This window comes from Lissotriton helveticus, chromosome 2_1 (assembly GCF_964261635.1).
Source record: "Lissotriton helveticus chromosome 2_1, aLisHel1.1, whole genome shotgun sequence".
NCBI lineage: Eukaryota > Metazoa > Chordata > Amphibia > Caudata > Salamandridae > Lissotriton > Lissotriton helveticus.
The window spans coordinates 1,646,846,191-1,646,918,279 of NC_136059.1; positions in this window are offsets into that span (position 1 = coordinate 1,646,846,191).

Sequence of the window (72,089 nt, forward strand, 5' to 3'; positions counted from 1 at the left end):
TACAAGCGGCTGTAAAAAGAATCTACATATTTGCTCAAGGGCTCGGTAAGTGAGCCAATGCTGGAGACAATGGGGCGCATGGGTGGATTGATAGTACTTTTATGAACGTTTAGAAGCCCGTACAAAGCTGGAATAGTGGGATTGGTGTTGTTAAGGAAGGTGAATTCTTCGTCACAAATTACCTCATCTTCTTTGGCATGTAGTAAAAGGGTTTGGATTTTAGTTTTCGGAACGGACCACTCATTGAGATTGGAAGATTCATAGTGAACCTTATAGTGTAGTAGGGAGTACGTTCTGTCATTGTAATCTGAGGTATCCATGACTACAATACCCCCACCTTTATCAGCTGGTTTGATTGTTAGGTCAACATTATTTTGTAATGCTGAAAGTGCTGTAGCCTCCTCTCTGGTGAGATTGTGTTTAGTCCATTGTTTCTGTTTTAACAGGTTATCTACACTTTTGTCCACACTACGCTCGAATGCCTCAATATCCTTAGGAACCATGCTAATGTTAGGAGTCCAAGAAGATTTATTTTTCAAGCCGGATTTATTGGCCCTAATCTGCTTTTCTTTTCCTTCAAAAAAGGCTGCCAGACGAATCTTTCTAAAGAAGCTCTGGAGGTCTCTTTCGAGAGAATATCTGTCAATGGTTGCAGAGACAGCAAACCCTAAACCTTTCTCTAAGAGGGTGATTTCACTATCTGACAGAATAAAGCTAGAAAAATTTATGATGGGTGCTTTCATTGAATTGGCTAATCCCAATTTTTCTGACTCCTGGTGTGAGGACGTCGAAGGAATTGGGGAGTTGGGTTGTAGTTGCCCCGTCCCCTTCCTTTCCCTCGCTGTTGGCCAAAGTTCTGTTGGCACGAGTCCAAAAAAGAAAGCCCTTCTTTGTTAGGACCTGCAGATGTCTCCTTCATGTTTCTCCCATCATTTTGACATTCAGCCTCTGATTCCGAGCTGGTGTACGATGTGTCAAAGAGCCTAACCCTTTTTCTTGGGTGATTACGAGGTTGATTTTGCCACTGTTTACATAGTTGGTATGTGTCCCTAGGTCTATCGTAATAGTCTTGCTGAAGGTATGGGTAAACACACTCTAATTTGTAGTTTGGATGTCTTTGCGCAATTTATTAGTCTTTTTATTGGTTAAGTAGTCGCTATAGCCTGCTACATCTTTTTGAATTTCTTCTAAATTTTGTTTGGCATCTAATAATGCTGTGTTATCGTTTAGTCTGGCTTCTAAGTCTTCGAGATCCTTGCGTTCTATCACAAGGATCTCGAATGCCATCTCGATTATAAGAAGCATCCAATCATGGCTGCAGCGATTGGCGATCAAAGTCCAATTCTCGATGAACTTCCTATTATCTATAAAGGCACCTGGTTCGTTTACGACTTGCAGACCCTTAGGTATTATCCCTTGTTTGCAATATTGTACCAAAAAGTCGGCGTGCAGTTCTGTTCGCACTACCTTCTTTTTTAAATTCCATAATGCACAAGACTTTTCTTCATCAGTTTTATCAAGGCGCACAGTAGATATATTCTTGGATGATGTACCATTAATAATCCTATTGAAATGATCCTCAGTGTAGCTCAATGTTTTGATACCTTCCATTATTTATTTAGTCAATATGGTGTCAACAATATATTTAGTGAAAGGCACTTGATATGTGCACAAAAGACAAACGCCTCCTCAGCTAACAAGCTGGGAAAGTTACAAAGAAAATATAGGTGGCCCCCTAATTTAAAGGTCTTGGACCAGGGGAATAAAGTTAGAAAAAATTAATTAACGTCCCCAATGTCTATTCCTAACGTGGAAATAGTGTAAAGGGAATTGGTACCCACTACCAGTATCTAATGGCACAACCACCACCTATATATTTATATAGAGGAAACCTCAAACAGGTAACAACGTACTATAGTATTTGGACCAGTGACAGCATAAAAAGGTTCTACGGCAAATACGTTTTTACAAAACTGTAATATAAAATTAACCATGAATTTATTGCACTTCATAGGTATTTAAAAACATACAATTATTGTACATGCAACATAATTATGAAAAATATAATGTTACACAATGGTTAAAAATTGTTCTCGAGAACAAAAGTCGACGAGGCGTTTCGGTTAAAAACCTTCTTCAGGACAGTTTCTATAAAGGAACACAACATTACTAAATGGTAATAACATAATATATATACAGAACCTATGAACACATGTTAATTAATTACTTGATCTGACTGTCACAGACTTACAATTAAGGAAGAGATACAAATTGCCAAATGGAGCTTTTACATGCTCGAACTTGCCTCAATCCATTATTAATAAATAGGCTTTATTTAATCTGACATTCATCGTAGTTAAACAGCAAAAGGCAATGTGATATTTCCTATTCCTTAAGCTTTAGCGAAAGGCAATATGATTCATAATATCTGAAATCAAGGTACTACTCTATTCATGACCCATCATTTATAAAGTATAGAAAGGGTGCCTTCTTATCATGTACATGTATGATGTATGATGAACGTCAGATTAAATAAAGCCTGTTTATTAATAATGGATTGAGGCACGTTCGAGCATGTAAAAGCTCCATTTGGCAATTTGTATCTCTTCCTTAATTGTAAGTCTGTGACAGTCAGATAAAGTAATTAATTAACATGTGTTCATAGGTTCTGTATATATATTATGTTATTACCATTTAGTAATTTTGTGTTCCTTTATAGAAACTGTCCTGAAGAAGGTTTTTAACCGAAACGCCTCGTCGACTTTTGTTCTCGAGAACAATTTTTAACCATTGTGTAACATTGTATTTTTCATAATTATGTTGTATGTATAATAATTGCATGTTTTTAAATACCTATGAAGTGCAATAAATTCATGTTTAATTTTATACTATAGTTTTGTAAAAATGTATTTGCCGTAGAACTTTTTTATGCTGTCACTGGTCCAAATACTATAGTACGTTGTTACCTGTTTGAGGTTTCCTCTGTATAAATATATAGGTGGTGGTTGTGCCATTAGATACTGGTAGTGGGTACCAATTCCCTTTACACTATTTCCACATTAGGAATAGACATTGGGGACGTTAATTATTTTTTTCTGATTTTATTCCCCTGGTCCCAGACCTTTAAATTAGGGGGCCTCCTATATTTTCTTTGTAACTTTCCCAGCTTGTTAGCTGAGGAGGCGTTTGTCTTTTGTGCACATATCAAGTGCCTTTCACTAAATATATTGTTGACATCATATTGACTAAATAAATAATGGAAGGTATCAAAACATTGAGCTACACTGAGGATCAGTTCAATAGGATTATTAATGGTGCATCATCCAAGAATATATCTACTGTGCACCTTGATAAAACTGATGAAGAACAGTGGCGTGCATTATGGAATTTAAAAAAGAAGGTAGTGTTAGCAGAACTGCACGCCGACTTTTTGGTACAATATTGCAAACAAGGGATAATACCTAAGGGTCTGCAAGTCTTAAACGAACCAGGTGTCTTTATAGATAATAGGAAGTTCATCGAGAATTGGACTTTGATCTCCAATCGCTGCAGCCGTGATTGGATGCTTCTTATAATCGAGACGGCATTCGAGATCCTTGTGATAGAACGCAAGGATATCGAAGACTTAGAAGCCAGACTAAACAATAACACAGCATTATTAGATGCCAAACAAAAATTAGAAGAAATTCAAAAAGATGTAGCAGGCTATAGCGACTACTTAACCAATAAAAAGACTAATAAATTGCGCAAAGACATCCAAAACTACAAATTAGAGTATGTTTACCCATACCTTCAGCAAGACTATTACGATAGACCTAGGGACACATACCAACCACGTAAACAGTGGCAAAATCAACCTCGCAATCACCCAAGAAAAAGGGTTAGGTTCTTACACCAGCTCGGAATCAGAGGCTGAATGTCAAAATGATGGGAGAAACATGAAGGAGACATCTGCAGGTCCTAACAAAGAAGGGCTTTCTTTTTTGGACTCGCGCCAACAGAGCTTTGGCCAACAGCGAGGGAAAGGAAGGGGACGGGGCAACTACAACCCAACTCCCCAATTCCTTCGACGTCCTCACACCAGGAGTCAGAAAAATTGGGATTAGCCAATTCAAAGAAAGCACCCATCATAAATCTTTCTAGCTATATTCTGTCAGTTAGTGAAATCACCCTCTTAGAGAAAGGTTTAGGGTTTGCTGTCTCTGCAACCATTGACAGATATTCTCTCGAAAGAGACCTCCAGAGCTTCTTTAGAAAGATTTGTCTGGCAGCCTTTTTTGAAGGAAAAGAAAAGCAGATTGGAGTCAATAAATCCGGCTTGAAAAATAAATCTTCTTGGACTCCTAACATTAGCATGGTTCCTAAGGATATTGAGGCATTCGAGCGTCGCGTGGACAAAAGTGTAGATAACCTGTTAAAACAGAAACAATGGACTAAACACAATCTCACCAGAGAGGAGGCTACAGCACTTTCAGCATTACAAAATAATGTTGACCTAACAATCAAACCAGCTGATAAAGGTGGGGGTATTGTAGTCATGGATACCTCAGATTACAATGACAGAACGTACTCCCTACTACACTATAAGGTTCACTATGAATCTTCCAATCTCAATGAGTGGTCCCTTCTGAAAACTAAAATCCAAACCCTTTTACTACATGCCAAAGAAGATGAGGTAATTTGTGACTAAGAATTCACCTTCCTTAACAACACCAATCCCACTATTCCAGCTTTGTACGGGCTTCTAAACGTTCATAAAAGTACTATCAATCCACCCATGCGCCCCATTGTCTCCAGCATTGGCTCACTTACCGAGCCCTTGAGCAAATATGTAGATGTTTTTTTACAGCCGCTTGTAGTGGCCCAAAAGGCATCCATCAAGGACACTACAGTGATCATACAAAAATTGGAAGGTCTCGTATTCAATCCTGAAACCCAATTCTTGGTAACATTTGATATCGAGGCACATTATACAAACATCCCACAGGATGCCACGATAGAAATGATTAGATCTATGCTTAGTGTTGATGACAGAGACCCCAATGCCCATGAAATTTTCATTGTAGATTGCATATCCATGGTGCTAAAGAACAATATTTTCCTATTCAATAGGGATTTATATAAACAGACTAAAGGGACCAGCATGGGAGCCACCTGTGCTCCCAGTCTGGCTTGCCTTAGGAGGGCGCAATGAAAAGTGACGCATCGCTATTTTCTCGCAGAGATGCATCATTTTTCATAAATGAGACCCTCAATGTGGCTCCCCAAGGTGCTTTTAAATCCCTGTTGGTGTCGCTAAAAGTAGGGGCCAAATTTGACACTAACAGATGAAAAGATGATGCTTTTGATGTGCTGTGACTTCAGGTAAATAAGCAATCCTGATAATCCTGATGGACAAAATGAATAGTTACAATTTTGAGGACAAACATTTTAATGTTGCGCTTTTATCCAAGGATCTTAAAATATAATTATTTTTAATGATTTTACAAGGGGCGTTTTGTCCCTTAAACTAAAGCATTTAAAAATAGATATGTAGAAAAAACTGTAAAATTAAAAAACACCTTATATTGCTTTCCCTTGACTTCCCTGTGTGTCGCATCACAACCCTTGGGCACCTGTATTTTAATCCTGATTTGTTCACGTTTTTACAACGAAAACATAAGGAGCATATAGGTGTAATACAAAAAGCCTTATATTCCAAAGTATGTGGCATAACTGCCAAAGCTGATAACTTTGGAGCATGGGAACCTGGTTCGAGTCTCAGTGCTGGTTCAATCCTGTGACTATGGGGAAATCACTTACAGCCAGATTCATCAAGCACAATTGCGATCGCAATAGCTGCGAATTAGCTATTGCGATCGCAATTAACAGAAAAGCAATTCATGATGTGAAAAGCACAGAAATTGCGAAATCGCAAAAGAAAATTTGCGACTTCGCAAAATAATTCGCAGAATCTAGGAGGAACCCCTATAGCGAATCGGAAATAGCGAGAATCCATGGATTCTGCGAATTTCCTTGCGAACTCGCTAAATATTCGCTAACGCAATTCATGAAAAATCGCAAATTGCGCAAAACCAGAAAATCGCAATTAGCGACGCGCAATTTAAGGAGAACCAAAAACAGGTGGTAACCATGGAGTAAAAAAAAGTAAAAAAAAAAATCCTAACTAGCCACAGGTGCAGGCCTGAACAAACACACTTAAGGAGACACAGTAGGAGCATGAGGACTTTCACAATGCCAGGACTCTACATGGTGGTCAGGCTGCGAAGGCTCCAGGCAGCAGCACGGAACAGACGCAGGATCCAGGAGCGAATATTCTGTCTGCGGATCACCCTTCTGCGCCAAACTGCAGAGCAAATTTACTCAAAGTACCGCCTGAATGGGGCAATGATCATTAAGCTGATCCGGGAGCTAGACCCCCTGATGCAGCACCCAACAAGGAGGACCAATGCCGTGCCCACCCATGTCCAGGTCCTGTGCAGCCTGCACCTACTGGCCTCAAGAAGCTTCCAGGGGATAGTCGCTGTTGCTGGGGGGATATCCCAGACCACCATGTTCCGACCCCTAAGGAGTTTCCTGGAGGCAATGCTGACCCGGCTACACCATTATATCTCATTCCCGACAACCCAACAGAACTTAAATGTAACCAAGCTTCATTTCTACAACATTGCGCAATTTCCACATTTCATAGGATGCATTGACTGTACCCATATCCACATCTGCCCGCCTGCACAAATGGAGTACATGTACTGGAACCGCAAGTCCTACCACTCCCTGAATATACAGATGGTGTGCAACGCCAAGACATTCATCACAGACATAGTGGCGCAATACCCGGGGAGCACACATGACTCCTTCATATTCCGGCACAGCGGCATGCACACACGTCTAGCCAGGGGAGACTTTGGCGAAGGACACCTACTCGGTGAGTACACATGCCAACAATTAGTACACTGTGACCATGTAGCTGAGCATAACAGACACTCACCCTCTGCTCCTTTCATTCAGGTGACAGCGCCTACCGTCTCCGTGAGTACCTCCTCACCCCATACCTCAACCCTGCAACACCACAGCAACGGCGTTACAATGCTGCACACATACGCACGAGAAATTGCATCGAGAGGACATTTGGCCTTTTGAAGAGCAGATTCCGCATACTCCACAAGACTGGTGGTGCCCTCAAATACGAGCCTGAGGTCTGCTGCCGCATCGTGGCCGTGTGTGCAATACTCCACCTGTAAAGATCTCTGGCAGTGAGTCGGAAGGGGACAACCGCCCACCTGCACATGTGCGTCATGCAAGCGGGGAGAATCCTGCAGAAGGACACAGGCGCCGCAACCAAATCACCATTAACTGTTTCTAGTGCACCCACTCCCCTCACCCAACACTGCACTCCTGCATCACAATTGAAATAATGACATGAGTCAGATTAACTGGAACTGAATATTTGTTATTGTTTTGTTCACAATAAACTAGGAATTTCTCACACAGTTACATGAGTGGTATTGTAAGTCATATGTCCCCCATGTATTTGAGGAGGGCATGCTTGTGTCAGCAGCATGGCTCTTCATGGTAGTAACGAAAATGTCAATGCCGCCTCCGGGCGGACGCGACCAGATGTCTTTCCAGCTCTTCCTCAGGATTTTGCCCAGAGGCAGCAGTGGGCCTGGTGTTGCGGCGGGGTACAATCACCAGTGGCACCGATTGGCTGCTGTGGCTTGAATTTGCCTCACTAGTGTCATCCCCCCCCACCCGCCTGGCCATGGCCAGTTGCCTGCAGACCCTGCACTGCAGTAGTCACTTGCTCCAGTGCCCTTGCGACATCCTGGCAGCACTGGACCATTTGCAGTTGCATGGCCAACGAGCGTCGTGAGAGTTGGGAGGTGGCATTCCCTATGATATAATTTGACCGCCTGTACGCGGACAGGCGGGTCAGCAGCTGACGGTGGCAGCGCCGATTGACATCCCGCTGGCTCAACATGGCCCGTGTGTTGTCCTCCACTGCAGCGGTCATCCTATCCATCCTGTGTGACAGCTGTCCCACATTATTAACGGTCTTGTGCAGCTGGAGGTGGATTGCTGCGAGATGACCGGCTTGTGTCTGGTGTATGCGGAGCATACGCCGCTCAATGGAGAGCCCAGGTGCACGCACATTCACCCCCCTGCCAGCGCGTGGTGTTGAGTTGCGCGGCTCCCTCCCCCGTCCACTGGACTGGCTTCTCACAGCGGCAGTGCCGCGGGTTTGGTTACGTGCTGCTGTTGTCAGCCCCACTGGCATGTGAGTCGCACGCTGCGGTTCTGGCGCGCCTGTTGGCGCTGAGGTGGCACTGTCCACAGGGGCAGGTGGTGAAACTACCGCTGGTGCTGCAGCTTGCCCTGATGGTCCTGGTTGCGGGGATGGATGGACGTCACCCTCGGTGTCCACAGGTATTTCTTCTATTTCCAGGGCATCACTATCCAAGCTGGGTGCTTCAGCGCCACCGGTGATGTTAAGTGGACGTTGATTAACGACATGTATCTTGCACATGGAAGGTTGCTACATGCATGCAGGCTAACATTCCCTGAGTGGCTGTAAGATTGACTCTCACTGGACAGGTCTGGCTGTATGGTGCTGGTTGGTAAATGTGGTCAGACTACATGTCCCACAATGCAATAGGGCTTTTCTGGTGTGCATGGGCTGCATGACTGGGGTTTCTAATGGGTTGATCTGGGGTCATGGCCATTGTTAGGGGACAGGATCGCAGTCGCATGGCACTTACCTTGTGAATCTTGGGTGAGTCGGGAGGAGTCCAGCTGGGTTACCCCCACACATGCCTGGGGATTCAGGATGTCCTCTACAAGGTCCTCAAGGGGGGTGTTGGGTGGGACAGTGGCCTCTCCTCTTCCTGTTGCGACACGCTCCCCCAGCCTCTCAGCAATCCTCTCCTTGGCACGCCCTCTGAGGTCGTACCAACGCTTCTTCAAAACGCTGGGTCACTCCCACAGAATTTACTTTTTCATTGATGCGCACCCAAATCCTTCTCTTGTCGGCCTCAGGCACCCTCCTTGAGTCCTTCCCAAAGAGCCGACCGTGGTCCTTGCACACACCCTCTATGAGATATTCAAGTTCTTGTTCAGAAAATTTAATTTTCCGTTTCCTCCCTGAGGAACTGTCCCCTGCTGCTTCCTGGGACATATTCTGCAGTGGGGTGTCTCCTGGTTTTCAGCTGGAGTTTGTCTGGAGTGGAGCTCAGATCAATGCTGCTTCCACTTCAGGCTCTGAATGCAGAATGAGGGTGGGGACTGCCTACTTCCTGATTGTGATGTCATCACTGTGCTCAAAATGCGACTTCCCGTTTTTGCGATCTCGCAATTAGCGAGATCGCAATTTGCGAAATCGGTAATTGCGAGATCGCAATTTCAACAGGGAAAACGGCAGATTCTGCGATTTTTCTGCGATTTTTGGTAACTCGCAATCGGCGTGTGCGGCCAATTGCGATTCGCATTTTTTTCTCGCAGAATTTCATGAATCCCATTCTGCGATTTCTAAATTGCGATTCGGCATTTCTCACAATTTAGGAATCGCAGATTTTGAGATTGATGAATCTGGGGGATAATCTTACGGTGCCTACACAAAATGAAGTTATCAAACAATTTACTCTTTCTTCTTCGCCCAGGAGCAGAGCCTGTTCGCCCAGTATTACAGCACTAAAATAGGTGTTTGTGACTTTTCTGTCGCAAGAGCTTGCATGTTGCTTTTGTTATATTTTTCATCTAGTTCCATATTCAAACCTTAAGACTATACACCTAAATTGAACATTTCAATCATTTATTTGTTGACATACTTCTCCATAAAACTTTCAGGCAGATGTCAAATGTCAATTGTTTTACAGAGAAATATGTGATCTAGCTTCCCTCTTTGAGGTCCCTGAAGGCAGAGCATCCCAGTGCAAAAATAAATAACATCAGCGCTTGCACTGGGAGGCTCTGCCTTCAGAGACTACAAACACGGAAGCAAGATCTGCAACGTGATATCTGCAAGAAAGCCAGATGAGAAGGATATGGCATAATGGCCAAACCGACCGACTTTGGAGCTGGGAAACCTGGTTCAAGTCTCTGTGTCGGCTCAACATCCTGTGACTTTGAGTGAATCAATTAGTCTTCCTGTGCCTACACAGAATGAATGTGTCCTTGTGTAAAGCGCTCTAGACTTTCAGGTGAGGTTCATGCTATACAAAAGCTGCAACAAAAACAAAACTCAGGATGGGACAAAAGGCATCTGGCCTTCCGGCTCATCTGTTGTGCTAAAGACGGCTGGAATGCCAGAAACCGGTCCTAGGAAGCTTGTTTCCGGTCCAGGGAAGACATGGCTTGGCAGTTCGGGCTGGACTGTTCCCATGAGGCACAGGGTTAGACTGATTTGCATATAGCCATGTCTGAACTGGGGTGGCAGAGTGGGCTAAAGAATGGTGATGGATTAAACCCAGATCTTTTGACTGGGTGTGAGTGTTTGATTGATTCAGATGCTCCGTCCATCACCACCCCCTTTTGTACCGCATCTGTTGTGCTGGCACACAAATGGGAGGTAGGACGAACAAGCAAATACAGACAGAAAGATGCACTTTGTAGAGTGGCTCAACAAAGGAAACAGTAGCTCCCAAAAGCGCAAGCAGTGTAAGGGCACAATTACTAGGGCCATGCTCCAGGAGAGGGTCACATGCACGAAGAGGGAAGTGGCCACTGCAGAATTGACCATCAGGAAGGAAGCAATTGACAATGGCTTTGAAGCCATCCAATGGTAAGTAATGCGTGCCTCCAAGCCCACTAACAGTAAACAACATGTCTTGAAGAGACAGCGCATGCGCTGTCTAGCTGAGTCCTAAAAAGGTATGTAGAGCAAAGCATACACAAAGTTGCGTAACAGTAACACAAATGTGCAAAGGAAAGCACTCTAGTCATAGTTTATGGTGCAATTTCAATGCAGACCATGCACTAATTCTGTCATACGAAGTATCACTGCATGCCGAGGAGAATACCCATAGTAGTCTCCATCAGTAGCAGCTCCTCCGTTAAGGTGGAGGAGCGTCATCCCACTGCTCGTTGAGCAGTGAAAAATAAAATGATAATAACAAGAGCTTACTATCATTTTAGTTTCCATTGTGACTCCGTGTGGGACGAGGCTGGCTCGCTGCAGAGGAGCAAGAGTGGTTTGCGCATGACGCTTTGACCAGCCCTCTAGGGCCGGCCAAACAGTCATGCGTAATTACCATGTTCTCCATTGGACTGTGCTGCACAGCCCCATGGAGAAGATGCCCAGCCTCCCCAGGCACTGCCTGAGCGGCCAAACAGGCAGCTCAGACCAATCACGACGCTGCTCCTGCAGCATTGTAATTGGCTGGCAGACTCCGAAAGCCTGGGTGCTTCCGGTGCAGGCTGCAGGTAGCAGCCGGGAAGAAGACAGGAAGACGGAGGAGAGGTGTGTGATGGAGGCAGAGGCGGCGGCAAAGCAGGTAGGTTTCTTTAAAAAAATCTTTTCATCCTTCCCCCCCGCCTCACCACCTCCGTTTAGAGGCTGCCGCCACTGGTCTCCATCTTGGGTGTTTCATAAAAAGCCCTGAGCAAAGAGGCTAGAGCTGCCGATCACAACATCTTTGCCAAAACTATTGAGAGACCAGGTTCCTTTCTTACTAATCCATTTCCACACAATGCCAACCCATGAACGCAGTCACTTCATTTGAGAAAAAACTAAATGGAGCACTTTATCAAAGGCAATTGAAAAATCGAAACGTTACCAGAAGCATTTTTAATATAATCATATATACCGCCGTGAAACAAACACTAATATCTTTGACAGTGAAACAATATAAAACATGCATTCAGAGACACAGGTCAAATATTCAGTGCAAAAAATACACACAAAGGGAAACAAAATGTGAACATTGCATCTAAGGAAGGGTCCGAGTCAAAGTGGTACACAACTATAAAACGGAAACAAACGTAACATAAGAAAAACTGCACAACATAACAAGAATTGGCATGCACCTAGAGGTCCCCATCTCAAAATGCCATGAAAACACAGGTACTATAAACAACACCCACACTACCCCTCTTTCACCGACTGGACAAGCTAGATGCTATGAACTACATCAATGCAGGCAAGTTGCACTAAGACCTCAAACTCATGTACATAAAGGTGTGCCTGGAACACATAGGACTGGAAAATCTATCAATAAATCGTCATTATGTGCCATGTCAGACCTAAGAAAAACATACCTCATGCCACAACTCCGGAGAGAAGGCTCCCATGATGTGTACAGTATTGTAGCACTAGGTTCCATCAGCGAGTCACTGCAAACACAACTGTCATCTAACAAATATTTCTCTGCTAGACTTTGTGACAAGTGACTGATGCACTCAAAACCTGAGCCACACACCATGCAACCTTCCTATCAAAGCACATCACAGCAGAACAATCTCAGAGGGCTAGATGTGACCTCAGCAGTCTGTACCCCTCCACTACAGAGGTCATCAATGGAACATTCATAGTATGAAAAAAGCCACATAGGTGACTTGTCTGGTTCGATTGCAAGCAACGCACTAGCTGCTAGAATCATGTGATGCTAACCTACGCTCACCCGCCGCATACTCCAAATGCTCCCCCCAACCATGGCACAGTGCGGTCATTCTGCATGCGAGATTAGTCTTGGCAGGGGTGCAATGGTAAAGATACTAAAACTGTGTCCCAGTTGTTTAACTATCCACAGAAATAACACACATTAACTATGGACAATGGTCCAATAACCCACGATTCCCTCTATTCCCCTCCCACAAGGTGATGGTGGTATATACCAACTAAAGGTATGACTGAAGACGTCATACTAAAACATGGCAACCTATGATCAAATAATGTATACAAAGCACACATCCAGGCAGGAATAACTGCTGAGTAGACCACTGGGCTGCTAAAACAGTCATTTGTGTTACTGCATCGAGTCATACGTAGGAGTCAAGAAGGGCCACTGAAGTGTGTGGATCTGCTGCAAGTCCGACTCATGCGTGGTCATCACAAGATGATCCCCCTGCTTGAAAACAAAGGATTAACAATGGAAAGTGAAAAATTGTGTGATTAGACATGGACAACAAAGTGAGAGGGATGATATATTGCATCTTGCCTTCGATCTAGGGAAAATAAAAAATGTCTATTTAATAATATGTAATTTCGTGGATGCAGATGTATATGCTATATTATGTGGCATAACTGCTAGAGCTGCCGACTGCCATACTACGTTCAAGTCTGGGCGTCTGCTCGCACAACCTGTGATTCTGGGCAAATTTAGTTAATCTCCTACTGCCTACATTTTTTTTTTAAATGTGTCCTTGGGTAATGGTACTGCCGCTCATGGCAAGCGTTCCAATACCTTCGGGTCGCGTTTGTACTATATAAAACTGAGAAAAAATACTAATAAAGAACATCTGCCTATCACGTTACAAACTGAATAGTTTTTTGCATCAACGTTAATGCTGACCACTTAAATTACGTTCATGTTATAGTTGTCCAGAGAATTAAAGTTTGTTTAGCCCTTCAAAAATTCAATCTTATGACTCGTAGGCTAAATGCCAACGTTGATGATGGATTAAACCCAGATCAGGTGACTGGGGGTGAGTGTTTGATTTGCTCATGCGATCCGTCCATCATCCCCTTTGGTATCGCTTTGTTCACACTAAGTTGGCAGGGTATGCCCAAACGTGGGTCCCTTGCTCACTTTGCCACTGGATTCAAGCTAGCCTGGCTGATGGCGGCTGAATAGCCAGAAGCCGGTCGCAGTATCATTGTTTCTGGTCCAGGGAAGACATGGATTTATGATAATAAAAAAGTACTTTTTGTTAAAAAAAAAACTAGAAATTCGCTGGGGAGAACACAGGTTAAAATAACGGTATAGTTATGTGTAATAAAAAGCTCTGTTTTAAAAAAAAATGAAATCTTTGAAATTCATTGAGAAAACAATAGTTAAAGTGATGTTATCGTTAGCTAAATATGTCAGTGTCAACATTAATGTTTTGAACTAACAACAAAACTGAAACTTACAGCTTGCCATACACTGCCTTTGACCTCACATATTATATCACTCATTACATGTTATATGAGGGAAGCATCTTTCACCCTGAACACAGAACAACAACCTGCCTTTTCAATGCAGTCACTACCCCGACTGCGACGTTATCACACATTCCTTTAACCCGCAAGTCATTAAAATGACTTTCTTTAGAGGGCGTGTTGTTGGACTGGTGTTGGATTTTAAGTCCAACACCTTCCCTACTGTTGTGTACAGTGTAGTTGGATAAATAATTTATACTATTACAAAGTCCAGCACTCCCCTAAGGCACGCCATTGTAGTGACTTGCGTTGTAAAGCAATGCGTGGCAACGTGACAATCAGGGTATGAATGCGTTTTAAAGGCATACAGGGTAAAAGCATGCAAGGTTCCATCATAAAACCATTATATGACATAATTTGTACATCACTGATGACATCTCAGAGGACATCATGGATGAAATAGCTGATGATATCATCCAAGCATCTTTCGCACAGATTGCTCTATAAATGGGAATGGAGGTAGGGCTATGAACCTAAGTGTAAAATACCTCAGAATACTATGAAGCATAATTACTGCTATCATAACTACAACACCCTTAGGTGAAGCAAGCTTGTGTTTGGTGCAGTGCTTAATCTGAGCCAGTGGTTTCCGGTGCTTGGAACCAACACTTAATTGTCAGCACCACGGCTTGTAACAGTCTGCCACGTGGGTCTGCTGCCTAATTTAAAGACGCGGTACAAAAGGGGAGCATCTGAACCAATCAAACACTCAAACCCAGTCAAAAGATCTGAGTTTAATCCATCACCGTTCTTTAGCCCACTCTGCCACCCCAGTTCAGACATGGCCATATGCAAATCAGTCTGACCCTGTGCCTCATGGGAACAGCCCAGCCCGAACTGCCAAGCCATGCCTTCCCTGGACCGGAATCAAGCTTCCTAGGACCGATTTCTGGCATTACAGCCGTCTTCAGCCAGGCTTGCTTGAATCCAGTGGCAAAGTGAGCAAGGCATGGCTTGACGGTTCGGGCTGGACTGTTCCCATGAGGCACAGGGTCAGACTGATTTGCAAGGAATTGAGGTCTGAGCATACCCTGCCAACTTATGGCGAACAAAGCGGTACAGAAGTCTGACCCTGTGCCTCATGGGAACAGTCCAGTCCAAACTGCTAAGCCATGCCTTGCTCACTTTGCCACTGGATTCAAGCAAGCAGTTCGGGCTGGACTGTTCCCATGAGGGACAGGGTCAGAATGATTTGCATATGGCCATGTCTGAACTGGGGTGGCAGAGTGGGCTAAAGAACGGTGATGGATTAAACCCAGATCTGTTGAATGGGTGTGAGTGTTTGATTAGTTCAGATGCTCCGTCTATCGCCACCCCTTTTTGTACCGCTTTGTTCGCCATAAGTTGGCAGAGTATGCTCAGACGTGAGTCCCTTGCTCACTTTGACACTGGATTCAAGCAAGCCTGGCTGAAGACGGCTGTAATGCCAGAAACAGGTCCTAGGAAGCTTGAGTCCGGTCCAGGGAAGGCATGGCTTGGCAGTTCGGGCTGGACTGTTCCCATGAGGCACAGGGTCAGACTGATTTGCATATGGCCATGTATGAACTAGGGTGGCAGAGTGGGCTAGAGAACGGTGATGGATTAAACCCAGATCTGTTGACTTGGTGTGAGTGTTTGATTGGTTCAGATGCTCCGTCTATCGCCACCCCCTTTTGTACCGCTTTGTTCGTCATAAGTTGGCAGGGTATGCTCAGACGTGAGTCCCTTGCTCACTTTGCCGCTGGATTCAAGCAAGCCTGGCTGAAGACGGCTGTAATGCCAGAAACCGGTCCTAGGAAGCTTGAGTCCAGTCCAGGGAAGGCATGACTTGGCAGTTCAGGCTGGACTGTTCACATGAGGCACAGGGTCAGACTGATTTGCATATGGCCATGTCTGAACTGGGGTGGCAGAGTGGGCTAAAGAACGGTGATGGATTAAACCCAGATCTGTTGACTGGGTGTGAGTGTTTAATTGGTTCAGATGCTCCGTCCATCGCCACCCCCGTTTGTACTAATTTAAAGACGAGCACAGCGACAGTTCTTTATTAAGTTAATATATATTAAAATGACTATTGACTGCCACCCAATTCATTTTTATATATTTAGGGGCCTGGAATAGGTTGAACTTTCTCACTTGTAGGACTGTGCTGATTGGTAATTGTGTTGGTACTGCCATTGGCAGCACTGAGAGGGGTGATTTGTGGTGCAAGCTGCAGCGGCCTCCTAGCGAGGATCATGGTACTTATTTTCTTTTTTTTGGTACAAATGAATCACTGCTTATGTGTAATATTGACCCTTTACCATACACTTCATGGGTAGCCGAGTTCTTGTTTATTATCAACCACAGATAAAGGGGAGCTGTATTGCACATGATGTTTAAAGTGTTTATGTATGTTTGGCCGGCCCGCTTGGTCCGGCCAAACACTTGTCCTCACTTTAAATGTTTTCCATTCAAGCTGCATTACAGCCTGGGTGGAGAACATGACACAGGCTCCTATTACCTGGCTGAGAACCAAAAAACGCAGCTCAGACCAATCACAACGCTGCATTGCAGCATTTTGATCTGTTAAGGGAGCCTAGGTGGGTGCTTCCTATAACTTCCTCCTGTTAAGCAGAAGGAAGGAAGAAAGGACATAGAGGACCAAGGAGAGGTGGCGGCTGGCCAGTAGACTGGCCAGCAGGTAAGTGTTTCTTCTTTTTTTTCAAGCACCCACCTTCCCTGACCCACTAATGTTATTGGGAAGCAGGCACCACTGTCAGGTACTCAAGCCCTGTTACATAACTAATGCCCCACTATGTACAATCTTTACCTCTATAATACCCCTCAGAGTAACTGACCCTACATTGAGAAATGAAGTGGGTATGAGTAGAAAAGTGGGCAATGTAAACAGTGTTCACTCTATGGAGAGGAGAGAGTGTACTGTGTACCAAACTGTTTGCAGACAGTGAAACTCTCATGAGACATACACCACAGAGTATTAAAAAGTATCTACTAAAAACTGTGTACTCCTTATGCAAAACGTGCAAGAACAAAGAGGCTTTTGACTTAAAATAACCAAGGCCTGAAGGTACTAAAGATCATACTACCTGCAGTATTCATACTGTGGTGAAAACGTTACATGTAACCTATCTTCTGAAAAAAACCAAGTAAATATACATAGGAAAGCACCTGGTGAACACAGTCTTCTATGTTATGTAGAAATTGTCAAGCTGAGGCGATTCTGTCTAATAACTCAAGGCTGCTTACAATACTTAGAATGCAGAATGTAGAATCCTTGCCATGTTGCAAACATTTTCTGCAGAGTCAAAAAACGTGTGTGGAACATGCTGAACACAAGTTGTCAACTGTAACATGTGCACAGAGTTACTCTTGAATATGAAGATTTATAACATCTTTAATACCACTACTCACCTATAAAGCACACTCACACCCATGATATCAGAATCAGAATGAGAAAAATGCTTTATTCGATTCTTACAAAGGATCATAGAAGCAAAATAATCACAATAAAAGAGTTTCTATATTTAATCACTGCTTTTAAAAAAGGAACCACATGTTCAATACACTTTTCACATTCCAACATTTGTAATTTAAGGAAAGCAATACGACAATGTCTTAAGCCTAAAAGTAACAGAATTGGCTTTAAGAACCTTTTTTTTTGGGAGTACATAAAATCTGCAAAATAGCGTGGTATGTAAAGTGGTAAGTAAGTATTACTTTTATTTGATTTCGTTAAAAATCGTAAAAGCATGAGAAAACACATTTTACATAATAATTAGCTAAGGTTAAAATCTATGAAGTATAGACGAGTAAAACCAATGTCCTTTCGTAAGCTTTGGTCACTGCAACAGTTAAAACGATAGAAATGTAAGAAGTTCATTGTGGTATGAAAAGAGCAGTATTTGATACCTGTACAGAAAGGGAGTGACCAGTCAGTCATATGCCTTTGCCGTGTGGACTACTGTCTTTTTTGTCCAGTTCTTTGGCTGCTATTTTCCAAAAGGTGATGGCTCGACATGACAGCTGAATTGACAGTCCACCAAGGCATTGTATCACTGCTGCTCTGCACGATCTCAATTGGTGCTTCCTAAAAATCTCCAGAAGAACTGTTTTTCGATGTTCCAGTAGCGCGGGGCAGATGCTTAAAAGATGTAATAACGACTCTTCTCCTTGATCACACAGGCGACATTCTTTCGTTTGCCATATAGACTTCCATTTCGGGGTTAAATCCTTTATGGGGAACGAACCCAACCGCAACAGCGTCAAATGGTGCTTTTTGTGATGCGAGAAGTGTTCGGACAAGTACGGTTGAGGTTTCAAAAACTGGTATGATTGAATCACTGCCCATGCATGATTTTTCTTAGCAAAGGCAGTTTTATCCGTTAGTAGCGAAGTTCGCTTTATTGCGCTGTTCACCATGTTTTTTAACCCGGAGTATGACGTTGTTGTATGCCATGCCTCTTCAAGATGTAAATCAGCGAGTGATTCTTTTAGGACTGCTGCAATGGAGCTTTTTTGCCTCGCCTGATTGTCGATTTCCTCCCAACAGCAGTGGGCTAAAGTGTCGTCTTCCGCTTGCCTCATCCGCCAATAATATTTTACCATTGCCCCTTGTCTTGCTGGTTTCTGATTTTTCTGCCCGTATTCCAATCGAACTTGTGCCTGAGAAATGTGTCGAGGAATTAAAAAGAGGCGCTTGAAAAAGCTCGATTGGGCTAGATTTAAGGCGGCTGCATCTTTGGTATTCATAATTTCCGACCCATATGATATTGAGGGTAAAAATTTGGCTGCGATTATCTTAAGCAACTGGCCTTTTGGGCAACCTTTTAGCTTCTTCTGTAAAATTTTGAAAGCATACAGGAGTTGTTTTGCTTTGGTATTCCCTTGGTCCAAATGTAGCTTGTATTTAAGTGAATGGTCAAGTTGGAACCCAAGGTATTTGTATGAGTCCACCTGGGATATTGGTTTTTCCTCCAGTTTCCAGGTGAATATTCCTTTTGACCCTTTTTTGTGGTGACTGCTAAAGCATAATACCTTTGTTTTCTTAAGGTTTATTATTAATTGAGCTGAGGTAATATAAGATACCAGTTGTGCCATTGAACGCTGCAGGCCTATTGGTGTTTGTGCTAGGAGCACAATATCGTCTGCGTATTGAAGGCTCCTGATCGGTGTTTTGCCTAATTTTGGTGGGTCGGTTTGCACTTGTTGGAGGCACTTCTCAAGATCAGCTGTGTAGATGTTGAATAAACAGGGGGCCAGCACACACCCCTGTTTTAGACCGTTTGATGTTGGGATCTTGTTTGTTATGGTGCGGCCATCTCCTTTCCTTATCTGCACCCACGTATTTGAGTAAAGATTGATTATTGCCTCCAGAAGTTTGGGTGGTGCCCCCCAGGTTTTCATTTTCGCCCACAACTTCTTTCTCGGAACCTTGTCGAACGCTGCTTTAAGGTCGATAAAGCATGCGTACAAGGTTTGAGATTTTGCGTAGGCTTGATTAGCTAGTAATGTCACAGCAGAAATATTAGTAAGGGTGCCCATTCCGGCCCGAAATCCAGTTTGGGTGTTCGGTATCAGGTTTATGCGTTTGACCCACTCTTCTAAATCTGCCAAGAGATTTGCAGCATATATCTTGGCCTCCACATCGATCAGTGCAATCAATCTATAGTTCGCAGGGTCTGCACTTGAACCCGTTTTGTATATAGGATTTAAATACTTCCTCGCCAAGAGTCGGGGATTGAGCCAGTTGTTAATGCATACGTAAACAATGGAGTTAGAATCCCAGTCCAAAATGGAGGGTCCTGCTGGAATAGTGCATTTGGCAGGCCATTAGGACCTGGTGCTCCCTCAGATCTTACATTTTTTATAATTTTAAGAACCTGGTCTTGTGTAATCTGTAACGGAGGGTCTGGAGATTCTGACTTTAGTGTTTTGTACGTGGTTTCTGAAGTGGGAACTCCCTGCTTTATAGCACCCAAGAGTGGGGTAGCGTTATATGTCTGATCAATATGGTCTCTCCAGTAATATTCTGTTATGTCTGAGTTAAAGTGCCTGTTCTTGCCATTTGTTAACTGGTTGATAACTTCCCAGAACAGCTTAGAGTCTCTCTGCTTACTGGCGTAGAGAAGTTTCGCCCAGAGATTTTCACTATAATCATTCTTGGCCACCTTGATGTCTCTTTTTAGCCCTTTTCTTGTTTTTGAGATTAGGGCAAAGATGTCGCGATAGGGATCTGGGCCTCGGAGTCGGAGTTGTCGTAAATATTTGTTTAGTAGTCTTTTTTTATTCCTTTCGGCTGTTCGTGAACCAAGCTGCCCCTACTGGTGTTCTACCTTTGTGTCCAGCACCTTTTCTTGAGAATTCGTTGTTTAGGTCGTGAGTGAAGGATGCCCAAGCCTTTGGACACAATGGTTCAGTTTTGAAATTCTTGAGAAGAGTAATGCATGTAGCCATGATATCATCTATTTTCCCCTTGTTCCAAGTGAGTCGTTTTAGATTGTAACATCGCGTTGGTAGAGACATTGCATTGTCTGTTTTGAGATTTGCCATGCTTATAAGCAGGGTGAATGTTTGGGGGTAATGATCACTTTCAGCTCTCTCTTTTATTAAATAGTTTGCAATATATGGAAGAATGTCCTGATCTGTAAATGTGTAGTCTAGGATTGAGCCTGATTTTTGAGTAACCCTGGTGTATGCTGGGGAGCCTTTTAGCGGAGCTTGACCGTTGAGCGCGCACAATGAAAGTTTTTTCAGCAGGAGTGCACATCTATCACCGTGTGTGTTACTTCGTTTTCTTCGTTGTGTGTAGCCTGTTGATTTTCCTTTCCTGACATATAAAAGGTTCATGTTGAAGTCTCCGGACAAGATGATGTTAAAATGTGGATGCGCAAGTTTAAGTGTGGCTATTGTTTCTGTTAGTTTCTCTATCCTTGACATCTTTTGTTTGAATGAGGGATGGCTGTAAATATTCAATATAATGATACTAAAAGAAGATGTAGCCACTAATTTGATACATGACATCCAGGTCGTGTCGAGATCTACTGCGGAGACTTCCCAAGAAAGGTTGGTCGAAACAAAGATGGAAAGACCTCCTTTTGCTCTGCCATATTTGGAATCCCTCTTTGCTGGGTTGAGATACTCTTTATATCCCACGATTGATGTTGGATTTGTCTGCCAAGTCTCCTGGAGGATGAGTAGGTCATGTTGAGTTATGAATTGCAAGAAGTCTGGGTCTTCTAATTTTGCACTTAGGCCATTCACATTCCAAGAGCAGATGCTACAGTAATTAGCTGATTTTGGTGCTTTGGATGGGTTTATTCATGCGGTTGCCGTAACTGGTTCCAGTTTGATTCCTCTGCCCGTGTCCCGGGGAATTGTCCGCTACAGGGTGAGCGATGGTGATGGTTATTTTCCTACCGGTTTGAACTATGTCATTGCTTGGGCTAGGTTGATCTGGACCTTTCGCGCCTCTCAGCATACCCTTCTGTAGGTTTAGTAATTGTAACGGTGTTGGGTAACGGGGCGGAGCGAGCTTTTTTTATCTCTATGCCCCATTTGGCAAAGGCGTCTTGTTGCTGTCAAATCTGCTCTGCGATGGAAATATCGGAAAAAGTTACTCTAGTGATTTCATGGCCCGTATGTAAAGTGGTTTGTCTAGACATATCATCACATGGGTAAATAATTGTATTTTCGGTCCAGTCCATGCTTTTAGGGAAACTAACAAGCTTATGAAAATTACCAAGCCTAAAACGGGTATGAAGCATCCTTTCATAGCTACCCTGTACATGGGTCAGATAAAATTGCAAGCCCCAATTTGTTAAAAGCAAATTATTGTCTCTCACGCTCACTTTGCTACATTCCTCTAGCCATCTCTTGTTACTTAAAAAATTCATGCAGAGATTGTTTAACATTTTCCTGGACACACTTCTCAAGCTTAAGGGACAGTCATAAAATTCTGGTCTGCCGATCCTAATTGATAAAGTTTTAATAAAGCACAACTAACCAATATTGCAAACCCTGTCCAGCTTTAGGCAGTCCATAATATTCTCCCTGTTAAAACTCATCTCTTCCATTGTCCATATCCTGTGCCATAATAAAATCACATTAGTAATAATTATGTACGAGATATATGGTAAGCCAAGTTCCATGTGACAGATATAGGTAGAAGTGGAATTGGGGACTGCTAAAAGATAACGTAAAAAAGCATTTTCACCTAACTGCAGCACACTGATGTTTGAGACAACCCAAACACCTGAACCATATACAGCAGTAGAGATACATTTAGCTTTATATATATATCTATTAGTTCAGGGACTGGTCTGCGCCCAAGTCTCTTCGCAAAGTTCTTTAAAGCACCGGAGGCTCTCAGAAGCATTTATTTCCTTGCGTGTATAGCAGCAGACCAGGAAACAGAATGCTCAAAAATGATTCCCAGATAGGAAAAATATTCAGTACAATCAATCTTACTATTTTCTATGTAAATATCACATCTTGTTCCTCTCTTTGTTCCACATTTCATGGAATAGGTTTTGCTACTATTAACCTTCAGGCCCCTCATTTTAATATACTCCACAAAATGTGTCACCATCATTTGTAGTCCGACCTGGGTTCTACTCATTAAAACAGCATCATCTGCATATAGTAAAATAGGAACCGGGGATCCATTAATAAAAGGATAATCTTTACAAGAATCAGTTAAAAATTGGCCTAAACCATTAATATACAACGTGAAAAGGAAAGGGACGAGGACGCACCCTTGCCTCACCCCTTTTTGTATTAAAAACTTTTTAGAGATTTCACCATCTTTCCCATATCTCACCTTGGCCCCTGCCTCACTGTACAATTCTCTCATAAAGAGAATTATTGGAGAGTCAACTCCCATAGCACCAAGCGTCTCCCACAGCTGTTTGCTTATAACACAATTAAAGGCGCTGCTCAGATCTACAAATGTCAGAAAAATACTGCCCTTTTTTGCATCTGTGTATTTACTTATTAGGAGTTTCAGGTTCAGGCTCTGTTCCACAGTTCCAAGACCTGCACGAAACCCATATTGGAACTTGGACAGAACCTGTCCCTCACTAGCCCATGCTTGTAATTTACTCAAAATAACTCGGCCGGCCACTTTTAGTAACAAGTCGAGCAATGAGATTGGTCGGTAGCATTGTGGGTCGCTTCTGTCCCCTTTTTTAAAAATAGGGACCACTATCGCGTCTGACCATGATTTTATGAGGCCCGCTTTGGCACAACTGGCCAGTACATTGGTAATAATGGGTGCCCACAGCTGTGTGTTTGCTTTATATACATCAACCGGTACCCCATCCGCCCCGGGGGCTTTCCCTGATGCACTCTCACCTAGTGCTTTATTAACTTCCTCCAATGTAAAGCTAATCATTAAGGGGAACTCTATACCTGAACCAGTATTTGAGACACTTTTCATATCTATGTCACTATTCTCTGATACAGGGATGTTCACACCATAGAGTGCCTGTTAATGGTCCAACCATCTATCCTCCTCTATTGCTATATCTATTGTATCAGTTACTCTAGGCGCATTGTTCCTGCTAATACTTGCCTCATGCAAGGTCTGCCAACTCGAGGCTCTCAGATGGTTCTTTCTTTCCTTTAAGGCTTGGTTGTAGACACGTCTGGCGTCAGCTACCACTTCCCTATTCCTCACGGATTTATTAAGGGATTTTTTAAGTTCCTTCTGAGCTACACGGCATGCCTTGTCAAACCAGCCTTCAGGCTTTGTTGCTCCTTTTTTGGTGACCTTTAGCATTTCTGCAATATTTTTTTGTAATTACTCCACACTGCAGCAAGAACTTCCACCCCGTTGCCCTCATCTCGCAAACAGTATTCAAATTCATCTTTACAATGATTAATCAGTTTAGGTAGAAACAACAAGGCATCAACCTTATCCCAGCCTATAGAGTAACTATTTGTGCTCAGCAGCTGAATAGAAGAGTCATATTTCCTTGTCTTAAACGGATGTCATTTGAGATGTCATCAGTGATGTCATGAGTGATGTCACTGACCATGTCATGAGTGATGTAATATGTGACGTCATCAGCAGTGCATTGCGGGCGCGCAAGTTATAGTTAGCTGAGCAAATGTTAAATTTTTTAATTTAATTAAAATTTTATTTAATTTAATTTTTAATTTAATTTAATTAAATTAAATAATTAAAAAAACACTTTACAATATAACGGAGGAATTTCAAACGTTTTGTATGAGAGAAATGTTTAGCTAACTATAACGTGTGAAACCTATGGTTTTTCTATGAACTTCTAGGCTTTTTTAAATGCTAATTTCTAACTATAACGTGTGTGAAACCTATGGTTTTTTTCAGTGAATTTCAAAGGTTTTGTAAATGATAATTTATAAATTTATTAATTATTATGTCTTTCTTTTCATAATAATTTCTTATATTTTTAATATAAATATTTATATTTATTTTATTTTTTAGATTATATTTCATATTCTTATTATAAAATAATAACAAAACTAAATTGCAAAGGAATTTTTGGATTAATAATTGCTTGACGTCGATTGCAAGTATAACACATTTCCACCAATGCTCTTGGGGCCCTATGCTCACAATGCTGAATCAATCCTTACACCTCCTTCAAGCATGTGCAAGGTTTTGACGCAGCTTAAGCTCAAAAGTGACTGAATTAAATGTTATACATTTCACTCAGTCACTTTTAGGAGGCGTTGCTACACCCCCTTCCGCATAAGAAAGCCTCTTCTGGCGCAGCACTTTACAATGTAACTAGCAGCCCGTCCCGACGCTGTCCGGGAGCAATTAGGCTTCAGGCCACCCGCCGCCCCGACGTTGTCCGTGGGTCCCCCGGAGCCTTCCTCCATATATTGCAGTATTATACCTCTATGTTTACTTTGTATGCTTTTGTAACCTGCACACGTCACTTTTTCCTCCTGTAATGCACCGTTTGCTACGCTCACGATTGTCACTTTTGTAATGCACCGTTTGCTAGCTCTTGTATTTTTTTGGCTCACGATTGTCATTTTTGCTTTTGCTTCATTTAATGTAACGTTTGCTTTTGTTTTTTGCTCACTTGTAATGTTGTCATGTTGTCATCCGCCGCTCCCTAATAAATATATAACCTACCTCATCCACTTGCTTCATTTAATGTAACGTTTGCTTTTGATTTATGCTCACATTGGCGCTGACTCTGCCACACCCGCACTGACTCTACCCCAATTCAGCTGCCACACCCGCGCTGACTCTACCACACCCGCACTGACTCTACCCCAATTCAGCTGCCACACCTGCGCTGACTGTGCCACACCCGGACTGACTCTACCCCAATTAAATAAATACCCTACCTCATCCGCCGCTCACCGCTCCTCCCCGCCGCTCCTCACCGCCTGTTCGCTGCTCCTCACCGCTCCTCCCCGCCTGTCCGCCGCTCCTCACCGCTCCTTCCAGCCTGTCCGCCACTCCTCCCCGCGCTGATGTCCACCGCTCCTGCACGCCGCTCCTCCACACGCTCCTGATGTCACCACACAGGTCGCAGCCGGCGCTACTTGCAAGGGACTACTTTTTTTTATCGTCAATTTTTTAAATAACGTATATTTTTTAAATTTATATAGCCTATGTCCATCTGCACACCCTGACGTTTACAATGATGTATCGGGTGTGTGGATTGGCGCTGTGGTTCCCGAGTTTACCCGCCTCAAAGGTCCAAAGTTCTTGCTTTATAATAGTAGTATAGATACACCCTCCAGATGCGTCACATTGTTAGTAGCACACCCTTTTGCACCACCGCTGTGTCACAAAAGTGACACAACGGCTGTGTAAAAGAGGCACAAGGGGATTGTAAATCCGCCCATATCACATACAAATTCACCCAGGCAGTTTCACCAGCAGCACAAATTAAAGCATAGACTTGTAACATATTTATGTACATATGTTCCATTCAAGTGCTTCGGACATGCTGCAGTATACTATAGATAAATACCTTATAGATTTATGCTGTAGCACTTCCTTATAGTTCTGCACTTTCACATTCTCCATACACTAGTAAGATAATCATTCATTCATTTATGAACTACACATTCATTCTGACAAACTATTACACACTAACATAGAAATATAGTTCTTTCTTTGACCAGTGAAGGTAGTTCTAAAAAGAACAGTTTTTTTTGTTTTGTAGTTTTTTTTGTGTTTTCTCAACAAATTCCAAGTGGAACAAAAGAATGAAAAATAAACAACTAATGTCGAGGACAGCAATGATCCTGCATCCTGCGTTTCATCAGGTCTATAGACTGTTCCCCATAACACAAAATGTTATCGCAATAAATGCATAGAATTTTAACTTTAGCAAAGTCAGAATCAATTTGTGGGTGTGAAGTGCTTGCTGAAAATGCTGCTGCGCAGTTGATGTGCTTGGTGCAGTAGCAGGTGGATTCTCGTGCAACCTCCGTCTTGCAGCTCGAGCAAAGTTCTTGGGGTGCAAGTTCTTCATGTGTCGCACCATATTTGCTGTGCCAAAGGAGTATTTTTAAGATGGATGTTTGGCAAATCTTACAGGTTACTTTTGGAGCATTAACCTTTTTTTGTCCATCCAGAAAATTAAAAAACTTCCAAATTAGAGCTTCTTTCCTCTTCTTTGGATGTTCTTCAGGAATGAAATCTCCCTCTGAAGAACTGCAGGAAGATGATTCCATTGCTCTTATTATTGTGATCTTCCTTCTATTTGAGAAGATTCTCAGAAGAAATGCTTCTTCTTAGAAACTCAAAGTCGAATAATTATAATGGGACGGAACTTTCAACAGTCGCAATAGCAAAAGTTATGAACCAATCAAATCTCTACTTTTAATGTCACATGCCTTTGCGTACCCTTATGATGTGCTTACGCAGCTATTTCGATACCAGAACGCATGATGTTCTACTGCGATTTGTGTAATTGTTTTTAAAAGTAATATATGATTATTACAGGTATTAAAAAGAAATTCATAGCTATCCCAAATGTCTACCCTTAGTATGTACATTAAATACATCAATGTTTTAAACCAAGCAGAAACATTGCCCCCTTTCGCGTACAGAACGCCGTACATTACGTCACACAGAAGCTTTAATGCGATGCGTAACGTCAAAGCATATTCGTACTGTAGGCGCGGGTACACGCTGAGTATGATAAGCAGTACAAACTATGGTGCGATCACAGTCTCAGTGACAAATCAGAGCTCAGGGCGCGCTAAGGAGAATGATTAGAAGTGTTCACTCATTGCAGATCCGATCTGGGCCTGCCTCTGCGTACATTATAACGCTGCCCACATCTCTCTCTGTTGTTAATTGTTAGTGCACACACTCATACTTGCACATGCGCGGTGCCCGCCCGCCCACACTACCCACATGCTACCACCTAGCATGCTTGCTATCACTAATCCTGGAAACCAATATATTACCCAATGGGATGTCCCCCAGGGCCGTCGATCTTGCAGACCGCGAAAACGCTACCAATGACGGCCCTGGGCTTGGTTTGGTCAGCCTCTGCGGTTCCCAAATAATGCGGGCACTGACGTGAGCACGCTCTCTTTTGCCTGCCTGTGCTGCGGTGACAGACAGTCTGTCGAAAACACCCCAGACTCAGCGAAACCGCAGCCTTTGAAGACACGACAAAAGACAACAGAAGCAAAGGTAAGAGAAGATGTCACAACATCAGCCTCCACTGTAAATTGTATATGCATAATGTTATTTTTTTCTCCTTCATATGGCTTTCCTACCCCTCAATGATTTTAAATTGTGCTTACATAATTGAAATATTTCTTTATAAGTCACAAGGTCCTATACGCCTCTATCTTTAAAAATTGTGCGTGCATACATTTCTGTGTCATATTTCTGTACTACGCCACGTGCTTAGGCCTCTATTATTATTAATTGTGCGTCCATGATAGTATTTTTTTTTCTGCGTCACGAGGCCGTCCCAGGCCTGTATTAAGGTATTGATCTTCCTTTGTTTGCTGAAGCTGCAACAGTCTAACTACGGAATATTAAGAACCCACATTAAAATTCACTTTTGATAGTAGTTACACAACACAGTTTACGATGACTAATCAAAATGTCCTTTTGTTTCCTTCAGCAAACATCCTTCAGAAGCAACCACGGCCTATCGAGCAACAGCAATGGAATTGTCTCCAACGTATTGCATATACTTTGACGTATAGAAGCAGAGTTCAAGTCGAGTGGTGAACTCCTATGGCCGCACTGTTTATACAAGGTAAGCACAGCAGCCTAGATCTACAAATCCTTCATAGCAATGCATTAGAAATAAGTCGGCATAACGGGCGTCAGTAACGCAGTAGGCACTTCCATATAGACACCACTTGAACGCAGCACTATAACAAGTGAAATGTACCAGGTACACTACACTCGCAAAACTGTAGTGTAACCTTTATTTCTGAAAAGAGAGAGTGCCATATTATCAAGCCTTGGCAACAAAATTATCACCACTTTATCAGCAGCAAAGTGCCGCTAAAGTGGCGATAATGGGTTTGATAATATGCTCTATGGAATTCCAATCGAAGCTCATGTTAGATGTGAAGGACATCTAATATGAGTTCGATTGGAATTGCATAGAGCATATTATCAAACCCATTATCGACACTTTACCGACACTTTCCTTTTGATAAAGTGGCGATAATTTTGTCGCCCAGGCTTGATATTATGGCCCAGAGTGCGTAGTGTACAGCAGCTTCTCTGTAAAATCTATAATTACCTCCGAGCAGTGACAACAGATAGGTTACAACAGTCTGACAAACAGATCCACAACCTTATTATGCCACTTTTGAGTCACTATAAACATGGGTAAAGTGATGCAAGGAGCTAGTAAATCTACGTCCAACTTTTCAAGAAAAAATCTCATCTCCAGACTCTGCGACACAGTTTTAATGTTGTTTTCTCTCTCTTTCTCTCTCTCACTCTCTGTGACATCATTTCTCTTTCTCTCTTAAACTTAGACACTGCTGTCTGCTAGGACGTGTATAAGAATTGTTGAAAACAAGTTGTGACACCAACTGCCTGACATGTTTAGCCGCAAGGTTTATACAACGGTAAGCACAGAGGCCTAGATCTACAAAGCCTTCATAGCAATGCATTAGAAATAAGTCGGCATAACCGGCGTCAGTAACGCAATAGGCACTTCCATATAGACACCACTTGAACGTGGCACTATGACAGAACTGGAATGTACAAGTCACACTGCACACGTAAAACCGTAGAGTTACCAAAACTTGTACGGGCATATTATCAAGAACGGCGATAAAATTATCGCCGTTTTAGCGACAGAAAACTGCAGCTAAAGCGGCGATAATTGACTTAATATGCCCTTGTGAATTCCCATAGTACCCCAGGTAAACACCAGAACCTGGCCTGCTATGGGAATTCACAAGAGCATATTATCAAGCCCATTATCGCCGCTTTAGCTGCAGTTTCCTACCGCTAAAACAGCGATAATTTTATCGACATTTTTGATAATATGCCCCGTAATGCTTCAGCTCATTTACTCACTTCTACATAATTCTAAACTCTAATTTTCTTTTTTCTTTTGCAGATTACCAATCGGACACCTTTTGGAATCCATTTCACGATTTGTTTATAACATTGTTTATTAAAGTTATTTTTCTAGTTCTAATATAGTTATAATTGAGTTTCGTTTATATTTATTGTTTAATAAAAATTAATAAAAAAAACGACATACTTCTTTTATTTTGTGGGGTAGGGGTATGACGGTCCACAATAAAAATAATGTTGAAATACTATAGTAAGATATTCAAGACTAGGATTGAAAACTACTCAGTTCTAATTAACAGATATAATAAAAACAACGGTGAAAAACTACTAAAATGGCGGTGGCCGGAGTACGTAATCAACGTTTGGCGCCTCAGCACTACCTTTCAAATAAATATAGAAAAAATATGATTATTAATACTGTACAAAAGTACAGCAGCGGATGACACACATGAACCGGGAAAAGAAAGCGACAGATTTACTACCTGAAATAAAGAACGGTTTGCTTGTTGAACTTGAAGAAAAAGAAAACGTGGGCTTCGAAACGACGCTGCGCATGCGTAGAGAGTACAACTGCTACACAAAAAAAAAGGAAAGCTTTACATACTATTATAAAAATGAAGGAGCATATTGTCAACAAAAGGCGATACAGTTTTTTTCACAATTTATGAAATCTTTATTTCGGCATCAGCCATAAAAGAATACAAGGACATAATAAAAACAATATTCATGGATGGCAATTGAGATCATATTTCCAAAACATGATACATTAATACCGTTGCTGCAGACTAATATATAAAAAGGAAAAACCATAAATATTTACATATAAAACCGTAAAAATTGGAAAATTTGCAGTACAGTAAAATTCTTTGCAAGTAGCTATTTGTCAAATGGTCATGTACTGGCGATTAAGTGCCTTCGCTTGAGCCACATAGCTGCAAGGAATTGTGAAACAGCAAATACAGTGGGTCTCGTTGCATCAGTTTTTAGTATTCTAAAAGCATGCATGCACTGTACAAAACCCAGGTTCTTGCTCAGGGGTACGAGCCAGTACCTCCTGGACTTACAGTATGCTGGACAAAAGAAGAGAACGTGCAGATCATTTTCCTTGTCACAGTTATAACCAGGACAGTTTTTTGGAGCAGCTGAAGATCATCTACTGGTAAAGGCTCTAAGGGATAGAGTACCATGTCTCCACTGTACATATAGTTTCCTTGCTAATATGGAATAATTGTCATCCATGAAATTTTAAAAATAATAAAAGTCTTTAGACTTTAAGAAGGAATCAGTTAAAGTGCCAGCACGGGAATTGGACAAAGCAGCAGCGAGTTTATTATCAAAAAATGTCTGGGCAGGTAGTCCCAACCTTACACATTCGTTCTTTATAAACGTAAGCCAAGGAATTTTCCCTGCACTAGAGAAAGTTAATATTTCTTTGAGTTCCCGCCTATAGTTTAACAGCTCCGGTGTTACCCAGAGCCTATGCCAGAATCTGAGAGGTTTAAGCACTAGCTCCTCGTCAATAGGTCTCACCCCCAAATCCAGCCTTAGGGGTAGAAGTGGGGTGCTAGATGGTAATGCTAGCAGTTGTCTTAAAAATGTATTTTCTAGCTTGATGATATCGGCCCTACACGAATAACCCCATAGTTCGCCACCGTACATAATCACACCCCTTGCTTGCGTTTAATATATCTCCAATGGTGGACCAACGGGTTTACTGGTGGACTTACTAGATAGCTTGAGGATCCCGCCTGTCAGTTGGGCCAGTTTCAATTGTGACTTGGCTTGCTGTGGGCCCCACGTCAAGCTCTCATTGATGGTAACACCCAGATAATCAAAAGTCGAAACCCTTTCCAGTCTTGTTATACCTATACTGGAATTGGGCCGAGTCGTAGCGGGGGGGGGGTTGAAGATCATAAATTTGGTTTTAAGAGCATTTATCTCCAAACCCCGACCTCTACAGAATTCCTCAAAGCCATCCAATATACGCTGTATCCCCATTGGGGACTTAGACAACAAAAGGGTGTCATCGGCGAACATAATAGCAGGTACTCTGCTGCCCCCAGCTTTGGGGCATCGCTGTTCTGCACTTTATTCAGGTGCGCGATTACACAGTTGACAGAGGCAGAACAGGGTAGATGCAAGTACGCACCCCTGCTGTACCCCCCCTGTCAACGGGGAATCTAGACGACAATGCACCATTTTTCCCACATCTAACCTCCTCAATATGGTTAGAAGTTGTATCGGTATGCCCAACTCAAGGAGCACGAACCATAGTTTCCCCCGGGGGACTAAATCAAAAGCAGAGCGAAGGTCAACCAACACCATATAGAGGCTGCCACCCTCTAATCTCACCGTTTCCAAAATAGTAATGACAAACGAAAAATTTGGTCCATGGTGGAAGTGTTCTTCCTAAACCCTGCTTGATACGGGCTAAGAATTGCGTGCTCCTCTATCCAGTCCTGGAGGCGATCTAGAATGAGTCGCGCAAAGATCTTCTGCGGGACGTCAATAAGGCTGATAGGCCTGTAGTTGGCTGGGAGCAGAGGAGAACCCTTCTTAAATATAGGGACTATCTCTGCGCCCAGCCAAGTACAGGGGACCGACATGCCTCTCAGGACAGCATTAAAAATAATTTGAAGATACGGGCCCCATATCTTTGGTTTATGTCTAAAGAGGTCTCCCGGACGTTTGTCTAATCCCGGGGCTTTTCCTACTGCAAGTTTGGAGATTGCATTGCAAACTTCCACTGTCGTGAACTCTACCACCTCAGACTGTGGGATAAAAGCTGACGGTTCCGATATATTTTCTAGGGATTCCATACCATCCTCTAGAGAATAAAAAGCCCGGAAATTGTCTTCCCAAACTTCCGCTGCTATATTTGGTCCAATAGCAGCTTTCGATTCACCGGAGCCATTATTGACTATGGACCAACATTTCCAGGAATCTTTTGTGGCTGAAGCGTTAGATAAAGTTACCCACTTGTCGTGGTCCCACTCTTCCTTTGCGCATTTAATTATCTGTTTGTAATGCGCTCTCTTTATTTGAATCTGGGGTTTGTTGTTGTTTATCTTAAGGGCCTGTACTAACTCTGTCTTTGTCTTTCTGCATGCTGCATTATACCACTTGCAGTAATGGGCCCTATTGTTCTTTTTGGCCACCTGAGGATTGAATACCTCTGCCAGATTGGATACTAGATCCGTGCGGAGAGCCTGCATCTTTGCGTAATAATCTGGGGCAATGGCTGGGTGTTTAACACGTCAACCTCTACAAACAAGGGGACTATCCGGGTGTATAACTTCCTGAGTTCTTCCGGACGATCCATTATTTTATTCCACCTAATTCTACATCTGTCGTTTGTTAATGTGAGCCTGCCATCATGGTCCCTTAAACTTTGTGTGCTACTCTTAATAGTGCCAAGGCAACCCAACTCCAAAATTAGAGCGTTATGGTCACTCTCTGCTCTTGTGATGACGTTTAGATCTATGACCATTGGCCATAGCCGTGTTTCAGCCAGAATGTAGTCAAGGCGTGACTCTTGTCCAGGTCTGTTAAATGTACATTTGGCTGGGGTATCCAAAGGCGTGCGACCATTACAAGCCTGTAAAGTATGGTTCATCGTCAGGGCCGTAATCTGTATGGCTAGAGGAGACCATGCCCTTGGAGATGGAGCCTGGGTCGCTGGAATCAACCAGTAGTCATCCTCTGCCAATAAGACACCATCCTTCATACCTGCTAGAGGCTCGAAGTGACAATTTAGATCACCCCCTAACAGAAGATGAGTGTCAATGGTCCTCGATTCACTGGCTATACTAGCAGGGCGAGGATAAACATTAATAAAAGCAAGCTTGAAGGCATTAGGCCATACAAGAACTACACACTGGACATTATCAGAATAGGTGGTCACTGTCTTAGCCGTGCATCCCAAATGAGAACCAACCCAAATGGTAAGACCTCCTGAAGGGCGACCTCATCCCCCCCATAGAGCCGGGACGTGAAATGAGGCATAACCCTCACGTAGTTGTTCTTCTCGGGCCCAGGTCTCTTGGAAGAGGCACACGTCGTTTTTGTCTACAAAAGAACCTTTAACTAGGGCCTGTTTGTTAGTAGATGGCCAATTAATCTCAACTCCTGAGTTGGTTGGTGAAAAATTACTCAAAGAGGGAATATTGGGGAGGGTGGATGGTCCTTTTGAATCTCTCCCTTTACCAGACTTCGTCGTATTATTCTTAGGGGTGATCTTTAAGAAGGAGGCTGGTAAGTACCACCTCATTCACCACCTTTCTGATGCCAAAGGCAATTCCACCATTGACTGGTTTGACAGCGAAGTCTGTTCTGACACCTACAACTTTTTGGATGTTGCAGCAGAGATTCTACAGTGGGCAGGTATGGGGGCCCTCCTTGCCAAGGCTGACATAGAGTCAGTCTTTTGGTTCCTTCCCATACAACCTGACAGCTTTCACCTTTTGGGTTTCCAGTGGTTAGACAGTTTCTACATCGTCAAAGGCATCCCTTTTTCTGCTTGTTTCATACATTCAACACGTTTCTGGAGTAGGCATCTTCAAGGTCACACCCCCAAGGGTTGGGCAATACTGTACTTGGTTGACATTTTATTTATAGACAAGGCAGGCACACACAACTGTGAAACAGCCCTAAACACATTGTAGGATTTAGCTGAGCTAGGTGTCCAACTTGTCTCTGTCAAGACCAAGGACCCGTCACAGGTGATGACATTTCTTGCCACTGAATTGGACAAGGTGAGTGGTATCTCCAGAACACCAGATGAGAAGGTCAGGGGGTGCAAGTCAGAGATTGCGTTGTTCTTGCCAAGGGTAAAAGCAGCACTAGGGGTGATCCAAAGTATGCTGGGAAAGTTTAATTTCGTAGCCAGAGTGATCCTGGTGGGAGGGATTTTTGCTAAATTGCTGGTGGGTGCGATTTCCAAGGTAACTCACAAACACCTGGATCTGTAAGGGCATGAGAGAGAAACTGTGCATGTGGTCCCAGTTCTTGGAGCAATTCAATGGTTCCTTGTCATGTCATGACCATGGGCCTGCAGCTCTAACTTGAGCTTATTGGCGGATGTGTCTGGAGAAAGCTTTGCATAATTTTTAGGGAGGACTTGTGTGCACACAGGTGCCCCGATGTTCGGTGGAAGAGGAAAGTCACAACCAACTCCACGGCATTAGAGATGCTCTCCATTGTAGGTGCATTCCCTCTTTAGATCTGCATTCTGCATGATAAGAGGATCTCACTATGGTCTGATAACATGGCAATGGTGCCATTAATTCCCAATTTTCCACCCTTTTACTATGTCTGTTGAGAGAACAGGTGATGGAGTGCCTGTATAGAAACGTGGAGTGCACGTGCAACATACAGAAGTTGCCAAAAATAAAGCACTGATGCATAATCTTGTTTTCATTGGCAGTAAGATCTTCAATGACATTTTTTCCACCACCTCTCTGGCACCTTCTGCAGCAGAGTGATGGATCTTAAGTTAGGGTGAGCTATAGCTCATCCCAGAGTCAAAGGGGTGTTAAAAGAACTATGGGCCAGATGTATCAAAGGGTTTTACCCATTTTGTGTCTATGGGAAAATGTGTTCATACATATGGCCCATGTAACATGTTCTCACATTCCTAAAGGTGTCTGCAGACAGAAGTAGCACAACCTCACCTTTGGTAGCAAGAGTGAAAGACTTTGTTGTATGGGCCAGGGAGGAGGGAAAGATTCAAGCTTGGGATACAAGACACCTAGTGCAGTAGCCCACTAGGCAAAGCTTCATGGCCACCCGGAGCCCACCTGTTCCTTCCCTCTCAAGGCGGCACTAAAGGGTTGGATGAGGACTGAGCATAGGTAACCCGACAAAAAGGAGCCCATTGAGTTCCATGTTTTGAGAGCCATTCTGAGCTGTGTGCATAGAGCCACCCTCTCAAACATGAGACAGCATTGTTTTCTGCAGCCTTCATGTTAGTCTTTATTGGGGCATTTAGGTGTGCTGATGAATTGTTAAGTCGAAAGGGCATACCAGCACGCACACCTTGGGGCCGATTCTGATCCTGGATTTTTATTTTCCATACAAATAGGATTTGTATTTTTTTCCATACAAATTGTAAAAGTCCCTTCCAAACCCTGTAGCACGATTCGTACGGGAAAAATACATACAGATCGGCCCGATCCTTACAAATCGGATCGGGAAAAGCTGTACAACACGGACTTGTAAAAAAGACCATACAATTTGTAAAAAGGCTGTCCAACCCGTCAAGTACGATTCGTACCGGGTTGTCCGCATACGATTTGTATGGAAAATGGCCTTTATACGGGGAATGACTCGTACCAGGCAACGAAGCGAACCCCTATATGCCTCGTACCCTGGTATGACTCGTTCTGGGGGTACGACTCATACCGGGGTATGGGTCATATAGGGGTATGAGGAGTACAGGGGTCCCCCCACATGTGAGCCGTATGTATGGTGCGTACCCCAACATCGCGCATGTACGCACCGTACTAACGTGATTTTGGGGTATGGTGCATACGTACGCGATTTTGGGGTATGGTGCGTACGTACTTGATTTTTGGGGTACGGTGCGTAACCAGGCGATTTTGGGGTACGGTGCCTTCGTACGCGATTTTGGGGTACGGTGCGTACACAGGCGATTTTGGGGTACGGTGCGTACATATGCGGTTTTGGGGTACGGTGCGTACATTCGCGATTTTGGGGTACAGTGCGTACACAGGCAATTTTGGGGTATGGTGCGTACACAGGCGATTTTGGGATACGATGCGTACATACACGATTTTGGGGTACGGTGCGTATATATGCGATTTTGGGGTACGGTGCGTACATACGCGATTTTGGGGTACGGTGCTTGTACGGTGCGTACACGACCAGTACCCCTTCATCGCGTATGTACGAACCGTACCCCACTTTCCGTGTCATCCGTACACACCGTACATAAGCACTGTACCCCTGTATTCATGGGGTGTACGATGTGTACATGGGGCAGTCTGTCTAGTACTGTTTTCGGGGCGTACAAGGTTTTTCTTGCACTTTTTGGCTCTTGTAAAAAAAGAGCCGTACGGAGTGCCGTTTGTACGAATCGTACTTGCTGGGTTGTAAACTGCTGCCGGGAATACATGGGAACGTCGCGTACAGAGCAATCCGAATCGGAATCGCTTGTATATACGAGTTGTATGGTCTTTTTTACAATTTGTATGGAGTGAGTCTATTTGTACAGATCGTACTTCCTAAGTTGTAGGGGCCTCCTTACAAGTACGAGTTGTATGGGGAAAATCTCCATACCACGATTTGTACAGCGTTTTTCCAGGATCGGAATCGGCCCCCTTCTGTAAAAATGACTTAACCTTGACAGAAGGTGAGCTATAGATAAGAGTACAGGGATCCAAAACAGATCAAAGTGGGCAGGGGAGGATCATTATGTTAGAGTACCTAGGGCCTAGGGCCTGTTGCTCAGTGGCCTTCGTCAGAGCCTCCTCAGAATTCCGGCCGTCGGGAACGGACAAGCTACTTCTCAAGTTTCACAGTGCATGAATTAGAAGGGCCATAGGAAGAAATTAACTTAAAATCGGCAAAAAAAATCTTAATTTTCAAATTTTCCAAAACCCGAAATTATCACACAAGCAACTCCAATATGCCCTGGGGAATCAAATATAAGCATTCATTTGAACAATTCAATATCTTCTAAACAAAACTGCATTTAATTAGTTAGTAGTTCATCTTCGAACCTTTCAGATCTCATCCAAATTGTTTCGATTGCATCCAGGCACATTCACAAATGCTCACATTCACAATTGCAAGTCCTGAATATGTTCGTATCATATCTAAGATAAATCAATTCCTAAGCTCCTACCCACATCTAATAACAGCTGGTTTATTAACTTTTATATCGGTGACTCATATCCAAAGCAATGTATAACAACAACCGGTTCATGACGTAGAGTGTAATTTGTTAAAATCGTTGGTCCTTCCAAAAATTATACAAAAAATACATATTTCCACTAAAATTGCTATAGAAAAACATACTGTGGTACACTGCTACCCATCAACTTCTTACCTTTATTGTGAATGCATTGGGAACACCTGGATATCCCTATCGTACATATCTTTGTAAACAGAGATCCCACCCATCATTCTCTCCAGGGAGAAGCTTGTGGAGGATCTGAGTGCCGGTGGATACACGGATCTCCACAATCATATGCATTGCACATGATCAGAACGATAATCAATTGCTATTAAGGAGGCATTGGTAACCATTGTTTAACTACAGATGAAAAATATCTACATTTCAACATTGTTTCTAATGACTTCTGTGCAAAAAGCATAACTCCTGCCACTGTGAATGCCAGGTAGAAAACATATTTATACAAGGAATGAAGCAGAAACAGTGTTTACACCAAGGGGAAGTAGTAAGGATGCCGGGGTCCTACCAAAAAGAAGGCAAAAGGTAATTTTTAAAAATGGAAACGCAAAAATAAAACCTTACGACGATGATATTTGTTAACGTGTTGGTGGCAGCCTTTTTTCTGAAGAAGAGATCTGTGTGGTGAGTGAACGGTTGGATATGGCCTAATTGTCAGAGATGCCGACTTTAAAACTGTAAAACACACAAGATGATGGACGGAATGTTGCACATTGGCAAAACCTTCACCCCAAGTCACAGATCTGGGCTTAATCCATTGTTATTTTGTTCACCACACCACCCCAGTTCAGACATGGCCATATGCAAATCAGTCTTGACCCTGTACCTCATGGGAACAGTCCAACCCGAATTGCTGTTCGCCCTATGTGGGACGGGTATGCTCAGACGTGAGTCCCGTGCTATCCACGCCACTGGAGTCAAGCTATCCTGGCTGAAGACGGCTGATAGCCAGAAACCGGTCCTAGGATGCTTGATTCCGGTCCAGGGAAGACATGGCTTGGCAGTTCGGGCTGGACTGTTCCCATGGCACAGGGTCAAGACTGATTTGCATATGGCCATGTCGGAACTCGGGTGGCGTGGTGAGCAAAATAAGGATGGGTTAAACCCAGATCTTTGACAGGGGTGAATGTTTTGCCAATGTCCAACCTTCCGTCCATCACCTTGTGTGTTTTGCTGTTCACCCTATGTGGGAAGGGTATGCCCAGACGTGGGTCCCGTACTCACTACGCCACTGGAGTCAAGCTATCCTGGCTGATGACGGCTGATAGCCAGAAACCGGTCCTAGGATGCTTGATTCCGGTCCAGGGAAGACATGGCTTGGCAGTTCGGGCTGGACTGTTCCCATGGCACAGGGTCAAGACTGATTTGCATATGGCCATGTCTGAACTCGGGTGGCGTGGTGAGCAAAATAGCAATGGATTAAACCCAGATCTGTGACTGGGGGTGAATGTTTTGCCAATGTGCAACATTCCGTCCATCACCTTGTGTGTTTTGACTTTAAAACTGTGAGCGTGGTTCGAGCCCAACGTCAGTTAAGCATCCTTTGGGGCATATTTACAAGGGCATTATCGCCGCTTTGGCGGCACTTTTTGCCACTAAAGCCGCAATAATTTCATCGCCCTATTAACAAGGCGGCGCTAACATGCATTAGCGCATGTTAGCTGCCGTTTTTTTAACGCAACGCATCTTAGCGATATACATCGCTAATGAGATGCAAAGTAGGCGTACCTTCCTGTAAAATCATGACAAAAGGTTGCGAACAGAACATCGTGTTATTTACAACGCGGCCCCGGAATCACAAAGCGATGATGAAAGCTGCGCTAATCACGGTTTACGTGGGATCCTTACGCCTGGTCAAACTTGACTTAGGCATCCTTTGAATGGGAGGTGGATTGTTTGGTTACGTCCAAACTCCCCTATTATGAAGTTTTTCATTAGTGTGTGAAATTATCGCTTGATTTCACACGCTCATGATGAATATCGCCGTCAATACAGGTTTGTACATCGTCTGTGAGCAAGGCATTGTAAATATGCCGCTAACACAGCAATGTAAACCAGCGATAGGCAGCGATATTCAAAATCGCATTAGCCGTAATTTTTTTATGTTTAACGCGAAGCGTTGATAATATCCCTCTTTGATTCTGGGCACATCACCTTATCTCTCCTTGCATAAAAATTAAATCTGGTTTCGTGTAATATAATTTGGTGCACATGTATACAGTTCTGCCCTTGGGCCAAGTTCGCCATCTATAAAACTGCACTAAAAATAAAAGTATAGTGATTAACGAAAAAGATGCGTTAACTTAATACAGATATCATAATTTCATTATTAGGCTGTTTTAAACTCTGTAGGAAGCAAGCAAACTGTTCTTCACGCTTGCAAAATAAAGCTCCGTGATATACATTCTTTATGGCTCTCGATTCGTAGAGAAAATATTCTTAATTATATTAAACGTATGGGCCTATTTCTTTCGGCTCTATCGGAAAATGCAATTTTCAGTATTAACCACTTGACGTTACATCATTTATAGGCGAATCTGACATTAACAAGAGCATACAGCTGAAATACATTTTGAAACTTGGACGGCACATCTGAAAATACCCTACAGTTTAAAACTCAAACAACATTTGCTGGCGGAAAATACTAAACACATCAAATGGGACAATAAATCAAGAACTCAGAGCATCAGAAGTAACCATTTTTCAGTTGTGTTTTACAAGGATACGGACATGTTGTAATCAAGCCCCTTAACTCGTGGTATCCGCTTGCTTTTCGGATGCATGCATATGCACAATAGTTTGTTTGTTCAGATCGCTGTTTAAAAAACACACATGCCACGAATGTACACAGGCAACAATTACAAATACTAAACAAGATCTTCTATAAACAAGATCATTAGAATTGCAACCCAATGCCACCCAGTTGCTTTTGTAGCCACTCTGCTTTCTTGGAGCCACCGATCCACGTTGCTGTTTCCTTTGTCAATAGTAAATGTTTTGATGGAAGATGTGGAGCCATTACATTTTAGATTCATTCTAAGTACAGACGGTTCTTCAGTTTCTCTACTCCACTGATCTTTATTCGCAATCAGGGCCGGACTGGGAACCACAACCTGCCCTGGTAAAGTGCTCCGCCGCCCCCCTCCCCACTCGGGGGGTTGGAGGTGCCACCAAGCTCTTTGCCGCAGCCGGTTTTCGGCCGATTTTTGCACAGGGCCGATTTTGCAGCTATGCCCAAAACCGGACCCCACACGTGCAGCGCACCAGAGAATTGCCCGGTGCCCGCTAAGGCCAGTCCGAGCCCTGTTCGCAATGTACAGCACCGACGTGTGATAACGCTCTCTTTACCTTGGCAGAACACTAAAGATTACTGGGCTGGAACAGAAAACATTTCTGACTGGCACTATTTAATGTCCTTGGTGGTAAATTAAGGCAGTGATTGGTGCAAACGCTTTTCACAATTGTTTTATAAAATAGGTTTCGGGAGGAGGGTGCATGGACGTAATTTGGGAGTGTGCAAACTTAACCCAAAGGTGCGCTTTTCATGAGCACCAGTTAAGGACACATTCATTTTCCGAAGGCCAGGGAGATTAAGGGCCAGATGTAGGTCACCAAATACCGGTCGGTAATGGCCGATTTCGGCCGTTACCGACCGGTATTTGGGATTTGACATGTAGGTGGCCTTAATGTTACAGAATCGGTATATTTACTGATTCGGTAAATTTACCGATTCTGTAAAATACCGAATCGGTAAATCCAGATGTAAGTGGCACTAAAAACAGTGCCACAGGCCATTACCGATTCGTTATTTACCATGTAATACAATTGCATGGTAAATAACGAATTCCAGTGTACATGCACACCTGTGCCATGTGGCACACATACATGCCCTAAGGGCATGTATGTGTGTCATATGGCACACAAGCCAAAATCAGGGGTGCAACAGGGTGTCAAAGTGACACCCTGTTCCCCTTGCAAAATCGGTTATTTTACCAAATCGGTATTTACCGATTCGGTAATTGACATTGATTCCTATGGGCCTGTAGGCCCATAGGAATCAATGGCAATTACCGAATCGGTAAATACCGATTCGGTAATTACCGAATCATACAGATTCGGTAAATATTACCGAATTTTTACCTACATCTGATTTACCGAATCTAGAATACCGAATCGGTAAAATTCGGTATTCTAGAGTCGGTAAATCAGATTTACCTACATCTGGGCCCTTGTGACTTGCCCAGAATCACAGGATGTTGAGCCTTCGCCGAGACTCGAACCAGGGGGCATATTACCAAGGCAGGCAAAATGAAATTATCGCCGCTTTTGCAGCCGTTTTCGTCCGCAAAGCGGCGATAATTTTATCGCCGTATAAGCAAGCTGTCGCTAACATCAGTTAGCAACAGTTTTTAGGTGATAGCGAGCGGTTTGGGGCCCGCTTTGCATGTCAGCGATACTTATCTCTAATGACATGCAAAGTGGGCGTACCCTACCTGTTAGCGACTGAAAGCAGTCGCTAACATCGCTATTGCCTATTATCAATGCAGGCGTAGCGATTAAAAAATGTGCGCTAAGCGCGAATATCGCTGAAAACTAAGGCCTGCTTAGACCATTTCTTAACCTGTGTATCCAATGGGAGTTGGATATTCGGGTTAATACCCTATTGGCGTTAATGCCTGAATATCGCTGGATTCCCAGCGATATTCACCCATTTCGCCGCTATCGCCGGATATTTTATCGCATTGGAGATAAACGTTGCTAATAGCACGTTATCTCTGCGATAAAATACGTCAATGCGCGGCGATAAAAAAAATGTCGGTAAGCTTATTTAGTGATAAATATCCCTAGTTGTTTATAATATGCCCTCAGACTCCCCAGCTCCAAAGAGGGCAGCTGTGGCTCTTATGCCACACCCTCTCTCTACTTGTTTGGTTTTGGTTAGTTCTGTTATAGGTGGCGCTAATAGGAGCAAATGTCCGATGGAAGCTGCCTCCTGACGACAGCTCACACAGTTATTTTTTCAAAAATTAACCACTGAGCAGGGAGCAGTGGCTTGGATGTTGGTTATTTGTTGTGTTATATGCTTTTGCATTACTGTTTTCTGTGCTCCATTATTGCAATGAACTGTTGTTGCATTGCGGTTGCTGTGTTACATTCAGTTTTATTGAATTCGCCCTATCATGGTTTGTGTTATTATGTGACTTGGTGTAGGTTATTGTGTTATATTGATAGAGCGCGCGAGGCCACCCGACCAATAATTTTCGCCGTTTCCGGCTTCAGGGCCCATATACTTTCAAATCACCATATACATTGACCAGGTGACTTCACGAGCTCTACCAATTTGTGTGTGTGTCCCCTACTATTATTTCTCAGTGCACCCGACTTACCATCTACCGATGCGGGTACCTAATGACCACAATGAATCAGGGAGCTAGCTGTAAAAGGAAAGGCAGCAAAATACAAACCCAACCAATAACATTCAAATACTGTTGAAATGACCACGGACAACGGGAAGTTTTAAAATGTTTATCTAAAGTTCATTTGCTTCATGTATAAGGTACATCAATATAAGGCAATCAATAACCAAGATAACGTAAATGATATAACTGTAAAGAAATAATGACAGAGTAATCATTGAAATACTGATATAAATGTAACGAGAAGATACTATGCTATTCAATAATATTTAAGCATGGGCGGATTATGTAGGTATAACTACAGGAGGGCCTATAAAGAGTAACACGCTTCACTTAAGGTGAACGGGCCTTTAAACAATCTAGGCAATGAAGTTCTAGACCATATCAGAAAATGACAAACTGCAATGCAAAATATAATTTCTAACAAGTGAGAAGACATAGGAACAAACTTATGGGAAAAATGCAAATGACTTTCAATAGTTGCGGAAAGACATGGAAAAATAACATATGCAAATGGTAAACTTTATTGAAGCAAAAGTTAGAAATTCAGAAGGTGCAAGATTTAAGAGGTTCAGAGCAATATTTACCTAGAAAGGTGTGGAAACCAAACCCTGGCCACGGGTCAGTTAAGGACAGGAAACCCTCAAAGAAGGATACCCCTCAAAGGACAGCAGGTGCAGAATGGACACCCCGGATAGGACAGGATACCCTCGGATTAGGAATCAGGACAGGACCTCAGGACAGGACAGCAAACCTTCAGGACAGGACCTCTCAGGACAGGACCGGAACCCACAGTTCGGAAGCAACGCCTGCGCTCCACCCGCTCTGCAGTTATCGATCAAGACCCCGATTGGGTCAGCGAACTCCCAGCAAAGTGCTTCGCCAGCACTTTAAGGTTCAGTAGAACCTTAGTCTATGGTCAAATTCGGACAGAGTGCTCTGCAGCGCTCTGTATCTTCAGTCACCTATTGAGTACGATGGGTCAGTGACAGGTCAGCTAAACCAGACAAGTCGGACGGTTCCCTAGGTGAACCCAGGGTAGATATACAGTTTGGGGACAGTGTACCACCCCCCAATGTTGCAAAGTGTCAGAATCCCTCAATTTCGATTGGTCCTAAGATAGGATTTGGGTAACACACCAATCACAATTCAACACTTTAAGCCTGTATTTGCATGTTTGGGCACCGCCTAGTAAGATTGGGGTTCCCATGAGAAGCTACACGGCAAACAGTAGCACAATATTACAATGTAACATATAAGGAGCCACATTCGCTGTTTCCGCAGGGCAGAGGTGACTTTCTCAGGAGCATCTCGCCCATCGCTGCCAACTGGCTATGTTCCATCAGTCAAGGTCTACTGTGCTGCCGAAAGTGGCGCAGGCGCAGAAGGGACCTCCAATATGGCTCTCCTCTCACTCAGACCCCCATTCCCCGCGATACATGAAAAGTAAGCGAAAACAAATTAATACATAATAATGTCATCATGAAAACACATCACAGGGTTTGTACTTTCTACTTATCATCATAAAATATACTTATGCGGTTTAAATGTTAGCTACATTGATACGGGCACAAAAGCAGTGGCACGAGCAGTACCACATGATGAGCACAGCTATGAATTACGCATGCGCATAAATTTCCCTCCACTTCTGCAGACGCGTCAGGACACGTGAGTGTGGCTGACGCATGCGCAGTAACTAAAATACAAGCGGCGGCCATTTTAAAGTACACGGGTTAAATGTATTAGAAATACACGTAGGCAAGCTTCATAAACTTTGCCTAAACAAAAATAAACGTTAGTAAAACGTACGTTTTGTTATTTTATTACACATAAACGAGGTTCTTGACTTCGGCAAGCCGCAAAATATGCGAAGCTTTGCTTCATCAATCCCCTCTTTGATGATATTTACTATCATCACAAAAAATGGAACCAGATGCCAACTTTCTTTCACACTTTATATAGCTCTATCTCTTCCAGCAATCGTTCTAACTTTTCTCTCTCAGTTTTAGTAGGGTGAGAAGTCTTCACCTTTTTGTATATCTGATCATTCACTTCCTCCAACTCAATTTCATCCACACTCCGTTTCAACCCTCTTGCATTTACCTCGTGCTTCTTGGTGCGCTTACGGCATTTACAACAGATAAAAATGAGAAATATAATAAGACCTATAATACCAATCGGCATCAGTATCTTGAACAATAAGCTTTTACCTACGCTAGCAAGCCAATGACCTACATTTGAGAGACCATCTACCAGTCTCTTCCAGGCACTATCAACCTCGAGTGGTTTGAGTTCCTTTGTCAAATTAGTAATGTTTTTCACATATCTTTTGATCTGTACACTTTTATCCGGAATATAAGTGCAACAATGTTGCGCCTTCAACATCCGGCAGACTCCGCCCTCTTTCGCTAATAAGGTGTCAAGAGCAAGTCGATTCTGCAAAACCATTGATCTGATCGCAACCATTTCGGTATTGACCAGCAGAAATCCATGAGCTGTTTCAGTAGACAGCACATCCACTATAGTAGACAATTTGCAAATTCTGTGAGTGTTCAGAACCACTCCCACTCCAGGTATCAGTGCACTGAAAATACTACCCATAATTTCACCTATACTTTCTCTTTTACTACGCACTAAGCCATTAGTATCTTCATTGCTTCCAGCTTTTCCATTCACATGGTATATTTTCGGGAAGACAATGCCAAAATAGCAGCTTCCATACCAGTGATCCGGCAATTTGAAATAAGCCTTGTCCCCACAAATATAATAAATTCCAGGAAACACAGGCTCTGACCCATTTTTGAAACCCCAACCTCCAATTACCTTGTAATTATGTTCGCATTCACTGGAACGAATGAAAACATTATTATAATAGCTAGTCTTCTCGCGGTGAAGACATAGCTTGCCTTTCTTTTCAAAATCCAGCAACAGAGCAGGTCCCGCCCCACCATTTGAGGTGCCTTCCATGTTCTCTGCCAACTTTGGCTTTTTCTGACTTTCGTCATTAGCCTTCTTTTGTATTTTAATTCTTCTTTTCTCTGCCATGTTCAGGAACATCTTTTCCTGTTCACGCAAAGAACAAGTCAAGTTATCTCTGTGTGCATCAGCTATGTCAATGTTACCTATAGTCAAGAAGTAGTCTCCCATATATCTTATGGTGTCGCTTTTGGTATGTACAGGATTCAAGTTCCCACGTATAGGAAGTTCAGAAAAGATTACGTCATTATTAGAGTAATAGTACTGTAACGGTCCTCTTTTGTAAAATAAACTAGCTAAAATGCTACAGGAGATTCCATATGTCAATGGCAAGTGATGGTATGTCACGCCTTCAGCCACAGACGTAGGTAGCTTCATGCAGACATAGCAATCTTCAATTTCCATAGTCTCTACATAGTGTATTAACAAGTTTGCAAAAACATTTAAGTGTGTCCTGTTCTTAATTCCATGATAATGTAGTCCTCCCTCATCTGATGCTTCTAAGTCTTGTTTTGTTTGTCTCAGTGCTCTCTCATGTCTCGCTACACTCTGTGTTGTCAACTCCTCACTGTCAGTATTTACAATTTCAGTAGGGACATTGTTAGTATCTTTACTTACAGTGAAGGGTATAAAGATTGTTAGTCCTATCCATATTACTATCAGTACTACTATACTACATATACACACCTTGCAGCACGTTTTGCAACGACTGCAACTAGGTCTACCATTCACAGTTGAATCAGACATTTTGGCTCAGAAGAAGTTTCTCGACCCCTCTTTGTGTCTTTACACAGGTAGCTTACTTTGTGCAAATTCACGGTGGTTCGTCTTCTTCTTCAGCAGAGTACTCAGGGACGGGCTCTCCGTCGCTTACGTCAGTTATATCAAGATCTTCAAGTTCTTCCAAAACGAGTGTCCATTCAGGAGACTTGTACTTCTTGTTTTGTCTTTTTATTCGCTCACTCCTTCTTTTAGAAGAGTTTTCTTCTTGCTCTGCTATCCGTGCACTTCTCCTTGCTTCTGCACGTTTTTCTTCCACCGTCTTTATCCTTAGCCTTAGTCTCTTTACGAACCTAGGCTCAAGGTTGTTTCTTTTCTTTAGTCTCTTAGTTGGTACTTGGACTTCGCTTTCTTCTCTTATCCTCTTATTCTCTTTAGCTTGTGGCAATTCTGCTTCACTTTCTTCTTCTTCTTCCCTTATCTCGCTAGTTCCAGGGCTAGCATCAAATTCTTCTGCCTGGTTACTAATCTGGCCTTGTTCAGGAATATGTTGTTTTTGGCTTTCGATTGTCTCTGTTTCTGATTCTGTTTCTATTTCCTGAACCCGTTCTTCTAACCTTATCTGATCCTGTTCAAGCACTTCGATCTCTTGATTTTCTTCTGCTCGAACTATCACTCTATGTCTAAGCTGTCCCTTATCCACATCATGAGTTAGTGGAGGTGTATCGAACACCTGTTCTGTCCCTGTCTGACCTTCTCCTTCCTCAGTTTTGATGTGAATCTCAGGCGGCTGAGGTTCTTCGCCTGTGCCTTGCTTTTCCTGACTAGTCCACTCTCTACCTTCACAAAGTCGCTCTCTTGTTCTGATAGGATCTTCGGTCAAATCAATCATCGGTATCCATTCTTCTGGCCATATGCTTGGCAGCTCGTCATCAGCTACTCCTGGCTCAGCTTCCTGGACCTCTTCAGCAGGCTGGATTCTTGGCAGTTCGCAGTCAACTACTCCTGGGCCAACGTCTGCTGTTCCTGCAGCCTGACTGGTGCTGGGCTGTTCGTTGTCAGCTGCTTCTGGTCTGGCTCCTGCAGAGTCCTCTGCTGGATGCCCTTCTTCTTCAAGTTCTTTGTCTGGTAATACCTTCTGGGTGTGGCCAGCGTGGATCCACTGGGGAATACCTGCGACCTTCACTGCAGTGGTTGTTACCAGGATTACTTGGCGTTTCTTTCCCCACCTTGGTGCCAGACAGCTTGATCGAGTGTGTTTCTTTATTTTGACCCAGTCTCCTGGAACCAAGCTGTGGAGAGGAGTCGTTGGATTGAGGATGCCGTCGTCTCCAATCTGGCGAGAGATAGAACGCACTTGGTCACCCAATCTTCTGCAGTATTCAAGCACCAAATCATCAGTAATACTCAACAGTTTGCTTCCTGGCACCCATGCTTGTCTCATCACTCTTCCCATGATTTCATGGGGACTTAGGCCTGTCTTGCGGTCAGGAACACTTCTCAGTCCCATCCGGACCAGGGGCAGGGCCTTCACCCAGGTCATGCCAGTTGCATCAGTCAGCTTTGCTAGTCTGTTTTTGATAGTTCCATTTACTTGTTCCACTATTCCAGAAGCCTCTGGATGATATGCACAGGGAAGTTTCTGCCTTATTCCAAAGGCCTTACAGAGTTCAGCCAGTATTTCATTCTGAAAATGTCCACCCTTATCTGATTCAATAATGAATGGCACCCCGAATCTAGGTATCAGTTCTTTTAGTAAACACTTCGCTACTGTCAGTGCGTCACTTTGGGAAGTAGGGTAAGCTTCTACCCATTTTGAAAATACGCAAACAATGACAAGGACATATCGCTTCCCTTCACAACGGGGCATGGTGATGAAATCAATCTGTATCCTTACAAAGGGACCCCCTGATCTCCCAATTTTGCTCAGCTCAACCATTGTCCTCTTGCCTGGGTTCATCTGTTGACATGACAGGCACCTCTGGCAGAGGGACTCTGCTACTTTCCTGAACTTCTTACTGTACCAAGTCTGTTGAAATACCAGAATCATGGCATCCCTACCAATGTGTGATCCTTCATGTATTAATCTTGCCATTGTGCCAAGCAAGTGTCGGGGTAACACAGGCATACCAGTTGGGCCCAAAATGACACCATCCACACGTCTCGGTCTACACCCATCCTCCTTCCATTTCTCTCTTTCTTGCCAAGGAGCCGACTCCTGCCACTCTCTCACTTCATCCCAAGTAGGCACTTCCTCAAACACCTGAAGTTGGCAGCTGGTTCCTGGCCCCCCTCGTTTTGGATTTACGATATACCGATCTCTGGCGCACCATTGGGCCACTCGATCAGCATAATCGTTTCCCATTGATACTTTGTCCATGCTCTTCTTATGAGCAGCACATTTTACCACTGCCAGTTCCTTTGGCAATTGGATGGCCTCTAAAAGGTCATGAACAACTTTTGCATTCCGAATGGGAGTACCTGAGGAAGTCAGGAATTCCCTCTGTAGCCACAATTGGCCAAAGTCATGCACAACTCCATAACAGTACTGACTGTCAGTATACACTGTTATGCGTATGTTCTTCCCAATTTTGCAAGCTTTTATCATAGCAATCAATTCGGCTACTTGTGCAGACTTGATGTTATATAGGTAACCTGCTTCTTCAATTTTTGTTAAAGAGACTACTGCATAAGCAGCACTCAGGCCTCCTAGTTCATGTCTTAGACAGGAGCCATCTACAAACAGCTCTTTATCATGCTCAGGCAATGGCGTTTCTTTTATGTCTGGGCGTGGTTTGGTGCTGAACTCTGTCAGATCAATGCAATCATGTTCATCATCATCCCCACCTTCCATGTCCATGGGGTCGGGGAGTAAAGTGGCAGGGTTCAGAATACCGCACCTAACAATGCTTACATTTGCTGCACCCACAAGAATCCTCTCGTATTTAGTCAGCCGACTAGGGGTGAGATACTGCGTTTTAGTTCTGGTCAATAGAATTACCACTCCATGTGAAACATACACAGTCACAGGATGTCCCATGACTATGGACTCACTCTGTTCCAAACTTGCACAGGTAGCAGCTACTGCTTTCAGACAGCCTGGTAACCCAGCAGCTACTGGGTCCAGGGTGGCAGAGAAATAGGCCACAGGCCTTCTGGTCGTGCCATGTTCTTGAGTCAGGACTGACAATGCGCAATTATCGCGAGTGTCACAGAATAGGGCAAACTCTTTGGAATAATCTGGCATTCCCAATGCAGGGGCTGTACACAGACAGTTTTTCAGTCTTGTGAAAGCCATTAGGCTTTCATCGTCCCATTCTACAATGTCTGGCATTCCTCTCGTGGTCATTTTTATCAAAGGCCTGGCTAAGACTGCAAATCCCAGAATCCACTGCCTGCAGTACCCCAGTACACCCAGGAACATTCTGACGTCTTTTTGAGTACGGGGCAACTGCATCTTTTGAATTATTCTCACTCTTTCTGATGTGACTTTTCTATCTGGTGTCCTAGATATTTCACTGATTTTGCACAGAACTGTAGTTTGTCAGGGGCCACTTTATGCCCTTTCTCACACAGATGATTTAGGAGGGCAATGGTGTCAACTACACAGTCCCTATGACTTTTAGACGCCAGTAGAAGGTCGTCTATGTATTGCACTAAGACAGAGTTTCCAGGTAAGATCAAAGTCTCTAGACATTTTTTCAAGATCTGATTAAAGATAGAAGGGCTCTCTGTATACCCCTGAGGGACCCGGTTCCAGCAATACACGTGACCTTCGAAGGCAAACGAGAAAAGAAATTTGCTGTCGGGGTGCAGGGGTATCGAAAAGAATGCATGACACAAATCAATCACAGTGAACCACTCAGCATCCCAAGGAATCTGGTACAATATCACTGCTGGGTTCGGGACAATAGGGCAGCAAGGAACTACAATTTTGTTTACCTTTCTCAGGTCTTGCACTACCCTATACTTGCCACTAGGCTTCTTGATGGCCATAATCGGTGAGTTGCATGGGCTGCTCATCACTTCCTGTATGATGTTTCCTTCTAATAATTTTTGGATTTCCAGAGTGACACCGGCTTTCACTTCAGCATTCATTCGGTAGGGCTTAGTGTTAGGATATACTGCATTGTCCTTGATAGCTATCTGAATGGGGTCCACATCTTTCATTAGTCCCACATCTTTTCCAGTGAAATCCCACACCTCTGGCTTTACTGCTTCCTGGAGTTCTTGGGGCAAGTCCTGCAGGGTCAATCTTTTAATTTCTGAGTCAGGTCTAAGTAACAATAGTTTATAAATGCCATCTTCATCTGGGGTCTGAATTTCAACACCTTTTGGTGTGCAAAAGATGGTACAGTTCATTTTGCACAGCAAATCACGACCCAGTAGATTCACTGGACTGGTGTCACAGACGACAAACCTATGCATTTGTTTAAAATTTCCAATTGAAATCTCCATTGGTTCGGTAACAGGAGTACTAATCAATTGATTAGATACACCCACTACTTGGATATTTTCTCCCGAGAGGGGTAGGTTTGGAACGTCCACTGTTCTTACATTAGAACGGGTAGCGCCAGTGTCCAATAGAAAGGTGACATCATTTCCGTCGACCTTTCCTTCAATGTATGGTCCAGACTGGTCTACCGGCAAGGAAGCGCCAAGTACGCACTCCTCGTCCTCCCCTCTCAGTACTGATCATTACAAAGGAAGGTATCATTTAGCAGATACTGCGAAGTTGCTGTATTTCTGTTCTCACCGCTTTCCCAAACTTCTATCTCCTCACCCTCTCCCTGTTTTCCCCTGTATACTTGCTTTGGCGCACGAGGCACCTGAACTGTTTTTACCTGCGGTTGCGTTTTTCTTGGTCTTTCTTTCTGCGTCTGTGGAGTTAAATCAGGTGTTTTGGGGTTATCATCTGTCAGTTGGGGACACTCGTTTCGCCAGTGTCCAATTTCGCCGCACTGATGGCAGGGAAATTTCTTCATAGCCTCTTCCCTGCTAAATTTGGGCCGGGGCTTTCCTCCACCCCCTCCCCCAGGACTTTTGTTCTCAGCATTTTTAACCATGTTACTCAATTGTTTTTCCTGCTGTTCTGCGAGCTTTACTTGAGCCCACATCACTTTTTCCTTAAGGGCCTTTTTCTTTTCTGCCATCTCGTCCTCGCAGTACTTAGCGTACCGCAGGACCTCATCCATTTTCTTTGTATGCCAACAGATTTTATTATCTTTTATCCACTGACAAATTTCAGGTCTTAAACCATTTACAAACCTGTAAATAAAGTGCGTCATGTCCTTCAAATCGATGTTATCAATACCACTGTATGTTTTAAATACCTGCAATAACCTCTCATAGAAGGAGTGCACTGTCTCGTCCCTTTCCTGTGTTGTTCTATCTATTTTTGTCCAATCAGTTTCTTTTGCGGGCACCTTTTCTTTCAAATGCTGAATTACCTGCTCATATTTTCGCATGACATCCTTTGATGGCTCCCCTGTTTCCTTATTTCTTGGGTACTCTTCAGTAGGCCAGTCTATGGCTATTTTACACTGGGTCCATAAATCTACCGGAACCACAATGTCGAAAAACCCATCCAGGTCTTTCCACAGACATTTCTGTACCTTCACGAACCTTTCCACCTGTCTGTACCAGTCTACTGGTTTCTCTCTTAATTTTGGAAAATCGTTCGTAAAGGACACAATATCCTGTCTAGACCAGGGGACATGCACATATTTCCCTCCAGGTACTTCGCGCATGGGGCATAACTGCTCAGGTTTCTCTACCTCCCTTAAAGCAAATTCAGGAGTCACTTGTCGGGAGCGAGCCTCTTCCCTCTTTTTCGCCCACCTGCTTCTCCATCTTTCCACATCTCCCCATTTCTGCAGTACTCCCATTAATTCTTTAATCTGCAACTTTTTCCCTGCCACATTCAGGTGCTCTATATCCTTGTCTGAGAAGTCTGCTCTGTACGGTTTCTGTAAGGGCTTGGATTTCGAGATATCTACCCCCATCTAGCTGCGGTTTCGGTCAGTTTTTCGTGGAGCACTCTGGTGTTCCTTGTAAAGCTTTTACATATGAACGACAATTCTTCTTCAGAGTAGGTATTCAATCGATCCAACCCCACATTTCCTGCCATTAATTCTTCTATTTCTACCCTCAGCTTGTAGAGATCTAAAGGTTTCGTTTGCGGAGTCTGTTTCTCTAATTCACGACTCCAACTCTCAATTTCATCCGGAGTTACCAGAGAGACATTCCTAGTGCCTGTTGCTGACTCTAATTTAATTTCTTTCGCATTAAAAGGGTTATGCCTCTGCTGCATTCCCTTTCCGGTCGGTTTGTTTGGCAAGTCCAAGAACGCAACTTCAGACTCGCACTCACTGGACTGATCATCTATGATTATCGGTTCCTGTCTCGGGGGTGCCATGACTGGGGTCATAACTGGAGTAATCGGATTTCCCTGACCATTTCCGTATAACGGGACCACTGGTCCAATAGTTACTGGAATAGTCAATGCCTCAGGACTGGTATTTAACTGGGAGATTTTCTGAATTATTTCTGTCCTTTGTCTAGCTAGGGCCTCTTGCTCCTTTTCCACTAGTATCCTTCTTAAAGTCGTGTCATGTAATATCTGTGGGGTCAATGGAGGAGTAAAACTCGGGGCAGTAGGATGCGTTTCACTTGGTCCTCCACCATAATTTGGTTTCGGGAATAAAGTTCCAGTGTTAAAGGACCTGCGTTCTTCCTCATATGGAGGTTGAACAAAAGGCAGTCCTGAATTCGATGATTTCTCTTCTTTTTCATACAGGGGTCTGGGAAAGAAAACTTTCGTACGTGAATATTTTTCTTCCTGGCTTGCGGGCACTTTGGGATATATATCCCTTGTTTCCGCCGGTTCGGGTTTCTCAGAATAGGGCAATACTTGACCACCCCCTCCCAGTCCTAGGAATCTGTCTTCTTCCTTGAGGAAGTGGCGTCGGGGAGCATCTCCTACACTGGAAGGTCGGGTTCCCTCATTATAAGGTGGCGGACTTCTGGTACAGATGTCATCTATCAATTCATCATCTGACTCCCCAGGGGTCCCCCAATGCTTACACTTTTTGGTACTTTTCTCACCCGCTGCAGGGTTATGACATGCCGGCATCATGGGAAACAGACCCTCAACAATCATGCTCTGCCTCCACTGTTTCATCCTTTTATCCCTGGACTCCTGTTTCAGCCTGGGGTACCACTTGGTCAAACCCTTGTCCATTCGGGGTCTTTCTCTTTCAAAAGCCTCAATCTCCCATTCCTCTAATGCCTCATACTGCGTTAGTCTCGGTCTGGGATGCAGTTCATTCATCCGAGTTCTTAAATTAAATAAGATCCTACCATTGAAAGTACCATCTAACGGAAAAGCCAATACTCCGTCATCTTTTGTGTACTTCACCCAATTCTCCAACCACACACAGGTATTGTACCCGCGGTCAAACATCATGAATGAGGCAGGAGTATTGGGTGGTGGGACAAGAACACCTTCTCTAGATTTAATTGGTTTGTCCGTTTTAAAATAATTTTTCACCTTACTTACAAGGGACAATTTTCTCTTGGTTCCGTACATAATATCGTATCTATTAGTCTTCCACTGATCCCTTTCAAACCCTAGGTGCCTTGGATCAGGTCGAGTTCCTGTAGTCTGCGAGTGCCACATACGACTTCTACGCTAAACTTTGTTTACAAACTACCTCCAATCAGAACGCGCTTCAGAAATCCGTGCGACCAATGGGTGCGCGGCTCTGAATAAGCTCCGCCAATGGGTGCGCGGCCCCTTCGTGAGACAGTTCCCACGCTCTGGTGCTCACCCCTCCTTTACAATCTCAGCTCCGCTACCCGCCCGCTGCTTCTACCAATCCTAGCGCGGCACAGAGTGACGTCAGAGGCGCTTCGCGACTGACTCCCTCCCTTCACAAGGTAACGGAAACTTTCTTTCTTTTAAAGTGCTCAGTGCTTGGTTATTTTACAACAAATACACATTCGCCACAGTGCTCAAGTGTCTAGACAGAGAAAGAATTATTTTACTGCAAGTAAACTACTTCCATTTACTTTTCACTCGCTGCGGGTAGATCTCTTCCGCCTACCCTTCACTTTAGCATCGGTGAACCTGTTATTCCCTCTAAACTCATCCACTTCTTTCCGGGATATATTCCGAGTTTAAGGTTTCTCAGCGGACCCCTCTGCTTTCACGCTAGCTCAGAGGAACCTGCTACTCTTCCGATGTGACCCTTACCAGGTTACGCCACTATGGGAATTTTGCCAATGAACCCCGTTACTGACATTTATTCACACATGTATTCAGAAAACCCTAGTTAGTGCTTCCCGGTTATCTTAACCTGCACCTAACTTTCCTCGAGCCTGTGACCTCAGGACAATGGATTCTATTCACCACTTGCCCTTTCAATTCCCCGGGGAGTTCGGACAACAAGAAACTAAACGGTTGACAAATGCATGGATTAATACATATAACAATATAAGAACAAGGATAATAACAATACAGCAATTCATGGATTCCAAAACAGCGTATTCACAAGAGAATGATCAGATCTCTTAGAACAGCCGCTCTTCTAGCAGCATCAATACACTAGCAGCTTCCGACTCAACTAGTCCAACTAATCCCTGCCTTACTCTCAACTAGTCCCTAACCATACCTCTGCTACCAGTAAAACTGATAGAGCGCGCGAGGCCACCCGACCAATAATTTTCGCCGTTTCCGGCTTCAGGGCCCATATACTTTCAAATCACCATATACATTGACCAGGTGACTTCACGAGCTCTACCAATTTGTGTGTGTGTCCCCTACTATTATTTCTCAGTGCACCCGACTTACCATCCACCGATGCGGGTACCTAATGACCACAATGAATCAGGGAGCTAGCTGTAAAAGGAAAGGCAGCAAAATACAAACCCAACCAATAACATTCAAATACTGTTGAAATGACCACGGACAACGGGAAGTTTTAAAATGTTTATCTAAAGTTCATTTGCTTCATGTATAAGGTACATCAATATAAGGCAATCAATAACCAAGATAACGTAAATGATATAACTGTAAAGAAATAATGACAGAGTAATCATTGAAATACTGATATAAATGTAACGAGAAGATACTATGCTATTCAATAATATTTAAGCATGGGCGGATTATGTAGGTATAACTACAGGAGGGCCTATAAAGAGTAACACGCTTCACTTAAGGTGAACGGGCCTTTAAACAATCTAGGCAATGAAGTTCTAGACCATATCAGAAAATGACAAACTGCAATGCAAAATATAATTTCTAACAAGTGAGAAGACATAGGAACAAACTTATGGGAAAAATGCAAATGACTTTCAATAGTTGCGGAAAGACATGGAAAAATAACATATGCAAATGGTAAACTTTATTGAAGCAAAAGTTAGAAATTCAGAAGGTGCAAGATTTAAGAGGTTCAGAGCAATATTTACCTAGAAAGGTGTGGAAACCAAACCCTGGCCACGGGTCAGTTAAGGACAGGAAACCCTCAAAGAAGGATACCCCTCAAAGGACAGCAGGTGCAGAATGGACACCCCGGATAGGACAGGATACCCTCGGATTAGGAATCAGGACAGGACCTCAGGACAGGACAGCAAACCTTCAGGACAGGACCTCTCAGGACAGGACCGGAACCCACAGTTCGGAAGCAACGCCTGCGCTCCACCCGCTCTGCAGTTATCGATCAAGACCCCGATTGGGTCAGCGAACTCCCAGCAAAGTGCTTCGCCAGCACTTTAAGGTTCAGTAGAACCTTAGTCTATGGTCAAATTCGGACAGAGTGCTCTGCAGCGCTCTGTATCTTCAGTCACCTATTGAGTACGATGGGTCAGTGACAGGTCAGCTAAACCAGACCAGTCGGACGGTTCCCTAGGTGAACCCAGGGTAGATATACAGTTTGGGGACAGTGTACCACCCCCCAATGTTGCAAAGTGTCAGAATCCCTCAATTTCGATTGGTCCTAAGATAGGATTTGGGTAACACACCAATCACAATTCAACACTTTAAGCCTGTATTTGCATGTTTGGGCACCGCCTAGTAAGATTGGGGTTCCCATGAGAAGCTACACGGCAAACAGTAGCACAATATTACAATGTAACATATAAGGAGCCACATTCGCTGTTTCCGCAGGGCAGAGGTGACTTTCTCAGGAGCATCTCGCCCATCGCTGCCAACTGGCTATGTTCCATCAGTCAAGGTCTACTGTGCTGCCGAAAGTGGCGCAGGCGCAGAAGGGACCTCCAATATGGCTCTCCTCTCACTCAGACCCCCATTCCCCGCGATACATGAAAAGTAAGCGAAAACAAATTAATACATAATAATGTCATCATGAAAACACATCACAGGGTTTGTACTTTCTACTTATCATCATAAAATATACTTATGCGGTTTAAATGTTAGCTACATTGATACGGGCACAAAAGCAGTGGCACGAGCAGTACCACATGATGAGCACAGCTATGAATTACGCATGCGCATAAATTTCCCTCCACTTCTGCAGACGCGTCAGGACACGTGAGTGTGGCTGACGCATGCGCAGTAACTAAAATACAAGCGGCGGCCATTTTAAAGTACACGGGTTAAATGTATTAGAAATACACGTAGGCAAGCTTCATAAACTTTGCCTAAACAAAAATAAACGTTAGTAAAACGTACGTTTTGTTATTTTATTACACATAAACGAGGTTCTTGACTTCGGCAAGCCGCAAAATATGCGAAGCTTTGCTTCATCAATATTACCTTCTTTATTTTAAATATATCAAGGAATGCTGCCACATTTGCAGCTAAAAGCAGCACCTGCCTTTAATGTTCCTGTGACGAGTAACCATTTACCACTTTTTAAGTCAACAAAATACTACTGCTCTGGCTCTTCAGCAATTCGGAGACCTGTCAGTACAAAACAGTGGCAGAAACTTCGTCTTAAACGCTTGCAGTGCTCCCAGCATGTGGAATGGCCGCTGCTCTCACCTGGGGGATTGCTATTCAGGTATTGTTTAGGTACGCAAACCCCTACTGCGTAAAAACAGCATAAACATCTAATACACTCAGAGAAAACACCCCATATGTTGAAAAATCCATAATGCGTGATGCACATACTGAAATAGTATGTTCTAGCTAGATAGGTGACTGGCCAGGTATATGTCACCTTCAGTATGAAAGCTAATACCACCAATAGTAGAACCCAATGGCAGAGACGGTACTGAAAAACAGAGAACAGTTCACTGCTAGAATCTAAACCCATTGAAAAAGTACCATTGACAACCAAACGAATACACTGGAAAGGCCTAAGAGCCCGCCTTTACTTTGGCAGCCACTGTAGACAAAAATTTCCTGATTGGCAGTTCCTACCTCAGGTGTTGGAGACTAAAAACAGCCTCACGAAGGAACAACCGACAAGGAAATGCACAAATTAGCAGAACGTTTTGTGCTGAGCAAATGACTATCCCTGCATGTGAGCTTGATTAGCACAGATATTTTGAGCCAACAGCTGAAACTATATTCCCACTGCGTTCCACTAACTTTGCATGGCATAAAGTTACGAAAATGTTGGTTGTTGCACTAAGTGCAATGTAGTAATGGAATGCAGGGGGGGGGGGGGTAACGTGCATAAATAGACACTGTGGTAGAATAGCTGAACCCTCCGTAAACTCACAGCAAGTTGCTGCCTGTCACACGCTGCTATGCCCAGTTGCCCCCTGCTCACGCTGCCCTACCACCACCGACAGTTGCTGCCTGATTACTTCACCGGAACCATCTGGGGAGCAGAGCTGGTCTCACAGAGCAGAGACTACAGCTCCCAGCACCCTTAGCGGTGCGCACACCGCACACACGAGGAGCGAGCGCCGGGAGGCGCATAAAAGGGGGACAGGCCTCCCGCAGCGAGGGATGAGCGCGGGCGTGCCCGGGCCAAGGGCAGGCCCGTCTGCGCCCTTCCGTGCACTGTTTGTGACTGGACTGGGCCACCCCCCTAAGAACTGGCTTACAGCCGCTGGCCGTGGAGGGAGTTACGGTGGGGCAGGGAGGCGGGGAGGGGGAGGGGCAGGGTGGAGAGGGCTAAAAACCGGCACATGGATAATTACAGGTAAGTAAACAATTTAAATAATAAAACGAATTTCGTAGCGCGCACTGCATCGCATTACTTACCTGTAATTATCCAGGTGCCGGTTTTTAGCCCTCTCCACCCTGCCCCTCCCCCTCCCCGCCTCCCTGCCCCACCGTAACTCCCTCCACGGCCCGCGGCTGCTGGCTTAATTTGTAGCTTAGCGGTAAGCGACTGCTGGTGCTCAGGCTCAACAAAAATACCACTGCCAACTGTTGTTAATCCCAAGGAAAAAGAAAAGCGGGAATAAAAGCCATAATAAAGAAGTAACTTTATGGTATGACAAGGGTGCCGTGATGTAAAGACTGAATTATTAACGGCAATAAAAAACGAACACACAATTAGCATAAAGGAGACTAGAATTAAATACAAGAAAACGCTTGATAATGCGAGAAAACTGGGACGATGATAATTGGACAGATTGACTTCATGCTGCTAAAACCAAGGACCAATTGGGCTTTTGGAGGCTTGTAGCCAAAGGGAACAAGAAGGGGAAGGATACTAAAGACATATATCTTGATGCATACACATGGGTGGACCATATTACGAGTTTGTATGCGGTATCAGGAAACAGTATTTCTCAAATTAATGATGGTTGGTACCTAACACAAAGGACCTTAAATTCGTTTTTACCTTAGATGAAACAATGATGTCAATTAGTGCAGTTAAATCTGGGAAAGCCCCTGGACCTGATAAAATTCCGGGTGATCTATTGAAGCATGTTATCAGTGTCTGGGGACAATATATAAATCGTTTATGGTGAGTGGGCTGTGGCAGGGCCCATTGCTGCTTTGTGTAGCGCTTGCGCGCATTCGTATTTTAATTGTGTGCTAAATTTAATTTTTTTTAACTCATTTCAATTTGCACTTGTGCTGGGCGGGCGGCGGGATAGCGAGTGAGGCTTCCCGTTTAGGTGCCCCCTTAGCGCAGAATCCGGAAGACCTACCTGACTGGGGATGCACACCGGGGGGCTGATCTGTCATCCTTCCTTCCCGCCCCGGACCGACGCGGTGGCTAGCACCTTTGTGCGGAGGGCGTGGAAGGTAAGACAGCCACTTTCGGTGCGCAGGAGGCCGATCAGCGGTCTAGTGTTCCTCACGCAGACGGGCTGCGGGATACTTATGGCACTGAAAGATCCGCCCGAATTGTGGTGAGTGGGCTGTGGCAGGGTCTATTGCTGCTTTGTGTAGCGCTTGCGCGCATTCGTATTTTAATTGTGTGCTAAATTTTAAAACATTTTAACTCATTTCAATCTGCACTTGTGCTGGGCGGGTGGCGGGATAGCGAGTGAGGCTTCCCGTTTAGGTGCCCCCTTAGCGCAGAATCCGGGAGACCTACCTGACAGGGGATGCACACCGGGGGGACCTACCTGACAGGGGATGCACACCGGGGGGCTGATCTGTCATCCTTCCTTCCCGCCCCGGTCCGACGCGGTGGCTAGCACCTTTGTGCGGAGGGCGTGGAAGGTAAGACAGCCACTTCCGGTGCGCGGGAGGCCGATCAGCGGTCTAGTGTTCTTCACGTAGACGGGCTGCGGGATACTTAAGGCACTGAAAGATCCGCCCGCATTGTGGTGAGTGGACTGTGGCAGGGCCCATTGCTGCTTTGTGTAGCGCTTGCGCGCATTCGTATTTTAATTGTGTGCTAAATTTTAAAACATTTTAACTCATTTCAATCTGCACTTGTGCTGGGCGGGCGGCGGGATAGCGAGTGAGGCTTCCCGTTTAGGTGCCCCCTTAGCGCAGAATCCGGACGACCTACCTGACTGGAGACGCACACCGGGGGGCTGATCAGTCATCCTTCCTTCCCACCCCGGTCCGACGCGGTGGCTAGCACCTTTGTGCGGAGGGCGTGGAAGGTAAGACAGCCACTTCCGGTGCGCGGGAGGCTGATCAGCGGTCTAGTGTTCCTCACGCAGACGGGCTGCGGGATACTTAAGGCGGATGCACTCAGGAGAGAGGATTATATGCCATTAATATTATCAAGAATTAAGCTGGACATTGCTATTACTAAGATTGCCCATGGGATCCACCCCACCCAATGCCTGTACATCCAAAGAATGACCAGATGTGCTACAAGATGTCACACTGATGCTGCTGTTGCTGCATTGTGACTGCAGGTGTTTCTCTGTCACATGGCGGTGCAGTGTCCAACTTCTACCACTAGTGATGAGGGACAGAATTCTGATTTTCTGCAGACTGAGAAAGGGATTGCTTCTGCAGTCATTTAAAACAGGTTTTGAGCTGTTCCAGTGTTCTTTTGCTCTTCCTTCACCAGTGGCGGCTCGCCGAGGGAGTGTTGCGGGCGGTGAGGCGGGGCAGGAATGGGACAGGTTGGGGGGGTAGTGGACTCTGACTTACGGCAGAACGGAGTTAAGTAAGTAAATAAATAAATAAAAATGTACATTGCACGCGTTGCATCGCGAAAACGGCAATGTAAATTGTTTTATTTATTTACTTACTTAACTCCATTCCACCGGAAGTCGGAGTCCACTACCCTCCCACCCTGCCCCTCTCTTGCCACGCCTCACCACTCACAGCACTCCCTTGGTGAGCTGCCACTCTCCTTCACACCGACACAAATGTCTTGGAACAACAGTGAAGACGTCCTGGAGCTAGATCACAAAACATTTTGGCTGGCACTGTTACATGTTATTTGTGGTAAGTAAGGCAGTGCTTGGTGCAAACACATTGTATCACCATATTCTGAGAGCAGATTTGTGAAAGTGGTAATATGTAAGGGTGAGCGAAAAACTCTGCTCCACAGAGTTGGCAGAGTTTTACCACTCTACGCCTCTGTTTAGGGCACAGAGTTTGGCAAAACTCTGAACCTGCCACGTAGTGGAATTGGTTACCACCACCACCCACCAAGTTCTGGCCAGGCTGGATTGCGCTGAAGGTCACAATGTTGGCTTCTCGCAGTTGCCAAGGAAACCAGGTGCCAGCAGAGGACAAACACTTCCAGTATCACCAGGTCATGGGACTCATGTCACCTAAGGAAGGATCCGTAGCTGATGCTGGAGAGGAGCAGAGCACGAAGAAGAAAATGTGAGTGATGCTGGTGGGCGGACATGTGACCGAGCCTCCTTCTGCTGCTGCCACTATTGGAGCCTGACCCGAGGGACCCTCTCGCATCGTCGATGGACTGAAAAGTGAAGAAGTATCCCAAGCCTACGGTTGCTTCCTCTGAGCCCCCACACCGGAGTCCTAACAATTCTGGAATGGGCTAGCATCCTCCCCTCTGCAGTGCCTGAATCCCTGGGCAGGACATATGGAAGTGGCCCAGATTAGTGGTACACTGCTAGATTCAGAGATCCCAGTGTCTCTGGATCAGCAGTTTCCTCTATCCCTGGATTTGTTATCCTTACCTCAGTGCATGCTATAGGAGGAGCTTGTAAGTCCGCCCACTAGCAGACCTCCGCGTAGCGCTGCAGAGTGCTGTTTTTACTTCCCAGAGTTCCGCATAGCATAGTTATGCGGACTCTGCCTGGGCCTAGGAATATGTGACAAAATTATTAGTACATATTTGTTGTGTTGCAGTTTGTTGTGCTTAAGTAAGGTTTAGTTTAGGTGAAGCAACATTGCATTTTGCTGTGCATTTTGTGCTGTCTTTTACCTGTTTTGTTTTCTTGTGCCCTGTTTTTAAGTATTTTTAGTTTGCTTTGTGTTATGTTATTGTGTTCTCATGTTTATTTAACATGTTTATTTAACAGATGTCAACAAAGGCTACAAAATGTCCAGCCCAAAATTGCACAGTCCTTTAGAGGTACAGAGACAAACAGCCATTTACCCCTGTTTAAGTCGGCAAAATACCACTGCTTGAGCACGTCAAATATTTAGGACCTGTTTTAAATTGGCATCTTCAGTACTTACTTTATGTGTCTGACCCCTGTAGTCCCACAAGCTCATCGATCTCAGCTCCAATTTTCTGCTGAAGCCAATAGTCACATAGCTTCAGTGCCATCTCCTTCTGAGCCACCCAAGGGTCACACATCCTCAGTGTCAGCTCCTTCTGAGTGACCCACAGGTCGTGCATCCTCAGTGTCACCTCCTTCTGAGCCACCAAAGGGTCACGCATCTTCAGTGTCACCTCCTTCTGAGCCACCCAAGGGTCATGTATCCTCAGTGTCACCTCCTTCTGAGCCACCAAAGGGTCACGCATCCTCAGTGTCACCTCCTTGTGAGTGGCTTGACTGATATAAGCACCTCTCACTTCAACTTCCATATAGAAGCAAGTGTCTGCATCTGTTTATATGAGGCGTGTCTAACACAGGCAGAAGAGAGACAGATTCATACCAGATTTCCAACATAGCCCTCTACTAGGGAAAAAATATCCATGTATATGAATGTTATGTGAATGTATCAAATAGGAATACCCTGAAACTCTGACATGGATTCAGCCTCCTGGGATCTCCATGAGGCACGACTAGTCAATCACATGTATATCCTACCACGAGTCTATTCCCAAAACCTTGTACTTGCCTGGGCCTGCTCAAACACTAATTGACAAACTGTTGTTGCTCCAGAGTTTGGCAGAACCAGAATCCATCAATAGCTTAGAACCACTTCCAAAGAACTGCAATTTTGAAGAAAAAAAATAAACAGACATACAACTAGGCAATGAAATCTAGGAAATTAACTACAATATTTTTAAGCCTATCATTTGTCTTTGAAAGTTTATGGGATTAGTCAGCTAGCAGTTCAAAGTCCCTTTTTTGATAAATAGAAAAACAAATGAGCGCATGCTTGATTATGTGTGTTTACTTTATTGATTGTCCGCTTCCCTGTGTACTACTAAGAACCATCGAGTTTAAAATCTAAAAATCCTTCACAAACGGAAATTTTAAGACTAGAATCATTAAAGACAATTGAATGAACAGCAGATGCTGTGTATGTTGCACTCATTCTGCTTCCTGTGATATAACACATTTTAATTGAACTTAAAGCATACATTCATCTTTGTTTATTTTTGTCCATGTTGTTTCGCTTATTTAGTGAAAGCATAAGGGATTTTTTGTAAGCAGGCCCATTTAATTTGATCGCCTGACTGGTGGATTTCTTTACGCAGGTACTTCCTAAACTGTATGTAAGGCCACCATGAAACTCAATAGGGGTACGGTTATAGCAAAATTGGATTCTGATATTGTTTGTCTTTGCATATTTCATCCTCTTCTGTTATGAAGTTTGCCGGTAACAAACAATAGCCAGATTCTGTATCCATTCTAACTAGGGCTGGGCATGCGCGTGTGCTTCTTTAAGGTAAAGTAAGGAAGTAGTCAGAGGGCTCCACCCTCTGGTGGTGGCAAATTACTGCAGAATACTGTAAATTGCCCTATGCACATGTTTAAAGGCACTGCTTCCGCAAGGAAATTGTATTTTGACATGAGTACTTAAAATCAACCCATCAAGAAATCAAATCCAGTAAGGGCTCCAGGATTTTCACAATGCATGTTTATGAGGACATTTAGCACATAACGCCTTTCAATGGAGATGTTCTGCATAATTCTTTATCATTACTATTAGGTGGCTAGACTAACCCAGTTCTAATTCTATGGCTTGTTAAAAACGAGAAATATGATCACAAGGGTTATAAATGCTGTCCCTTTCTAATGATTACCAGGTTTGTTATCCAGAATTTAATTTCTGCTCTCTTGTAAAGCGCTCTAATTCCTTTGGGCAAAAGCCTACACTATATGAAAACTGCAATAAAAAAATAATAAAACAAGACTTTCTAGGAGTACTATGGGTTTGGATGAAAAATAGAAACGCTGAAGCTGTTGGCTTAGGGCAGTGCGGCTGGTGCGGCCTCAGTGGGGCTGACCTGGGGAGGGGTTGCTGATATCAGGGGTGGTGCTGTGTTTAGCAATAGCTTATGATTTAAAAACACCTGCAGCAGAGTTCCTTTTGTCCAGTTTTTAGTCAGCATTAAAATTGTCGAGATAACTCTTGTGATTAATGTTCCTGCTAGACAGAGAGATCAGAGTTTTGTCTAGTGGCAGTTTTGATGCACCATAACGTAGCGTAGAGGGTTAATATGCCTGCTGTAAAGAACTCGTGCAGTGCAGATCACAGATCTGTATTTTATGTGGATAGCTGAGTGGATTACTGCTTTTTTCACAGATATTCTTTTGTTACCGCAGGTCATAGGATACAACCCTAATATAGAACCGTGACTGTTATGAACTGTCATCAAAGAGCTGCATGTAAACTGCATGAAATAGGTCAGGACGTTCTATTTTTTCCCAGTCTTTCATTATCTATATCTAATGTTGCTGAAAATGGTTTGTTTGGGTAGATACATTCTTATTAGTAAAGTCAGCCTTTACCAGTGCTTTAAAATAAATTAAATGTTTGTGAAAGAGGGGCTATCGGGACATGAGAGGCACCTTTGTCCAGTGATCGTGGGGGATTAGGAGGAGGAGATCATGGGGGGGAGCGTCAAAAATTATTGTTGCACTGGGAGCCACGGCGCTAAAGCCAGCCCCGGTTGGTTATATTTTACGTGATAGAGAAGCTAGAGCCAGGACCACTGGAATTATGACATTTAATTCTGCGGCTGTGGGGGTTACTGCATAATTATAGATTTGTCGAATTTGCTATCATTGTCTGAATTCATTAAAAAAAATTATAGCTCCAACGATCAAAATGTACTAAAAAGGAAGAGTGAAACGTGGTGATGCACAGTGGCAGACCTGTTGGAAAGGTTAATTGATCAACCTTTAATTGCTAATGGTTATGTTCAGATGTCAACACAGTATTACTGTGTTTAAATTACAATATATTGAAATCATGCTTCTATAGAATTTGCCACATTCTATCTCATAATTTGTCTTTTGGCGCTACATAATTGTGTCAACCGTGCTGCATAATTTGGCCCTGAACTGCTGCATGATTCCAGTGGCCCTGGCTACAGTAAACTTATCGTTTCAATACTTTTGTAACCTAGCATGGTAGTTGTGAATAAACTTACAAAAATGGGTGTACTTAAGTCTGATTATAAATGGGTGAGGGACCACTTCCTGGAACGGAAAACACTGCTTAGAAAGGAGACTGAACTGCTGAAACCCACCGCCTGAAAGTATGCTCTGCTGACTATGACCCAGGATATGGAGCCTTATTTAACATTGGTGAAAAATAATAGGGAACACTTTGAGGAGGTACCCTAAACTAATCATGCTAGGTCACTCACCTCATATTCCTGGTAGTCTGAGCGGTATCTATTTTTTTGCCATCGTATTTGCTCGATTGATTCTGGCCCATCATTGGTTATTGATTCAGGCTACCAATCCTATGCTTTGGTGGCATGAATTCATCAACACAGGACTCCTTAAGTGCTTATCAAAAATGATGAGCGACGCACTAGCCTCAGGAAAATATGGGATCAGTTGAGGGGAATTTGGGTGGACTTTCAGTCTGGTCATGGCCACCTTCCACTATCGCTATCTTTTTAGGTCTCGCCTAGCAGGGCACATGCGTTGTTCTGCGAGACTTATTGTAAGGGCTCTTCAAAAAGCTCACCACACGCTCGTGCGTTGTGGCCTAAAGCTTACGGTTACCAGCACAGGCGCCATATGTTTTGAATTATTGTGCCCAGACACAGGTGCAATAATTCAAAACGTATGGCCTGGTGCTTGCTCTCGCACTCACCACTCGCAGGACGCTGCAGCTGCTTTTGCTTTTCCCGCTGCGCGTGCGCGCACCACTCGAAGGCTTCTTTGTCAAGTTGAAAAATAAGCTTTTTTCTTCTCGTGTTGTCTCTTATTATTATTATTTATGTTTTCCTTTGTGTGTGTTTCTCTCTATTGGTGCCCTCTTTCTCTCCCTGTTTGCTTACTGTGCTCTTTCTTGGTTTTTCTTTTGCTCCTTGCTCACTCGCTCCTTCTTGTGCTTTTCTTTCTCCTCTTTCGCTCTAACACTCTCTTGCTGGTTTTGTCTTTGTTACACTCTCCTGCTCTTTGTACATCTGTCTCTGTGTTTCTCTCTCAGGCTCTTAGTTCCTCTTTCTCTCTGTTTTCTTTCTATTTTACTTTCTCACGTTCTTCCTGCTGTGTGTTCCACTCGCGCACTCCTATCTCTGCCTTTATTTACCCTCTTTCTTTTTTTCACTCACACAATTTCTATTTCTCTCTTGGGCATCCTCTTTATTTCTCGCTCTTCTCTTTCTCTCTCTCCATCTTTCCTTCTCTTATTCACAATATACCTCTTTATCCATCTAGTTCCCTTCTCATTTCATATCGTAGTAGCCTATTTTGAATAAAAATGGATCCTCCAGAGACCGTTTGTTGCTAATTTTCTTATGAGCCATTTTGTATAACAAACTTCTTTCATACAAAATATGCATCTGATAGCAAAAAGCGCAAACCTTGATTTATCGGAGTTTGGCAAAATGTCAGGGATTGAGCAGTTGCATCTATCTCATCATGTTTGCATTTACTTAACATTCTATGTACATCTGCATGACCTGTGTGTGACTAGTAAGGGCAGACCTCCAGAAAACCACTTATCTCTGAAATGATGCACGTAGCCCGCAGTAGTAAAACACGTAATAAGGAAGAAGGCGCATCAGAGCAGCGACGAGCATCTGGGCCCTGGAAAAGGACAACACGCACCGCTCTGGTAAATGTCAGAGTGAAACAGCAATGCAGCCATGTGTATGATTATCCGGCAGCCCTGAGTAACAAAACCTAATATCATCCAGTAAATACGAGGCAGTGGTAATTGCATGGTTCCTCAGGCCGCAGCACTGAAGCTGTCACCCTGCGGAGAATACGTGGGTCCCGCTGTGACGCACTTGTGTGACAAGAGCTGGAGACGGCTCGTCTGAGTCACTTTTGAATTATCCTGTTAATGGGAACTGCATCTGCCTGTGTCCACAGACCGCATGCCCTTGCAGGCTATAAATAGCTTATTTTGCAGGGAGGTGACGTGTGAACCCCTTGGACTGCCCACCCTCTCTCTTCTCAGCTAGGTTTATGAGTCATGATTTAACTGAACATGCGAATCTGCTATTAAGTGGGCTCGAAGTTGTAATTATAGATCGGAAAGTGTATACATTTGCGGAAATCAATGTGCTGTGTATGGAATCTGAGTAGAATGGGGCTGCCGACTATGGATTAAAGTGGTGCGTGCTCCTCGAAGCACTCCAAAAGGGCTGTTTCAATGTTTATTTATTTATTTATTTATTTAATGTGATTTTATATAGCGCAAACATTACCCGAAGGTGTCAGAGCGCTTTACAAAAGAACCAGTTGCGTTACATAAGGACTTTGGATGACATGAGTTACATAAGAGATACACACAAAAAAAAAGAAAAACAATTGCAAATGTACAAGTTGTAAAGTCACTCAAGGAAGAGATATAAACAGAAAAAAATAATTGCAAATGTACTAGTTGTAAAGTCACTCAAGGAAGGGATGCAAACCGAAAAACTCTAAAATCACATAGGAATTGTAGTGAGTACAAATGTCTACCACATATACTAGTGGTTAGAGTTCTATATATACAAATAGTAAATTCACTCAGGATTACATTTTAGGAGCGATTAGGCTTGGAAAATTATATTATATATATATATATATATATATATATATATATATATATATATATATATATATATATTATGAGTTACAGGAGCATGGCTTAGGCATAAGGAAACAAGCATTGTTTAGCCATGCAACAGTTGATATTGTTGCACCAAGGATATTGTACTGCATATCTAAATACTTATAAGGTTCTAAAGGCGAGACCTTTTGGCTATGCCAATGCTTGTTTCTTTTATACTTTTTCTTTCTCAGTTGTGCCAGTCTTGTTTGTCTATCCAGCTACATCTCTTATGTTTGTGGCAATACTTATTTTTCATTGATGCTATGATTCTGGATTGTGGTAATATTGCGTTTCACTTAAGAAACAAGCAATCTCAATAAAAAAAGAAACAAAAAAAAACTGTAGGGAAAGATCTTTGCTCACTAGCTTTAGATTCAATCTACTACATCTGTCATTAGCCTATTCAAGAGGACGCTTTGACCTTGGTTCCCTGCGGCTGAGACAATATGTCTCTGCAGGACACGATGCATTTAATTACGTTTTGTAGATCTTAGAATGTGCCCAGGAGAACTTTCATTGTTCCATTACTCAAAGATAGAGGTTTTTCACAAGTTCGACCTGCTGTTTTGTTTTTACAGATGTTACACTAGGAGCTTACTCTTTCTAATGTTGCATGTCATTTAAAAGATATCATGAAACTCAGGAGTTTACGGGAAGATTAATCATGATGCTAATTTTTACAAGTATTTCTTTTTTGCTATGTACTGTTTTTATGATTCAGATGTAGGCTTTTATGGTTTTAAAGTAAACAAATAAAGATATGGGTTGAGTTAGCTTACAAATGCATTATTGTGTAAGCTTCGTTAAAACTGTATTCATAAAAGAAAACTAGGAACCAGAGAAAGATTAAATCTAAAGTTCAGGAGCAGCAACTTTTGGTATGTTTGGAAACATCACATTCCCATTGCGTGATGACGCTATCGTAAAGCCCTCTGTGAATTAACATTGGTTTTTGAAGCTAGAAAACCTAACCTGGAGGGAAAGAGGGGAAAATATCTATGAAACAAGCTTCTGAGGTAGAGTTTAAACATGTATCCATACTGGATGTTGTCCTTACATAGGGCTCTGGAAAAACAGTGGGTAAAATACAGACATTTTCCATACTGGATTTCATCACAACAAAGGGCTGTGGGAAAAAGATGGCCATAAAGCACATGGGTATTGTAAGACAATAATTATAATGAAACGAAAGGGGAGGGGGGTGCAGATTGGCCATTACAATTATTTTAGGACTGGCCTACAGTAAGTATCCCGGTTAGAATACTCTATAGTATTAGCAAAAGGGCATGTGTACAGTGAAGGATTTTATGAACATACAGTGAGTGTGGAAGGGCAGAGTTCATAAGGGATAGTATCATGTCCCTTAATGTACACACCAGTTACGTACATTATGTCCCATCCACTCAACATAATGGTCTTACACAGGTGACCTTTTACCCAGTAGCTGACTTCTGTCTCGCCGACAGCAGGCTCTTGGTACCATATCATAATCCCTGTACCTGACATACGCAAAACATGTCCCCAGACATAGTAGATTTATTCTGTACAAGGGTCACCACTTTTTTTTCATTGATGGCCAACAACCAGCTGCATGTGCTCATGTTTGTTTAGAACAGGGTTAGCAGGGGATTAGTGAATGTTTTCAAAACATATTGAGTCTAGAAAAACTTAGAGTGACCACTTTAGTATAAAAGACTCTCACTCTCCCTTACTAAGGCAGAGGAAGAATTACTTCCAGCTGGACCGAGAAAATGCAGGCTTATCCTTCGACAGGCAGAGACTCGACATCCCTTGCGGGGTGACATACTCGACGCAGAGATGGGGTCCGTCATTCGGAATCATCAGGTCAGGAGTTCGCACTCTCCTGGGGAATTTTTGGTTCCATTAGGTTCTATTAGGACATATCCTAGCACGTATACATACCTGCTTCACCTACCCCTCTTGGCTAGGCACCGTTAGGTAGGATATGCATGGTAGGAGTACGCCAATGCTATTGTTTTATGTATTATGCTTTTATTCATCTTATTCGCACTATGATAGAAATGTATCTACTTTTCACAATATTGGTACTAGCGATTACATTTGTCTGCTCCTGTCTTTTGATTGTCGCAGCTAACATGTTTCATACTAGACTGACGTTTGACCAATAAATAATTATTGAAAATATTCTAATCATCATTCTATGTATTCTGAGGGAATGTCTGACAAAATATAGAAAAACATAATATCGAAGTACAAAAATATCCCACCATTAATATCGATGTCAACAATATCAACATCCTATCTACAACAAGGTAAGTACAATACCGAAAAAAAAATATGGATGTCAAAATATTGTTTAAAAATATATATAGTTTTTTAAAATAAAAAAATATGTCAAATAAATTAAATAATATTTAAAAATATATTAAACATAGTTAAAAATATTTTATTATATTTAAAATTAATAATTAATATACATTATTTAATAAAAAATTAAACTAATACACATAATATAATATATATATATACATATTAATCATTTTAAATAATTATTGTAATAAATTATAAATAATTAAAGATATTATACATTACAAATTCATCTATACACATAAAATATTAACAAATAAAAAATAAAAAATTATGCAAAACAAATTAAAAAAATGAAATGTACTTTTAATATTTTTTTTAAGTAATTATATACTACATTAGCTAAAACTATACACAATATATTAAAGAACAGAGTAAATAAAATACTATTATAACTCCCAAAAATCAACAGTAAGTAAAATGTTGGATAGAGGTTGAGGTAAAAATTACTATTCCCACTCCAAAGAGTGCAACAGTAGGGAAAGTGTTGGATAGCGTAGGGGTAAGATTTTCTATTCCAACTCCAAAGATTGCAACAGTAGGGAAAGTGTTGGATAGCGTAGGGGTAAAAATTACTATTCCCACTCTAGAGAATGCAACAGTAGGGAAAGTGTTGGATAGCGTAGGGGTAAAAATTACTATTCCAACTTCAAGGATTGCAACAGTAGGGAAAGTGTTGGATAGCGTAGGGGTAAAAATTACTATTCCCACTCCAAAGAGTGCAACAGTAGGGAAAGTGTTGGATAGCGTAGGGGTAAAAATTACTATTCCCACTCCAAAGAGAACAACAGTAGGGAAAGTGTTGGATAGTGTAGGGGTAAAAATTACTATTCCCTCTCCACAGAGTGCAACAGTAGGGAAAGTGTTGGATAGCGTAGGGGTAAAAATTACTATTCCCACTCCAAAGAGAGCAACAGTAGGGAAAGTGTTGGATAGTGTAGGGGTAAAAATTACTATTCCCACTCCAAAGAGTGCAACAGTAGGGAAAGTGTTGGATAGCGTAGGGGTAAAAATTACTATTCCCACTCCAAAGAGAGCAACAGTAGGGAAAGTGTTGGATAGTGTAGGGGTAAAAATTACTATTCCCACTCCACAGAGTGCAACAGTAGGGAAAGTGTTGGATAGCGTAGGGATAAAAATTACTATTCACACTCCAGAGAGTGCAACTCTAGGGAAAGTGTTGGATAGCGTAGGGATAAAAATTACTATTCCCACTCCAGAGAGTGAAACAGTATAGAAAGTGTTGGATAGCGTAGGAGTAAAAATTACTATTCCCACTCCAGCGAGTGCAACAATAGGGAAAG